Source organism: Abramis brama, assembly GCF_963993115.1.
Source record: "Abramis brama genome assembly, chromosome: 1".
Classification (NCBI taxonomy): Eukaryota; Metazoa; Chordata; class Actinopteri; order Cypriniformes; family Leuciscidae; genus Abramis; species Abramis brama.
Genome location: NC_139963.1, coordinates 28,891,892 through 28,950,914, shown reverse-complemented (window position 1 = coordinate 28,950,914; position 59,023 = coordinate 28,891,892). Strand labels below are relative to the sequence as shown.

General features: G+C 39.5%; 1 protein-coding gene across 2 annotated transcripts; it reads left to right on the top strand.

Moving 5' to 3' along the window:
- Positions 1–5,756: 5,756 nt before the first annotated feature.
- Positions 5,757–58,524, top strand: lrrc4ba (leucine rich repeat containing 4Ba). 2 transcript variants are annotated; one of them, XR_014603225.1, is made up of 5 exons: positions 5,769–5,876; positions 15,988–16,147; positions 30,036–30,540; positions 33,593–37,467; positions 57,632–58,524. XR_014603225.1 is itself a non-coding variant. In XM_084089348.1 (4 exons), the coding sequence occupies exons 3-4, from the start codon at positions 30,295–30,297 to the stop codon at positions 35,543–35,545; spliced, it is 2,199 nt and encodes a 732-aa protein (XP_083945474.1). In that variant the 5' UTR covers positions 5,757–5,876; positions 15,988–16,147; positions 30,036–30,294; the 3' UTR covers positions 35,546–37,758. The 2 variants fall into 2 exon arrangements, 1 of the variants encoding a protein (XP_083945474.1); XM_084089348.1 differs by lacking the exon at positions 57,632–58,524 and having other exon boundaries at positions 5,757–5,876; positions 33,593–37,758.
- Positions 58,525–59,023: the final 499 nt, after the last annotated feature.

Here is a 59,023-nt window from a genome sequence, read left to right as displayed (position 1 = left end):
CGACAAAATAAAAAAAAACAATAACTGATGTATGGCTTTATGGTTTGTGTTGATTTGTTAGTCCGTGACCAGGAAGTGTTTGTTGGGCAGTCCAGCTCTAGATTTAAAGCACTCCCGCTGTCACAGGGAATATATTCATCTGTAGGCCACATACAAACATCTAAGCAATCAGCACTGAACAAAGTGCTAACATTGTACAGTTAACAGTGCAAGTGTGCTTTGTGCTAATGCAGTAGTTAAACTTTAATGCAACTGTAGTAACAGCAAGATGGGCTGTGGAGTGTCGCACATGGTTAGCCTACATCACACATCATGTTGCATACAGTATATTGTTTTGTATTGCTACCTTTCAACGGCACCCAAAGAACAGGAGCCCCACCTTTCTGTCATCCGAAAAGGACAACACAGGGCTTGACACAAACATGGCATGAATTACTTACTGCATAGATGTATTCTGACATGTCCTTGAGAATAGCAAATTTTGATGTTGCTAAATCTGCTGACATGGTTTAATGCAGCGGAGAGGAAGCAACGTTTGCCACATGTCTGGTGGACCTGTGTACAAAAAAAAAAAGTGTTATGAAAACAGTAGACACACTCAAACATACCAGACCATAAGAATGGATTCTGGAGATGTAGTGGAGATCAGGGAAATTCTTAAAAGACGACAGCTCGTGATAAATAAAATGAAAAATCTTTTCAAAATCCATTTCCTAGAAATGTGCTCTTTATATTCTTATTGGTTGCGCATGGTTTTAAAAAAAACATTTATATTTTCTTTTAATTTATATTAAAATATAATTTCATATTCAATGAAAGGTCCAGTTTAATGTCTGAACTCAATGCCTTTCCTTACACCTTGAATTTTTATTTAAGTTAAATTTAAGCTAAAAAAAAAAAAAGAGAGAAAAAAAAAAAGTTTTTATTATTATAATTTTTTATGCCTTTTTTCTTCATTATCAGGATCAGTACCGCCGCTCCCTAAACGCAGAGTATGCACTAGTACTACGCAGTTTGCGTAGGGCACCAACTCGAACGGATAGTTCCGGTCCTTGATTCTGATTGGTTGAGCTGCATTCGAAGCTTCGTTGTAAACGAAGCCGTTGCTTGGCAACCTCTTTGGAACTACATTGCTTGGCGGAGGAATAAATGTGTCATAACGTTATTTTTTTTTTTTGTTGCTGGTGTTTATTTTATTAGTAAAATAAATATTAAAATGAATATGTTTATGGAGTAAGTTAACCGTTTTATAAAAGCAATAAGCCCCTTGAAGCCGTGTTTTACAGTGAATTTAGAACAGCTAAGGGGCGTTGTTAGGCACGACGCGGTGCGTACTCTTCGCAGGGCTTATTGCTTTATTCTATAATAATATAAACATGAAAAAAGAAAGAAGAAGTAAGCACACGCGATACGCCATTCCCGTATCTATCCACCCCGCCCCAACAGCATGCTTGTGGCGGACTGACAACTATGCCCGGGAAAAGACAGCAGCTGGGAAAAAAAGCCCAAGATGAATCCCGTGCATCACTTTCGGGTATGTTCAAAAACATGTGAAAGTTTTGGCTATTGAAGTTAATGGGTGAAATTAAGTGTTTAATGCCGCGTTAATAATTTGACCAGCTTCTGGTTTGATAATAAATGCAATTTATGTCAATACCGGAAGTGTAGCATTCCATGTACGAAAATACATAAACAAAGCATCAACCGCATTAAGTTAGACCGTTTTCTAATACAGCAGCGATTTATTAAAACCATTTAAAAATAATATAGCATAGTATAGTGCTATCATTTATAGACCTAAGCTTACACAGAAGAATACATCAATATGTTTCTAAATATGCAAATTGATGTTTACCGCGATTTCAAAATAAAACTTGCAATAATATTAATTGCAGTGGCTGTAGCATTTCTATCGCAAAGAAGTGCCCAAATATTAATGATTAAGTGGACTTTTTCATTAAGTGTTGTTTGGCCAATATTAAGCAAGGATGATCATGCTGTAAAGTGTAACAATAACAGTCACCAGGCCGCTGGCGTCATCTGCAGGCATTTGTTATAATATATAATGTACATTCCATAAGATGATTGTTTATTATATTGCATTATGTTTTTTTTTTTATCAGTGTTGTTCAATAAAACCATAAATAATACAATTCTGCTTAGGGCACCCATTTGGCCAACAGTGACCCTGATCAGGACAATTGTATCATCCTGACATTTTTAACTTTATTCCAACAAAAAAATTATTTAAATACAAAAATGAAAAACATGCTCATCACATATTTGTATTCAAATCACATTGCATATAGCATTTTGAATGTAAATTTGAACAAATGAACACAGCATCACGTCATTGACCCACATCACAAAAACATTTAGCAGGCACAGCAAACCTGAGCAGAAACTCATCCCGAGAGCACTGTCGTCCCACACTGTGGTTTGGGAGTATTTCACTCTGCAGGTGAGGACACGGCAGAGAGCATTAATTCCGACGCTTGCCGTGAAATGCGCCTTGTTCGCTAAAGGTAGTAAAGCATTGCAGCGCTCAAAGGGCCGCGCGCTTTCCCGCAGCTCCCCGTGAAGGGCGGTAATCACACTCACAGGGCCTTATAGTGTACAGTGCGTCTGATCTGTCTTCATCATTTGAACTGCATTTATCCTCCAGCCGGCCCGCATCACTGATTATGTGGACACCACAGGCCATTAAATGAACAGTCAAATCTCAGCTGCCCGCGAGGGAGACCGAAAGATGGAGAGTGACAAAGAAAAACACAGTCCACATGGTCAACCAACACACACACACACACACACACACACTGCGCAACGTATACAACTGCCATGCCGGATAGTGTGTGTCGGGGTGGGGGGAGCTCAAAGCTAGAGAAAGGTTTTAATTGGGGTGAAAGCGGAAGAGATGAGACGATTATAAATGAGGAGGGGGACAGCTTGCAGTCTTAATCAATGGAGATTGAGGGCTTTGACTCGGAGAGAGAGAGCAGTCAACAGGGAGACACACAGAGATCCAGGAAGATTTCAACATAGGAGGGTATCTGTGGGAGAGGGGAGGAGATTGGAAAGAGGAGAGAGAGTGAGAGGGAGGGAGAGAGAGAGAAACCGGAGGGAGGGAGGGATATCCACTGCACTGTTGTGTGACTGGAAATTTAATAGAGAGAGAGAGGGAGGGAGAGGAAGAAGGAGCAGGATGCTGAAGCTGGACGAGAGAAGGAGAGAGAGAAAGAGAGAGAACCCACTGGTGTAGAATTCCAGGGTTGAGCTGTGGGCTGTGAACAATGCCTCCTCTACTACTGCATAGAGCGCAGTTCGGGGGCAAAAGGCAGGAAGGGAAGGGGAGGGGGTATTCAAAGAGAGCTAAGGGTATAGATATGATGTCAGTGGAGCGAGTGCGCCGCAGAGAGCGACGGAGGAGGGAAGGACGAAGGGAGTTCGTTCGGGGGCATGCTGATTCGGAGGGTGCCGGGATTGGCCACTGAACTGTAGTACGAGCCCCTCTGAGGAAGCCCGAGTGTGAATATCATTTTAGGCTGAAAGACACAGCAGCTGTGTTCCATATCCATCCTGAGAAAGAAAAAAAGAAAGGTATAACTTAGGGAGGTAAAGTCAGCCGCAATCTCATCTCTCAGATGTTTATTGCGGGCAGAGAACCCTCAGTAGAGTCGGACGTGAAGAGTTAAAAGTGGAGAGGCAGTGACTGATTCCTTGTGTCTGAATTTAGAATGTTATCAATTCTGTGCTAATCAGCCATCTGATTTCCCCCCCCCCATCTCTCCTCCACTGACCTCTCCCTCCTCCTCTCACACCTCATTTACCCCCTATTCCTCCAGTCCAAGCACCAACTCATGTTGTCACGCCCCCGTGTATCGAGCGATATCCCTCACAATTGTTTATCGCGATGTTCTGCGCAACCTCGTACTAAATTGTTAAGAAAAGGTAAAGCGTTTAAAGCCAGATGCTGGGTGCTCATGAGCGCGAGCAGGGGGAGGATTTGGCTACTGTATGCGCCTCAGAGTTGCTATGCCAACGTAACATCTTAAGCGAGCGCGCACGTGTTGTGGTCGCGCATATGCGTTCTGTACCACACACACACACACACACATACATACGCACATATATATTATACCTACACAAACACACAAAGTGTGAAGCAGGAAATTATTATGCTTTACCAGGCCTGTCTCGTGTCAATAAAAGGACAGCTGTCTGTCACTACCATAGAGTGCATCGATTGATTGACATGTCCTGCGTGCTTTGATGTGACGCGCATGAAATACGGTCTAACTGACATTCACCTGCGCCATTGCTCATTAGATAAGAAATTGCTCCTGTGGATAAGACATTTACATAGGCTAACTTATGACAATAAGTTAAAACTAAGACAATATACGTTGTCAAAACCATCCCCTTTCACATGGATCTGTGAAAACAACTAAAAACACTGTATTATGCTGCCAAGCAGTAGTTGGCGATGTCACTAAGAAACACTGTCTATAGACTACCGGTAAACACGTAATACACATGCACAAGACATTACCGTTTACACTGAGGGTACGTTTACATGACAGCAATGTACTGAAAACGGTAAAGGTTTTCCTTGGCTTTTTTTCGTGTTCAGAGATGACAAGTTTATCAAAACAATCCCGTTCACACGGATCTGTGAAAACAACTAAAAATGCTGTATTATGCTGCCAGGCCTGTAGTTGGCAATGTCAAACACTAACGTTATGTGCCTAGATTGAACAGGTAGCCTAATACACATGCGCATGACATCACCGTTTTCACAAATTCACGTTTTTATTGTTTACACGGAAACAATGATGGGATTCTTTTAAAAAACTTGAACTTTGAAACCCATTTTCAAAAGTTTGCATTTTCAGGACCCCAAAAAAGTTGTAAACGGTGTTGTGTAAACAGCCCCTAAGTTCAAATCTCGGTGCAAGAATGATCGCGAGTGATCTCCATACGGCTTCACACACTTGAAATAGGCCTGGATCATTCTAAACCGTTAACAATTAATCCTGAGTATTCGTAAGCTAATATTTCACACTGTATATTCCTAAACCCTGGGTTAATTTTCTGATTTGCGGTGTCATTGTAATTGATTGGACAAACGCAGCACGCAACCTAAAGGTTCTAGCCATTGAGCCTCATATTAAACAATACGTAGGCCTACGTTTTTTTCTTCTTGAATGGACTTTGGACTATAATGGTAAAAATACAAATTCTTCTTAACTCCAATTGACGTGTTTTTGATGAGCTTTCTGCCTTTTTGCACGTTCACAGCGTGAAGTCCATATATGGGAACACAGCTAACTTGTTTTGCTTCTGATTGGTAAATTTTATAGCATCTTATTTGCAGTGTTTACGGTTCTGCATTCAGGTTTGATTGACACACTTAAACTTGACTGGTCGGTTCGACATCTCACCTTCACATGTCACTTTTGCGCTTTTTAATCGTTTATTTTAACAGGCTATCACTGTTGTGTCAGTTGGTCCAGGCCAATAATATTTAATTTACCTCATGGGTTTTTAAATACACTACATGTCCTCCAGGCTCATTGATATGTGAGGCTACATGCGAAATTTCATCATAAGACGTACTGTGGTAAAGTTGGCTGCTATCTCTTTCTGCGTGTATTTTTCCATCTGACCCGCCACTACTCACAGGCAGACAGTGCTCTGCTTCCAGCTCTGCGAAAGGGTGAATCAATTTGAGAGAGAGAGAGAGAGAGAGAGAGAGAGAGGGTTGAACAGCGAGAGAGCTAGAAAGACGGAGAAAGACAGGCGAGAGGAGACATCGACTCCGCACCAGAGCTTCTGACGGATATATTTAGATTAAAATCAAAGGAACAAGAGTCAAGGTAAGACTGTAAACATTTAGTAGTATTACTTGGAAAACAAACATTTTGTACGTATGTTGTTCGGTAGTCTAGGGCATTTGTGCATAAATTGCCTTTGCAAACAGCTGCGTTTAAGACTGTGATTTTGTATTTTCTATGATTTGTCAGCTGTATTAATGACTATAATAACGAAAACCGTGTTTTAATGTATATAAGTACAAAGGAATTAATGCGGCAGTGTGTGTCTGTGTCCAGTTGCGCGTGTGTCCGGGCGTCGATGTAAACTAATGAATTTGTGCTGTCGAGACACCTTTCACCAATATTTAGTAACCTGGAGTCATAAATTATGGATGGATTACTTTAGGATACAGGACTGGTTATTACAAGACGAGGAATGAGAGATGATTCGTTTTAAACACCTTGTCTAATAAAACTGGAAATACATCGTAACGCCCGTTATTTTAGTTAGTGCTGGGTATGTATGTAATAATTCTAGACTTTTCTGCATAACAACAAATATCGGCCTCTGAATGCGTATTTTTCAGAGTCTAAAGGATGCTCACAAATGCGCATTTTCTTTAGTTTACTTGTCACGCTGTTTCTTGGTTTACTATAGCCTAACCAATGTAGCAACCCCCTAAATCTGTTGCCTTCAAACTTTGGATTATTTTTGGAAAATGATTGAGTGTTTTCACTTTGAAAGACGCTTTGACCAAATGTATGGGTGTAAATACGAAGGCACTGTGTGGCCTGTGATAAATCTCTAAAGCGCGCGCGGCTTGTCTGCTCGAGCTCCACCGCTCGCGAACAAGAAACAAACAGATTAAGCGCAATGAATGAAGATCTACTGCTGTTATCTGTGACACATGAAACGAAGGGTTTAAATGCTGATGTGTTGGGCTGAGAGAGATTTAGCCCATAGGCATGTGCTGTGCTCCCTGAAAGTGTTGGTGTGTGTGTGTGAGAGAGAGAGTGACATGAGTGGTGCTGGTGATGACTTGGGCATCTGTTGCTAAAGGAACAGGGTGCAATTCCTCACACAGGTTTCTCATGCTGTATCCTATTTATGGATGGAATAAAGCTCTGCCTTATCACTCTGTGTATTGTTGGATAGTAATAGTAGATGCTGCTGATATGATATATTGCAATGCCATTTCAGAAGTAAAAAGGTGATTTAGATTTTAAGTTGAAAGTAGTCTATGAGGTGGAAATTGTGGGTGATCAGATGAATCCTGAGTTTGCTGTCATTTTGGAAGAGAATGATTAAGGCTTCTTACACAGACCCCAGGCTCAACTGGAGTACATAGAAGAGAGCAGAAATGTGTTTTCATTATCATATATGTTCCCTTGGTAACATAAGCCATGACACATCGCATAAATATATTTGAACACAAGCTTTGAGGGAGACATTTCACATTGCAAACCAGGTATAGCTGGGCCAAAATCAGATGACAAATGTTTGTTGGTAAACAGTTGTCTTTCACCTTGTTGAACTTCTAAATTTTTGCTCAGAGCTGGTTTGTGTTAGGCAGAAATTACAGCCTCAGTCACCATTTGCATGCATTGTATGGTATATATATTTTTTAAAAAAAGATGCTGTGAAAGTGATTAGTGACTGAACTGTTATCCTGACTAACATATTGTTTTGTGGGAATAAAAGTCATACAGGTTTGGAGTAACATGGTGCTGAGTAAATGTTAACAGCGTTTTCATTTTTGGATGAACTTTCTCTTTAAACTCTGGAGTCACCCAGAGCTGTATTCATAAAAACCATCCACCATGTTGGAATTAATGCTCGTTAATAACTCTCTAATGCCTCTTGAATGGTTTGAAGTAAGCCATTTACCTGATGTGGATTTTCCAATGGGTTCTTTTAACATGCAGGTGTTAAATTTAAAGGTGACATGAAGTTTTATGAATAATCATTTAAATGCCTTTGTTCACGCTCCATTCCTCTCTGTGACTCTGGCAGCCTGTGCAATATATTGCATGTGAAGTTCTAACTGATAAATGAAGTTCTGACTGATAAATGATATCTACTGTTTTATTTTTTACATTAGCTTCAAGCTTCTCTTGCTAAAAGGCCCTTTAAATTCATACCTTTTTATGTGTGCGCTCTAGTCGACCTTTGATGCCTCACCTTACTTTTGCGTTTCATGTGCCTTTTTTTAAATGCATGAAGGGGCTTTTAACTTCAGTAGGTCAAAAGGTGACAGACATCAGCCGTCAGAGAGGAAGGCTTCTGCAGACATGCTTTAGGGAGCAGTTCACCGAGAGCATTGCACCCTCAACCCTTCTGCTCCAATCAGACCCTTCAGGGCTGCAACTCAGCAAGTTGCTCCTCGGCGCCTGCGGCAAATCTAGATCTAAATAATTAGATAATGATTAAAAGGTGGTTTAGAGATGCACAGAAAACCAAGCAATGAAAGTCGTTTGACATCAAGGAAAAACAAGACACAGCTGCTGAACAGAACCAGACGCCTTAGTAGGATTAGATTATGAGCAAGTGGAGAGCGAGGTGCTGTTGCATGGAGTTGCATGATAACTTGCTCATGTTACGGCCTTGATCGTCGATTAGAAGGATCAACTGCCAACTTTTTTTGTATTTTTGGATATTAAACAGTTTATTTTTGTTGTTGTCGGTAAAAATCGTGAACATTGTTTGTTTAGAAAACAACATATTAATTTAGACGTTTAAATGAATATTTCAGGTTCAGTACAAGTTAAACTCAATCTACAGCATAATGTTGATTTTGCACTTCTGTTACAGTGAGATTTTTTACAGTGGAAGTTAATAGGAGTCAATCTGTAAACATTAAACGTTTCAGTAAAATAACCAGATGATGTAAAAAATATGAGTTAACATGATTTTAGTGTAATTTTTTTTAATTTAAATATGATTTACACTGTTTTACAGCTTAAATAATACACAAGTTTTAACATAAGAAATAATGTAAATGCTTTAATAGAATTATAAGCTTCACATTTCAGATTTTAAATCCCATTCACTTCCTTTGTAAGGAAGATTCTTTTTAAAGAAAACAAAGAATGAATCTAAATTATTTGAAGTAAGCAACATTAATCCACAAATGCTGTCGACTGAGCTTAACTTCTGTTGAACCTGGAATATTCCTTTTAATAAAGCAATCAGCCTCATTCTATAGGAACTGGATGTCCAGGGAGTAAACTTTGTGTTCAATTTGGAACTTTCATTTATTTATTTAACTTTGTCCTTGTTCACCTCTATTTCCATTAGGAAAAATCAATGATGGATGTGTACAGTAATGCATTAATTAAACCAGAACACTCTTTAATGATTAGAGTCATAAATCTGTCTTGTTTGCTCATAGACAATAAACAAAAAGACACGTTCGCACATGGGACATGGTTCAGCTCACCTGCACACCTGTCTCTTATTAAGAAATTTAGATGACTCACAGAAATGATCACACATGCATGCACACATGCTCACACACACTCCACTGGCCTAAACTGCCTCATAGGCTTCTTCTTTTACATGCACAGGTGACACATTACACCAAGTCATTTTTTTAAAAGTCATTTAACCATTGCACAACAATAAAAGGCTTTTACTAATTTAGAAGGGGCGTGGGAGGGTTTTGTAGCATGTTGGATGGTATTAGCCATCCGCTAGTCTTTGGTGCTCTTGTGCCATGGGATCCTGAGCTAAATCCTGGCTGATGACATGCAGAGAAATTTCGCAGTAGTTGATTATAAGACTGCATCTTAGTCCATATACAGTGGGTTTGTCTTCAGCTTGCATAGTTCAAGGGCTTCCACAGACCTACAAAATCAAGCCAAAAAATCAGAGCCTGTGTCGAATTTCAGTTTTATCTCCCATAATCTTCAAGCCATTACGTTGCAGGACGATTTCCCCTAGAGATAACGGCACAGACGGCGCTTTACGGTGCACTGACCGTGCTTGTAGTCTATATTCAAGGTGGTGTAACAGTATGCGAGAGCATGACTTTTCATGCATCTTACAACGTGTTACGTCTACTGGCTGGCTGAAATATGACATTGAGCAGAGTTATAAAAGTGTAATGAATAAGTCAGAAGTGATGTCTGGGGACAATAGTTACACCATCATGGCAAGTGCAAGACTCTTCTGTCTTATTTTAATGCACCACACATAAAATATAAATCCCCTTGTTTAAGCGAGGGAGAAGGATGACCCTTCTTGGCTTGAACTGCTTTCCAACGATCTGCCGACTAGAGGGCCAGAGTTTTCGCGCAAAGCATCTTAGTGGCATTCAAGACACGCCACTTTTGGCTGGATCGTGAGAAGGCCATCTTCAGGCTTTATTGAAGAGATGGCTGGACCGCTGAATTGACCACTGCCTAACTTAGCAATCCGAGCGTCCCCGTCGATATGGAGATGGCTTCGTATAAATCACTGCATGTCACCTTGCGTGCTCAGACGCAGGGATGGAGTGACGCGGTGAGCAGTCTGCATACTCTGGCCTGCTTTCAAAACCGATAAATGGGGTGGATTGAGCCGTGCGAGAGCTGACCCATCCATAGTGCTGATTCTGGCCTCCTTCGCTCTCCCTGCAGAGTGGGGGCGTGGAGGAAGAGGGACACGGCATAATTAGCCGTGATTGCTTTGATTGAGTTCCTCAGTCCAGTCCTGTGTGTTGGTCCTTCAGGGGAACAATGAAGACTGTCAGACCTTTAATTATTGAGTAATTGTCAGTAAGGAATGGCAGTGGTTAGTGATATAAAATTAATACCGGAATCCAGCCCTGAAGTGACATAATTGGAAATAGTGGAAACGTCTCCCCAGGCAGGGCGTCCGCGGCGTTCGAGTCTCCTGTGGCAAGATCTGGAAGCCCACTGGAGCGATGGAAGTGCGTTCATGTGGAGGTAAAAGGCTTTGGGGATGAAGGGACTCGGGCGAGAGGTCTGTCATGTGCGAGGGGAGGGGGGAACATCTTGATCGTGTGTTCGCGAAGACGGACAATAGGCATGGATGGCCAGTGCCGAGTTAAGTAAATTTCCCGTGAGGGATTATTAATGAGTCCGTGTGGATTTGAAGCGAAATAGCCAGCCGTGCGTTAATAAAGCAGTCTATCTCTGTTTAGATTATGTGTACATTAGCAGACTTTCGTGTCTTGGTTGTGTTCAGCTCTGGTGTTGTTGACGCGAGGCAGGTGAACAATAAGCATTTAGATTTGTTTTGGCCAGAGAGAGAATACATGGAGGGATTTTAAGGTCACACATGGTTTCATGGTGTATTTTGGGGTTTTCGCTTCATAAACTAAGTTGAGTCATGGCAGATGCTGACCTCTGTGCAGCTATTTGAAGAAAGCTCGCCAGCCAAGATGCTTTCAGAACATATTCTCTGCACAATGTGTTTGTAGTGACTGCAGCCATGCTGTGGTTTATCCATGCGTGACTAATGCTAACTGCAAGTGATGGCACTATGTTTAGCCCATCATGTTTGACTCAAAACATGAAGAACTGTACATCTGGAAGTGTTTTAGCCATGATCCTAATGCATATTGGCAAAAGCACCGTGTCAGCTTCAAGTCAACCTAAGATTCAGCCATGTGTTCATAAGTCATTGACATGAGGAGCTCGTAATATGATGTTATATAGATAATGGATTGTCACATTGATATTCCCTAACAGAGACTGTCAGGAACTGCCTATTTCATGGGTAAACAGCCAGAGCCTAACTTGTAAGGGTGGTCAGACAATGGCTCGATCATGTGTGAGTAAAGCTGACTTGGGGTAATGGAAGTGGTCAGGCTATGGTTAGCTCATGTGTTTGGAGAGGCAGTTTGGTAATGAGAGCATTCAGGCTTCAGTGACCTCACAATGCAAGCACTATGGCGGTGCCGCCGCATTGAGCCACACTATCTGGAAGGAGTTTGATTCGGGTCACCGAAGGAATAAGTGAGCCAGGGCAGGAGGAGAGCTCAGAGCAGAAATATAGACTCAAGCAAAGGGGCTTTTCCTGTTGTAAATCTGCATGCGAGAGTATGTGCTTTTCTGTGTAAGAATAAGCGTGTCAACTGTGTTTTACAAAGCAGGCCAGCCAGAATACAATGTATCACCATGATGATGATGATGTCTGATTAGAAGTCCCAGATTCAGAGCCTCATCTGTTTTGCTTTTCGTGGGGCTTTAAGCAGACACTGTCCCTGAGGGAGAGTTTATTTACTGTGAAGTGGCGGGCACCACGATGTGGGCTTGCGTGCATTTGGGGATCATCTTAATGCTGTCCTCTGGGGTGGGAGGAAGTAGTCACGAAGAAAGTGTCTAATGCGAAGGAAGTTTAAGGTTGGGAATCACAGTTAAGGTTGGGACTCATAAGGAAAATAATGAATCCGGTTCCTTAAAGATTCAATTTATGATTATCTTAGTATTTGTGGAAGAACACTCTTACTTATTCAGTCAAGTGTGTGAGTCGATAAACTAATTCAAACTAATAACTAATGAGTTTGAGACAGATAGCCTATTGTAGGCTGCGTCTGAAAAGTTATAGGCATGACTTGTTATGACTTAATATGACTTGTTGCCTCGCTGCCTTATCAGGCAATGACTCTGCAGGCAGCTCATCACAATAAAAGGCATATCTTTGTATTACTGTTTGTAATTCAGATACAAATTTAATTCAAAATCAGAACTTGTTGACTTTATTGCATGTTTGTTCAGGTTCATGTTATTAAAGAACTTTTTTTTTTTGAAATGATTCATCAAAATGTAGTAAAAAGTTCCTCTGACATAGTATTTATTCTGACATTATAGTATTTATTAAAATGCCTAATATGCTTTTGTCATATTTTATTTTTATTACAGTATTATTTCAGTTTTATTTTGAATAATTTTAGTGCTTCAAATTTATTTTATTTCAGTTAGTTGCCAAGGCAACATTTCTCATTTTCATTTTTTAAGTTTAAATTCATCTAGGCTAATATTTATATTTTATTTCAGCTTTATTTCAATTAACGGAAACTTTTTTTAATAGTTGATGCAATATCCACTTTTCACAATCCAGTCAATTCCCAATGGATAAAATCCCATCTCATCCTTAATTTCTGCTAGTTTAGTAACTTGTTTCACTCTGAATTATCCACATTGTGTAAGTACAGTGGGTTGCAAAAGGCAATTCGCATTGACTTTCAGGAGGAAACTTTTCTGTCTGCATCGATCGGCAGAACAATTTGGATTTTGAAGAACTGTTAACAGAATAAAAACTGGTTCTGCATTTCCAACGATATTCACGATGCCATGGAAATATGTGCTATGTATAGGTCCATTAGAGAAAGAGGCAAATGAGAAAATGTACACCTTTGCTCATTTACATTTATTGTGATTTAAGAGTGAGCAAGGTGTTTATGAAAGTGATGAAAAACTGTAAGTTACCCTGTCTTCAGGTGAGAGTGCTATCATAAGAAAAGGAGAGAGTGAAGGGCAAAGGAAGAAAGATGGAGAAGGGTAGAGCAAGGTAGCGCAAGACAGAAGTGTCCGAGGTGTGACGTCAACCCTGTTACTGTGATAAATCAGAGCCTTGGCTCCATGTTTAGAGTGATTATGCAGAGTGCCATCATGCGAATGTGCTGGCCTTTATTCTTTCACCCACACATATACTTCTCTTTCTCGCTCTCTTGGTTTTCTCAGTGATCCAGTGCAGGGCTATACAAGTAAGGATGGCCCAATGGCCCCGGGGCCCGTGTGAGAGAGTTTTGAGCCAGTTGACGGAACTGTCAGTTTCCCTATCAGGCCAGTGCCTCACTTGTCACTGCACATTGTGTTTGTTGAGTATGTACATGTGTTTTTATGCCTTGTAAACTTAAACATTTGGACTTCTGGGATGTTTTACACATTATTGGTGTGAATTCTGCTGATTTAAATGTTATTTAGCAAGTGAGGGTCTTGGAAACATCATTTGAAATGAGTAGAAATGTTTATGTGATTATTTTTATTTATATTTAACTTATATTTATTAGGGATGCACGATATATCAGCCGCCTTATTGGCATCAGCCGATATATCATCATCATCTTCTTCCACTTATCCGGGGCCGGGTCGCGGGGGCAGCAGTCTAAGCAGAGACGCCCAGACTTCCCTCTCCCTAGGCACTTCTTCCAGCTCTTCCAGGGGAATACTGAGGCGTTCCCTGGCCAGCCGGTTCCCCAGGGTCTCCTCCCGGTGGGGCACTCCCGGAACACCTCCCCGGGAAGGCGTCCATGAGGCATCCGGAACAGATGCCCGAGCCACCTCAGCTGGCTCCTCTCGATGTGGAGGAGCAGCGGCTCTACTCTGAGCTCCTCCCGAGTGACCAAGCTCCTCACCCTATCTCTAAGGGATCGCCCAGCCGGCCCACCCTATCTCTAAGGGAAAGCTCATTTCGACCGCCTGTATCCGGGATCTTGTCCTTTCGGTCATGACCCACAGCTCATGACCATAGGTGAGAGTATCGACCGGTAAATCTCAGCTCCTTCTTCACCACGACAGACCGGTACATCGACCGCATTACTGCAGAAGCTGCACCGATCCGTCTGTCGATCTCCCGTTCCATCCTTCCCTCAATCGTGAACTCCTCCACTTGAGGCAGGAGCTCTCCACCAACCTGAAGCGAGCAAGCCACCCTTGCACCCTAAGTGCAACATGTGGCAGCACAAGTCTGTCATATAGGCTACATAAAATTATAATGAGAACATTATATTTGTGTGCTTGGGACGTGGCTTTTAATGGTGAGACTTTTGTTTTTGTAATCAGGCTCTCAAAAATTATATAAAAATTTGGATTTAGTTTTATCGGCTAATATACCGGTAATCAGCTTTCAAATAATAAAGAATTAACGGTTATCAGTATCGGCCAAAACGTTCATATCGGTGCATCCCAATTAAAGGTCCCGTATTATGCCCCTTTTCACAAGATGTAAAATAAGTCTCTGATGTCCCCAGAGTGTGTATGTGAAGTTTCAGCTCAAAATACCCAACAGATCATTTTTTACAGCATGTTTAAATTGTCATTTTTTGGGGCTCAGAAAAACGCGCTGTTTTAGTGTGTGCCCTTTAAATGCAAATAAGCTGCTGCTGCACGGCACAGGGGGCGGAGCTTCATGAGCTCGCGCTCAGTCAGTCTCAGGACAATTTCATCTCACGGAATGATGATAATATCAGAAACTCTCAGTAACGGTGTTCATTTTGAGTCAGACAATAATGCCTACAGAGTCAGAGTGCTGTATAGAGATGAAACAGGTATAGTTTAGTAGTTTAATTACGGTTATTATAACGTATTTGTCATCTGCTTGTATGTATCCATTATTTATTAATAACCTACAAGTCTGCTGTTTCTGACCAGGTCCGAATGATGATCAAACATATACTGATGAGTTTAATAAAGTTTATTGTACATCACACAAAAGATGAAGCGTCAGTTTTACTTCAGAAAATCACCATAAGAGCTGAGTAAACACAGTAAGTTATAAGAAGTGCGCAAGTACATAAACGAAATTCGGTAGAGTTGAGGGAGCATTCCTGTGGGCGGAGGTTAGTCAAAAAACGGTTCTAGTGACGTCATTAAAGAAGGAAATAGAGGGATGTAGTCCAAACGGGCCGTTCGATGTAGGCGACTTCTGTTAAATAAAATATCTCGCTTGGCATTGAACTTTGAGCTTTATAATTTTACAGATATTATTTATACTCTAACAACAACATTACACACTAACTAAAGTTTGAAACATGGGATCACGAAGAACGGGACCTTTAATACATCTTGGAATAATAAACAAATATATATTTTTTATATATTTATTTATTTAAAAATGTATTCAGCTTTTTTACAAAAAAGCTCAAAAAATGTTTAATGAAAAACATAAATATATTCTGTTGCATAATAAAATATGTGGCTAAAAATAGCTAATTATTTATTTGTGGTGGTGCCAGTATAACTGATGGCAGGGCAAGTAAAAATCTGAACCGTTCGTGCTCGACCAACCCGGGCCAGCACCAAAAAAAAGGCTTATTATTGAGCCCTGCTGTGGGTGTTGAAAGTCTACATATAGTTGACTCAGGCATGTGGATTTATTTATTTATTTCATTTAGTTGCCCGCTCGTTAATTATTTGGTCGACCTTGTCATCTCTCCCTGTGTAGATACAGCCCTATGTAGCAGCAGTGGCAGCACGGAGAGAGACAGGGAGTCCCAGGTGGGGTTGTGAATCCCCAGAGCAGAGTGATGGAGCCGTCCCAGCCACATAGCCTCGGAGTTGGGCTATGGTCGTCAGGAGCTCATGTGATGGTGACACGCAAGATGGTGAGTGAGCCTGTTACTATAGCAACCCCAGGCTCTCAGAGCGTGCTTCCATTTCACCCAGTGTGGGAGAGAATGATGGAGGGAGGACATTGAAGAGTAGGCTGCCAGGAGCTTTAGGGAGTTTCAGGAGGGTCTGGAGAGCAGACAAGGAGAGAGCAATGCAATGATGTTACTAGGATGACATCCTGGGGTGTGCATTTGGAGGTGTGGTGTGGGCAGCTGAAGTTAATATGAGAGGAAATACAATTCGATTGAAGAAAGTTTCAAATTTTGTCAGGAATAATGATTTTACCATTTCCAAATCTGTGAAACACTACTGTTACAATCCAAATGATTAACTCAAATACACAGCAGACACTTTGTTTTTAAAAAGTGGGCTGGATTTGTTGGTCTAAAGGTAACTGGGCTCAACAATAAGGAGGTCCTGATGACCCAGTACCAGTGTGAGAGAGTTTTAGACCTTTCGGGTCAGTGCCGCTTTGCCACTAAAAATGAATTCTTACATTCATTGTTGTTGTAGTACATTGACTTTTTACACCTTGCAAGCTTAAACATGTGGTCTCCTACAATATTGTTGCAAATTGTGCTGATTTGTCACCCAGATAATGTCATCTAACTGGCTAACATATGCTAGTTTGAAAGCTTCAGTATGAATTGCAAATTATATTGTTTTTTAATGATATTGCAAATTATATTGTTTTCTAGCAAAAGTTTATTAATTTACAGATTTATTTTAATAATTTGAATCATTTTAATGTTAACTAAAAATTATTTGTACTTAACATTTAATGAAAAACAGACATTTTTCTAGCAAATGCAAATGCAAAAAAAGAAATGCATTACTAAAATGAGTAATTAATGATTCTTTATTTGAGGGGCGGTGAAAAGGTTGTCAATGCAAGTGAAAATCGAATAACTGCTGCCCGACTGGACAAGCTGAAAAAAAATCCTTATGGCTGAGCCCTGGTTAAGGTTTTTACTTTGAATATGTGGAGTTTTAGGTTTAAATTCAGTTTTTTTTCTGTAATAATTTGCCTACATATCTTTGTTAACTGAAAACTTAATACTTGTTAATTATGTTTAGTAGGTTTAATCTAAAGGCTCTTTCTGAGCTGATTATGCAAGCGCTGACTGTCGACACTTGAATGGCCAATAATCAATTGGGAAAAATGTACAAGCTCAAGCTAAAACTATAATTTAATTGATTTTCTATCGAGTGGTAAATCAGCCCGTCATAGCCACGCCCCTGAAGTGATGGCCGAGCAGGGATGGAGAGAGAGAGAGTTGAATGAGAAAGGAGCTGGAAAGAAAAGAAAAGGGGCAGAGATGAATATGTCCTCCTACAGAACGGTGCAACAAGCCGACAGGTTCGCATGAGGGAGGAGACCTCCAAAGAAACACTGCAGCATTGGCTGTCAGATAAACGCAGCATTTCTTCTGCTCTCCTCTGTTCATGTCCATCTCTCCACACCTCCCTCCCCGCTGCTTTACTCGCTCGCTTTGATTCTGATGGCACTGCACTGAGAGAGACATGGTGTCTGTCTCCACGGTGACAGGTATCCATGGAGACATCCATCAGTCAGTATGTGTCAGCATTTCCATAGGGATGCGGATCTGGGGGTGTTTGTCAGCGAGTTTTGCACCGCACTCTTATCATGTTTGTCATAGATGGTGTTTATCTGTGTATGTATTAGTCATGGTGTCACTCAGGGTGTGGGATGCAGCCTTTAGACCAGGACCAAAGTGTGTGTGTTTGTGTGTGTGTGTGTGTGTGTTTGAAACAAACTTTAAAACACTTTCTATCCCAGTTTAATCTGCAGAGGAAACTATACACCTGTGGTTGGAAAACCTGTTTGGAAATAATCATTATTTTTGTTATATTATATTATTTGTTATTTCCTGTTTGCTAGGGGGGTATTATACTTATATACTCCACTCTCAATATCCTTTTGGTATCCCTAATATCCCTTCACCCTAAAATTCTGACATAATTTATTCACCCTGAGTAAAGAACAATGTTTCAAAAAAAATTTTTTAGATAAAATGAAAGTCAGTTGGGTCCAAGACAACATTGGGTAAAAAAAAAAAAAAAAAAAAAAAAATGCTGAGACATTCTTCAAAATATCATCTTTTGTGTTCCACAGAAGTAAAAAAGTCACAGGTTTGGACTGACATGATGGTGAGTAAATAAATGATCACCGAATTATAATTTTTGGGTGAACTATCCCTTTAAATCCCAATGACTGCTCATGTAAATACACTCACCAAAATGTTTATACAGAAAAAAAATTGCGCACACACACAAGTGCGAACAGAAGCATTGATTTCATAAGAGGACACATCCACACCCCACTGACTGAGACATACAGAGTCTGCATGGTTCTAGCCTGCAGAGCCACATGAAATCACAGGAGCGAGAGGAATAAGAAAGAGAGAGAGGTGGTCAAAATTGCTGAAGTAAGATTTCACAGAAGGCCCTGGAAACACACATCGCTGAGATGAGCTGGCATGGCTGCGGCTGCACTGCCACTGCAACAGTGTGATAGTTTACATGCTTCTGTAAATGGCTGAGAGACACTCTGATTAATGGCTGCTGCTCTGCTCCCCTCCCAGCCAAACAGGAATCAAGCGTATCAACACTTTTAGCACTGCAAAGTGCCAATTAATTGTTTGCCAGAAGCACGTGTATATATGTCTCACAACCTAGGGGTGTTTCGCTTCACAAAAGCTCTTTTATTACAAAGATAGTCAAGCGGGGAAAAAACTTTGGCTGCATTGCCCCAGCAACAGCGTAGAGTAAACTAGAAATGGAAAGTTCGGCAAGACAAGTTTTACCTGCAAGTTTAAAAAGCCTTGAAGGTTGTTTAGTCCTTAAGTTCTTGGAACTTCAGCACTATTTCCAGATCACTCAAGTGCATTAAGTACAAAACTAGTTGTTCCAATTTAGCAGACTTTCTAAGTATAACAATTTAGTATACCAACAATACAATTGTAGGGTATTTATATTAAGTACATAAATATGTAAATGTATTTGTAGTATACTTAGCATAAAATAAATGTATTTCAAATACATTTTGGTGTATTTATTTTTCACTAGGGATGTTTTTGCTAACACTTTTATTTATTTTAAAAAGTGTCAGGACCCCAGCCCTCCAGTTGCATCCTAAATGCAGACAGACAGGAAGTATCAGTAGTCTCCGAGAGGAATTGTTAGTGCGAGTAAATCAAGGAGTGTTTGTATGTATATGTGTGAGAGAGTGCTGTGTACATGCATGCATCTTATGATCTTATAGTGTCTGTGTGTACTTAACATCTGATTGGATGAGGATCACAGAATACTTATGACTTGTTTTCTCATGCACACTCGAGGTTTCAAAGTGCCCCGCAAGTGTGAGTTGTTTACACGTCTGCATATGTGCGTACTGTCGCGCGGTCCCGCACGTCATCTTTCATCCCGATCCGTAACATCACTGTGGAAAAGCCCCGCCGAGGCTGAGCGTAAAAACTTTATGACACATGCGAGAAGAGGATCTCTCCTCTACCATCAGCAGCCCCATCATTCCCCAATCACATCCCATCAGATCTCATCCAGCCCTGCAGTCTTTCACAGACCACTCGAATACGGCCACGCACAGATCATGTCATTGGCAGACGGCAGCGTAACTCGAGTGTGTAAAAATAAAGTGTGAAAGTAAAATGGAGGTCGGGATTAATTTGCTGCGATGCGTGATGTGACCTGTATGGAGAAGGGCAGGAGTCGCGCCGGCTTCTGTGAGGCCCTGCTCGCCCCTCTCGGCTCGCTTAGCCATGGGTAGAGTATCGACTGCAACCATCGATTTACCTGTACAAACATTCAGCCTCAAACCCCACATAGAATATTTCAATAACCTGGGGGCCTTCTCTCCCCCGAGCCTACACATAAATCAGCCACTACACAGCCAACACAAAGCAGGAGCGTTAGCATACTATTAGTCATGTCTCTGACATCGCGCGAGCTTTGTGCAAACGTGGACGAGTGCTCGTGTGGAGGAGTGTGTGTGTGGGATGTGGGCACGTGACGTCAACACCTCATTCATTGGCTTAAACGGCTGCACTGTTTGCAGATGGCTAAACATCTTCCTAAATGTTGAGATTAAATCAATTGTTTATGTTTGGAGTCACAGAGCCTGCAAGTTTCTTGAATCGTGGCAATGGATAATTTATTGCATTTATGTATGTTTTATACATTTTTATTAAATTTATATGGAAGCGTGTTGTCAAGTTAAAATAGTTTGTAATCGTATCTCATAAGATTAGGTAAAGTTGTGATAGTGTTAGATATACTGTAGTGTTAAATATATGTTGGTAGTGGACTTTTTAAGTGGGTGAGTGTTGTAACGTTGCACAGCGAGCACATTTATTTATGTAAAAGTCTTGGCTCAGTGCATCTCTGAGGCTGTTTTACTTGGATTCAGCATGGCAGTTTGAAACCCCAGGACCAGAGCAATAATGTGAGACAAGGTGGGGATGAAAATGAAGCTGAGCACACAATCCTTACACCAAAGATCAGACGAATAAAGCATGCTGAAAGTCTGAAGATCCTCTTTGAGGTTACCGAATCGATAAATAATGGAAAGAAAAGTTAAAACGAGTTGTAACACAGACCTTATTGCGGTGAGTACCGACAGATGCATTTTTGCTGCCCATAGTGAAGCAACAGAATAAAAAAAACATGTCAGCCTCACTCCCATGTGACTGCCTAAAAATAAAATATTGCTACGCGTCACATTACATTAGCACAACAGAGCTTAATTCTTCCTAGAAAAAGATACACTATAAACATTGAGTAAAATATTTATTTAGTAACACTGTGCTTGATGTAAACTTGTAAAAATGTTGCCTGTTTATTTATTTATTTATTTATTTATATTTTTAGACAGAACCCCCCAAAAAATAATCACCTGAATGTTTTGATGCATGGATTGAAACATTTGTTGCCTGGAAAAACAGCCACGCAATGCATCATGGATTCAGGGGACATTTTAGATACACAAACATGCTGATAGTGTAAAACATGGTATAAAAACAAAATAAAAACTTAAAAAGCATCAGATTAACAAACATACACACCTGCTACAATTTACAATGCAAGTTCCTTGCAGTCATCTTGAGTGACAAGCAGTGTGAACTTTCTGTCTCTCAGTGAAGGACATCTGGCACATTTACTCCAAGAGCAGATCTGAAAAAAAAGGTCCTGCGGGTGTTTTGTGCTCTGTAATTTTTGGTCAGAAAATTGACCTGTAGATTAGTATCGAGGATGTGCAAGTGCCACTAGAAACTCCACTCGCACCAAAGAGTCCATCTTCTCAAATCCATGCTTTTTTCATTTCTATATTATTAGACATTCTTGCAGACCTAGTATACATATCTCAATTTGATAATTAAAGATTTATGTGCATGCTTCACCATTAATATAATCAGTGTTATTATTATTATTATTATTATTTAAGATGTTAATTCTAATTTTGTACGCTCCGAGATCCCTATTCAGTGTCTTTATTAATAAAGCGTTAAATTAGTTTTATAAGTCACGTCAGGGTCATCTTGTCTTCATAATTACAATTACATACTTAAACCATCTGATAGCCTTTAACTAACTTCTATTTTGGAATTAACGCTCCAGCTTAGCCTGCGAAGACATAGAAAGTGCCTGCTGTTCATAATAAATTCATCCTTATGCTGAGCAGAGATTTAAGTATGTATGGTTTTTCTTTTTTCCCATAATGTTTGCATAATCAGAGTCTTTCCCCAATGGTGACGACTGCTGTAGAGTCTGTGTGGAGTTTATGTTAGCTCGCTCACTGTCTGTGCTGATGATAAGGTACTTAGCCGACTGCTGAGCCTAGTTAACGCACTGTACGGCTCTGTGTGAGGAACGTATGGCCCAGTTATTGGATTTAGTTACATTTCATTAACATCATCTCAACGCTGAGGATCAGGAGCGTTATGTGTAACTTGCACCATTGATCTCGCCGTTTCACACCAAGATAACTTGATCGTCAAATATTTTTAGATATATTGCTCACTGAATGCCAGAGGCTATTTTATATAGTTTCCTGTTTTCAGTGATACACAAACATTTTATTGATGTCTTGTTTTGGAAAAACTCCGCTTTCCTTAACTGCAGTACTCTTGTCTCAGCTGAAATAGTGCAGCCACCCAGTGTGGTAGCCAGTAACCGCCACTAAAATTAATTGTCACAATTTTATTATAGGGGAAACAATAACAGCTCAACATACACACTGTTGTAGTGCCAGTGCATCTGTCAATGGCAATCTGCCCGACCAATAATTACCATTTTTCATCATAGGTCCACATGTTTTGTTGTATAACAGCAGATGAATGGGTTATCTCTGGGGTTTTGCTTACACGGCAGAATCCTTTATTTGAGCGGCCCCCCTTGTCTGCGGCGTGCCACCTCAAACATCTCCCTCTAAAAGGAATAAACACAGTTGCTGGACTGAACTCTGAAGTAAAAATAGAATGGGCTTTTTTTTCTTTCTCCGCATCAGCTGGCAGACATGTGGGGGTAGAGTATGTTCACGTTTCCACTGCTTTCCTTCAAATCTCTCGCCGCAGTATGTGTATTGTTCGTGATGGGATCTTAAATGTAATGCTGAGGCATCACCTTTCTATTCCAGTTGATATCATAGAAGGTTTTGTAGCTGAAACAAGGAGGCCATGTCGCTGGCTCCAGAATCCATACTAGTGTCTAATCCTAAAATTGGACTTTCCCTCAGGAGGAAGCAGTGCACTGCAACTGCTCTATGTGGCTGTGTACAGTATATGTGCCAAGCGTAAGATATGTGCGTGGTTGAGTATTATCATTAAGAGGTTAAAGGTGATGTGTCTTTTTTATTTTTATTTCACACCTTAAGGCAGTGGTTCTCAACCGAAAGCCCCTTATATAACGGAACTTTATACTGTAGCTCAAACAGTAGAGCGTTGGCGCTTGCAACGCCAAGGTCATGAGTTTGATTCCCAGGGAAAGCAAGAACTGATAAGAATGTAAATGTGTACCTTGAAATGCAATGTAAGTCGCTTTGGATAAAAGCGTCTGCCAAATGTATAAATGTAAATGAACTTGAAACTTCTGGTAATTTCCTACCGTAAATATATAAAACATTTATTTTTGTGAGTGGATGCAGCACAATCACGAACATAAATGGACAATTTTAAAGGCGATTTTCTCAATGTTTCGATTTTTTTGCACCCTCAGATTCCAGATTTCCAAATTGTTGTATCTCGATCAAATATTGTCCTATCCTAACAAACAATACATCGATGACAAGCTTATTTATCCAGCTTTCATATGATGTATAAATCTCAATTTCATAAAAATGACCCATGTGACTGGTTTTGTGGTCACATATATTATAGCACAATATCTTCTTTACACTCAGTTTGCAATTGTAAAACAATGTCAAACCACACACACGGTTGTGAAAAATTTAAAACACTACTAGGCTATGTCTTTTGCTTGTTCAGTGTGCTGTGGAGTTTGTCATAGCACTCACACGTACATGTATATGTGCACAAATACACTGTATATACAGTATGTATGCACAATTGATAAAACTTTACAGTTTTTGAACTGAACTGAATCAACACCGAACTGACTTGAGCTGAATAATGTCACTATTGGCTTGTTAGAGCTGCTTTACTGCAGAATTTGAATTTTGTTACTATTGTGAAGCTGCTTTGAAACGATCTGTATTGTGTAAAGGGCTATAGAAATAAAGGTGACTTGACTTGCACATTCAGTGTATTTACAAAATAAACAGAAAATTGTTGTTTTGTTTGACGTGGAGCTTTTAGGCCCATTCACTGCAAGGACGCTAAATATAACTATAAGCATTGTAACTCTGTGAGAATAGTCTGTACCACAGCTCTACTACACATAGCGATAGCGACGCAGAGCAACGATATCATTGGAGTCACTTTCAGGATGATTTTCCCCTGCTGATGAATGATTAAAAACATTGACAGCCAATCAGAATCCACCAGCATTTAATGAGCTAGTGCATTTAAAGTGGAAGATGACATTATCCAAGGCATTATTCATTGGTGTGGTGTGCCAATATACTTATCGTTATAGTTATCTTTTTTGGTGTGAGCATGCCTTAGCGGATTAACCATTATTGGGAAAAAAAAAGTGACCACCAACATCAGCCATTTCGCTGTTCTCCACCATTGAGAGCTCCCCTCCCATTATCTCACCGGATAATAAAACCGTCGTCGTAGTAGTTGTAGGACATCCAGGTATTTTCTGTATACCTGTACCTATAATCTGTAGTGTTTAATGTGTGTGTGTGTGTGTGTGTGTGTGTGTGTGTGTGTGTGTGTGTGTGTGTGTGTGTGTGTGTGTGAGAGAGAGAGCGCGTGTGTGTGTGTGTGTGTGTCTGTCTGTCTGTGTCTGTGTATAAAAAGCACTATGTGATGGTGTGATATCCATCCATGAGAGTGATATCACTGTAGAAGACAATTTGGTGTTTAGTGTTTTGGTGTTTGGTGTTTAAATCTGTGCTAAGATTTGAAACAGAGAATGAGGCTGAGACCCTCCTGGATGCTGATGCAGAACGTAGGCTAAAGGGTTAATATGTTTTAGTGCAGCAGGTTAACCTTTCTTCAGGCTTAGAGGCCAGCGGCGTATTTACACACCTACTGGACACAGACAGAGACAGACTGAGCACAGAGACAGGAGTGTGTGTGTGTGAGAGAGAGAGTGTTCATAGAACGGAAGAGAGGATAAAGGCAATCAGTGGGGTTTAACATGTTAATGGACAGACACAAATCATTTGATAAAGGGCTCAAGGTGGGTTGAGAATTCGAGTGTGTGTGAGGCAGTGACCACCACAACAGGATCAAAGTGACTTGCGTGCACACTGCAAACACATTTCATGTGCCAACCATTCAAGTCACATTTCCCAACAGGCTCACAGCTGACTCAATTTCCTGTCATCACTGTCATTTTGGACTCCATTTCCCATCAACATCACAGCAGATGCTATCTCCTATTACAGCCATTTAATTGGCAGTTGGCACTTTGAGCTAATTGTAGGTCTTGTCAATCATGCATGAAGATGACACAACACAGATAGATAAAATAAGGTGACCGTAATTTCAAGGATGATGTTTTAATAATTACTTCTTGGTGAGCGCTCTTGCCCTTTTCTTTTGTCTCACAAAATGCAACGTTACGAACGAGTGTGATGAGATTCTGCAAACATCAGGGACTGAGCCCATGATCCATTTTAAACATCAGATGTAACCTGGTTAAGTCATGCTGTTAAATGCATAACTTCTTTGCAAATGAATGCAGGTACAGTATGTTTCCCCTTTGCCCACATTGAACTGTTTTCTAAAAGTGTATATAACACCAAAACATTAGTATTATGAAATCATTATTATGCAAACAACAGTATAATGTTTGTAATATTATACATATTTATGAATCTCTAAATGTCCATAAAATAAATAAAATGTTTAATTGGGTATATTTGCAGCAGGATTCTTGCTCCACACATTTAGAAAGACAGCTCCATTAATGAATCTGACATCGTTTTTATTTTTTTATTTGTTAACATGCTTAAGAAATGCCAATGTAATATTTCAAATATTCCAAGTCATTGAGAAGAAGACCTGAATTTAAATCACTATATACGGAATCTTCTCCTCTAGTGAGCAGTTAACCTGAGAACCGCTGCGACTGGATCAGTCGTTGAGCTGAGAAGAATCAGAACCAGAACCAGATCAGTCTTGTAAGTGAACAAATCATTTAGACCGGTTTTGTGAAATGAATCAACAGATTCAAAATAAAAGGTTTTTTTTGTTGTTTTTTTACACTTTCTCACATAAAACTATCATATTCAGAATACTTGGAATGTAATGTAGAGTTGAATGGACAACTTTTATACATCCAAAAATTGTTGACCAAAAGCAGTTTGCTTTGTGGTACTAGAACATCTAAGTTAATTGAGTTTATTCAATTCAAAAATATTTTTAACATCAATGAATCAACCTACATTTATTAGGTTACATCAGCAAAATTGAATGAAGGGTTAAATCTGGTAGAAATAGATTCTTAAGGCAATGGTTCTCAACCTTTTTGGCTTGAAGGTCCCACATTTTCCAAGATATTTCTGCTGTAATTATGACAAAGCTGCTTGTTTTCAAACTTTCTTTTTTCCATTAACAGGGCTTATTAATTTGATGTATTTAATTAAACACCATTCATTTTGTGATTCCAGAAGTTATGTTCTGTATTCCAGAACTATTTGCAATAGAACAAAGAACAAACGTTTACATCTTGCTTTTTTAGCATTTGATTTAGATTCTTATTAACATATTAAACTAACATAACTCTAATTTATTAATTTAAATACTTCTAAGTCATCTTGAGTCCCTCTTGGAAGTTTGCTGAGGGCCCGTAGTTGAGAACCACTGCTGAAAGGAAACAACTACAGGTCAACTTCACAGCTTCAGTTTCATTTGTAAGTATTCATTTTCATTTAATCATTAATATTTTCCACATTTATGTAAAATTCTACTAAAACAACATAAGATCCGGGGCTACTGAAAACAAATTTGGGGCTAGTGGGGACTGGTTACCCACCTGGTTACCAGCAGGTGCAGTAGGGAACAACTGATGCAGGTATTGCTGCAGGTAGCTGTGACGGTATTAGTGATGCTTCAGTTGCAGTGTTTATAGAAGAGGGCCTGGGGCATGGCTCCCTGTTACATGACAGCCCTACAAATGGCTTTTGCCCATAACGGCATGCTAATGCTTAGAGTAAAACACTGGTTATGGTCACTGACGCAGCAGCAGCAGGGGACGTCACATTTGTTCTCCTGACTGGAGAGTGTGTGTGTGTGTGTGTGTGTGTTTGAGCTTGGGTTCATCACCTTGTATTTGTGCTTATTAAAGAGAGTCTGCAAATATTCTCATGCAGAAATCATAATTCATTAATTCAGTTTGCACTAAATCTAAATTTAGGATAAGTTAGGAAAGATCCTGCATCTTTAGAGCATGTGAGAATTCATTTGCAAAGAGAAAAGATTGTCTAAACAGATAAGGACAGGTGCAGACTTTCACTTCCATCCATATGCAGGCAAATCAATCTTTGCACATGTAAAGAAATTTTAGAATTAGAAAGTTTAACTTTGGTGAACTCTTGACTAAACTGCATAATCATATAGGGGACAGATATTTTACCATTAGACTCTTGACTCAGTACAAATAATGCAACAAAGTAGAGTAGATTTTAACGATTTTAATTATTGTATGGTGTTCATAAGTATTATTATTGTTGACAAGAAAATGCATAGAGTGTGGCATCATATCCAGTGGCAGATATTCGTTGCAGGGTCTGAAGGCATTTCTTGTTTTCAAAGTTTCATGTGACCTTTAAAAATGTACAAAAAATAACATAACACAAATGTATGTGCATACACACTTGTCTGGTGGAAATTTTGTCTGTGTGTTTGTATTATCAATGTACTACTGTATTGTGTATTTCATTGAGTGTTCAAACTAATTTTATCGACTCCCAATCTCACACACCCCCACACACACACACACACACACACAGGAGTAGTTATTTCTCTCTCTACCTGTTTTATATTCATTCCTTTGTGTAGTCTTCCCTGCATCTCTCCCATCTTCCGTGTGCTCTTGTTGTTTTTGATGCACCTATGTTGTCGTTCTCCTCTTTCTATCTCTCTCTCTGTTTCATATTCATCCCTTTCTATTAAGCCTTCCTCATGCTGCTCTCTCTGGGAGAAATTATTAATATTAATGTTTCTCCCTCTCCTCTCTTTCCTCACCCTCTATCTCATCCTCTTAACATTTCCTTCTCTCTATATCTGTTCCTTACTGTCTGTCTCTCGTTCACATTTCACTTGGATCTCTCTCTCTCCCTCTCTGTCTCAGTATTCATCTATTAGTGTTGATGATTCTCTTCTATCCCTGCAGCTGTACAGTCATCTATCAGTTTAATAATCTCTCCATCCTTCTGCCTTCTGCCCTGCTCTCTCTCGCTCCATATCCTGTCTCTCTTCCTCTCTTATTTTTCACTGCGCCGAGTGTAAAATCCTGTGTTAAATGAACATGCATGTCAGAGTACGATAATTAGGGCCATCATCATTAGTAATGGCCTGTGTCTCATTGGATACCCTTATATAAGGTTACTAGAGTCTAAATAACCTGCAGTGAGAGAGCTGAGCTCCCTTGCATGGGGTTCGTGTTGAATTAGCAATCCATCAGCTGTAGCACATTGCACCAGTTAATGCTGCTCTAAGACCCCATGAGCCTCAAGTCTATGGGCGAGCATGGACATAAAGATTAGTACCATAGTTCACACGTGCAGTATTATTGCAGAAAAGCACAAGGGATCTAAGCACATACATCTGGTAAAGGTGAGTAAGTGTAGCCAGATATGTTCTGTCAGACTGTGTATTGCACACAGCCAGGGTCCAGAATTAACACTCGCCAAATACAAGTAAAATTGTGGTTTCAGTGATTATATACAGTATATTTTTTGTTAATCACTAGCAACATAATACACGGTTTAAATTAAAAGGACGGTACTCTGACCAACACTAATGTAAGTGATGAAGACGATTCAAAAGTAATCATTTAGACGCGACGGTTAAAAAAAAGAAAGAAAAGAAACGTACACATATTTTAATCATTCCCAATAAGATCAATAGGATGCATTTAGAAAATAGCTGAGGTGAATTTCCATTTAATGTCGACTTTAGACTTTTAACTAACCCTAATGCTGTGTTGAAAACAAAAATAACCGGCCTTTTAAAAATTGCATGTAAGTCTCTCATTATGCTCTATTATCACCAAATATTGGATTACATTTTTTTTGTCAACTTTTTTTCTTTCAATTAGGGCAGGTTTTGTATTTCTTTTTGGAACTGATTGATCATAGGCCTCATTTATCTGAGCTTTTTCCCCCCTCAAAATCCACGGTGCATAAGCTCAGATCAATGAGACCTATGATCAATGAGTTCCTAAATGAAATACAAAACCTGTCCTAATTGAAAGAAAACAAATTGACAAAAAGATTGAATCCAATATTTGGTGATAATAGAGCATAACAAGAGATTTATAAGCTATTTTTCTATAGGCTGGTCATTTTGGACCGGGAACACCACAAGTTTAACAAGGTGGGAAAAAATCCCCGAAAAGTATAATTGAGATTTTTTCTATTTTTTGAGAAGTAGTCATACCCTGTGTGAGCAAAGTCAGTAAGTTTTAATTCAATGTGATAACATTATCTAACATTTTTGGGGAAAAGAATATCCTCTCCGGGTCAAAATGACTTACACAACATAAGGGCTAAAGCGTTTATATATATATATATATATATATATATATATATATACACACACACACTGCCAAACTCCAGGTGGCAATACATTTGTGAAATATCCTTTATATTATGCTTCCCAGATGTAAACATGAGAAACAAAATTTCAATGGGTCTCAGTGTTTTTATGATAGATGTCATAAATTTGAATTCTAGGGTGTTTTAGGTTGGTTACAGTATACATAACATGAATACCTATCAAGAGGATCATTAATATGCACAGAGAGACAAGAATCCATTACAAATATACAGTAGTTGAGTTTTCCAGATGAGAGAAGGAAACACCTTTAGTCCTTGCATCCCTAAAAACTATTTTTGTCCCTGTCAACTTGATGCATTCATTTTCTTCAACATTCATTTGATTGCAAGTAATTATTATGTGGCATTTTAGCTATTATGCAAACCTTAAATATTTGACTCTGTAAGAGTAACAAAACATGGCTTTTTTCTTTTTCTCTCTTTTGCAGTAAAACATGTATTCATCACAAAGCGGCCTGTCACATTAGAGGCAAATATGACACAACTTATGTAATTGTATCTGGATGAAAAAAAAACAAGGACAAAACACTCCACCAACCAAGGAGACCGAACATTTCGACTGAAAAATGCAGAAGTGACATCCGTTGCGGGAGGAAGCTGCAACATTTAAAGAGACAGCATTCAAGAGCCATTGGAATCAGCCTATCATCCTCTTTGGAATACAGGAAGGGTCATGACCCAGTTGCCATGCGCATCACCACGGTGACCAGCCTTCCTAGTCCCTCCCCCCTCCTCCTCTTATTGGTTCATCTGCTGTTGCGGCTCATCCTCCCAGGCCAAGACGCAGTCGGAGCCGCCTCCACCTGTCCCACGCCGTGCAGTTGTTCTAATCAAGCCAGTCGAGTGATCTGTACAAGACGAAACTTAGAAGAGGTGCCAGACAGTATATCCAACAACACACGATACCTCAACTTACAGGAGAACTCGATACAGGTAAATTCTGACCACAGCATTCTTTTCCCATTAGGCTTTGGGAAAGGATGTTTATGTGTTTGTTTGTTTCTTAGCTTTATTGAGTATCAGTTTCACTAATGTTGCTTGAACACTGAGTTGTGTTTACACTAATGGCTCAGCCTTGCTCAAATATTGAGGTTTCAGTGTGAAGTCAGGCGTTAAGATGACCTACTTTGAGTGTGAAGGTTTAGATTTATTCTCAAGATAACCGCAAATTTACGGCTAACCCTGGCACTGAAAGAGTTAACCAAAAACAAGCCTATTAAAAAAATGAGGAACAATAATGCTTTTCATCAAGCCTCCATTTAAGCATAAAAATTCTGATTTGGTTTGTTGTGTCCTCGAGCCCCACTTGAAATGATTAAAAATCTAAAAATGTTTTAATACCTGAAGGCATCCTAGATTCTTTGGCTTCTTTTTCTTCCATAGCATTTTACCACAAGAGTGCAGCTCTGACAGTTTCCACCCTCCTCTTCAACACCCCCAACCCAGTGTGTTTAACACCCTCCTCCCCTCCCCTGCTCTATATACAGAGGGGATTGTGGCAGTAGGCCAGGAGGAAGCTTCTCGCTGCCCAAGAAAAGCAGTTCTGGCTACATCAGATGCACAGAGACAAATGGTGTCAGAACCCATAGTGTTTATGATGTGTAAATATTCTCTAGTCTTTTCATTACGTTTTAGCAAATGCTAATAAGACTGTTGATATTCTGTTATGACTGTTGTTTACTCTTTAATTTAGTAATTCTTTCTTCACCATTACTAAGATTTACAGTTGCAAGCCATTCTGTTGGGTTTTGAAGGGATAGTTCACCCTTCTGTCATTGTCACTCTCATGTCACTTATAAACTGTATGCTTTTTTTCTGTGGAAAAGGGGAGTTGTTGTTTTTTAGGAATCCTCATGCAGTGATTTGTCTTACAGTTCATAATTACCATTTCTGTTAGGCCGTATGTCCACAAAAGCATTTTTTTTCCCCATGGCTAGCGCATTTTTCCAGTTGTTTTCAATGGGAGCGCCACTTTTTTAAAACGGCAGCAGTGTGAAAAGGCGCTGAGTGTCTATTTCATGCTAAGTGCTAAGCGCTCTGCGATTTTTACCGGTCGCCAAGAGTTGAAGAATCTTCAACTTTGGGTAAAACGCAGTGCTCATCTCTGTCACTTTTTACCCAGCCGTCCAGTTACTGTGGAAGGGGTGTAGGGGACAGATTTCACACTGACCAGCCACCACATCCTGCTTGTACAACTATGACAAACAACAACAACAAGCACATCTCTTCATCCAAAACTAGTGCCAGAGCAAGAACGTTACATTGTGTTGACATCTTTATATTCAGAAACAAACTATCTGTGAAACCAGATACTAGTAACTGTTCCGCGGATAATCCACATATAGCATCTCAAACTGAAAAAAAATGCTTTGCCACCAAAGCGTTCTAACTGTGCGTTCAACGGCGAGCTCCGGCGAGGGTGGCGTGGCGCGTCTTGGACGGTGAGAGCGGCGAGGAGAGTTGAAGTCAGGTCAACTTTATGGTAATAAGCTATGACACGGTTCGGCGGCAACCAATCAGAATGTAGAAGTCTGAGAGGATTCCAGAGAACGCAATCCTGTAAACATTGGTTCCGACCATATTAGTTCCCAAGCAAAATGGAGGAGAAGTTAATTATTTCTGTTGCGGGTTTCCCATTGTTGTATGACTTGTAAGCCGCGCAACACTATTTATAGGCAACATTTTCGCGCTAGAATGCTTGTTTTTCAGCGGGAATGCAATTCATTTGCTCAAAACAACACCGATTTTGACCAATTGCATTAAGGCTACAACCAGGAAAGTTATTGTAATGTAAACTGCACACAAATCAATGTTAATGTTAATTAAAGACCAAGTCTAGTAAACGTCCTATGCATGTTGAAATTAGACTCGCAGTTGACCATGAACACAAAAGCCACACCACACAAATGGAATTTGTTTATTTCGTTAGCAAAGTAACTATAATTAAGTTCTTTCCATAGGTCATTTTCTTATGTTAACATTTAAAAGATTTCATGAGGTTAACTTATACCCTACGTGTGGCCAGTCTGCACAAATACTGATCAACATGCTTATTTTCTTTGCGGCCCCTTTAAATAAAGTTTAAAAAAAGATCACGCCTTCGATCTACATCAAAGCATCCCCGAATGCTACAAAGCATCAGAGCGTCCCCGAATCTTTCTCCGGCGTCATTGGCAGATTCGCTCTCGCCGGCGGCGGTGTGAACGTACAGTTAAGCACACACAGCAAGCATTTTCAGAAGAGTGCTGGCGTTTTCAGTTGGCCAAAAAACTCTTTGGTGGACACTCGGGCTTAGGATCCAGAACAACCTATTATAAGCATATTCCATGCAACTCATGTGCTGTTTTCCAAGTCTCCTAAAGCCATATGATAACTGTGCGTGAGAAGAAAAGACTAAAAGTTTTCACAAATTATTCATAATCTTCGTCTCTGAAATGGTGCAAACAACATGTCAGAACTGAACAAGTTTCAAATGCCAGTTCAAATGTGTCAAATTACATTTGAGTGCTGCAGCAAAGGAAGATAAATTGTATTCTGTTCCTTGCACATAGCTGTCATATGGCTTAATTTTAAAGATTAATTTATGTTGTTGTTTTTTTTGTCCTTTCTAGAGATGGAAAAAGTGGCCACTATGAACTGAAAAAAAAAAAAAAAACAGCTTGAAGATTTTTCAAAAATTACCTTTTGTTTTTCATGGATTAAAAATAACAGCATACGGTTTTGGAACAACATGAGGTTGAATAAACAATGACAATTTTTATTTTTGGGTGAACTATCCCTTTAATCTGTTTTTCTTCAAACATTAAGAGTGAATGATAACAACATGCAAAACATTTTATCTTTAAAGCACAACAGTCAGTAATGAATGTACTTTTTTAAACTTTGTCTATGACTTTGTATTTTCTAAAATGTTCATCCTTCACAGGAACAAATTGATCACACATAACTCTAATCCTAAACTTGTACCTGTAATTTTCTCACTTAGGTGATAAAATCAGACACATTCAAACATTTGCGGCACCTGGAGATCCTCCAGCTCTCCAAGAACCAGATTCGTCAAATAGAGGTGGGTGCTTTCAATGGCCTCCCAAACCTCAACACTCTGGAACTGTTCGACAACCGCCTCACACTGGTGCCATCGCAAGCCTTTGAGTACCTCAGCAAGCTGCGAGAACTGTGGTTACGAAACAATCCAATCGAGACCTTACCGGGCTATGCCTTTCATCGCGTCCCCTCGCTGCGACGTCTTGACCTAGGCGAACTCAAAAAGCTGGATTATATATCTGACGCAGCCTTTGTTGGACTCATCAACCTGCGATACCTGAACTTGGGTATGTGTGGCCTGAAGGACATCCCTAACTTAACTCCCCTGGTGCGACTGGAGGAGCTAGAGTTGTCTGGGAACCGTCTGGAAATCATCAGACCTGGATCCTTCCAAGGCCTGGAATCTTTACGCAAACTATGGCTCATGCATTCTCAGATGTCGGTCATCGAGCGCAATGCTTTCGATGATCTCAAGAACCTAGAGGAGCTCAACCTATCCCACAATTCCCTACACTCTTTGCCCCATGACCTTTTCACACCCTTGCAGAAGCTTGAGCGAGTTCATCTCAATCACAACCCTTGGGTTTGCAACTGTGACGTGCTGTGGCTAAGCTGGTGGCTGAAAGAAACCGTGCCGAGCAACACAACCTGCTGTGCACGGTGCCATGCACCACCCTACCTAAAGGGAAAGTACATTGGAGAGCTGGACCAGAGCCATTTCACCTGCTATGCCCCCGTCATAGTGGAGCCGCCCACTGACCTCAATGTGACAGAGGGCATGGCTGCTGAGCTCAAGTGTCGCACTGGTACTTCCATGACTTCTGTGAACTGGATCACACCGAATGGCACCCTAATGACCCATGGCTCCTATCGGGTCAGGATTTCCGTGCTGCATGATGGCACACTGAATTTCACCAATGTAACTCTGCGCGACACTGGCCAATACACCTGCATGGTGACCAACTCAGCTGGGAACACTACGGCAACTGCTGTCCTGAATGTGACCGCAGCAGACGTTAGCGTCAACTACACCTACTTCACCACGGTCACTGTAGAAACTGTGGAGAGTACGGGGGATGAAGAATCTGCATTGCGTGCCATCAACGAGACCATTATCCACATTCCTGGGACGACACCTTCTGGGCACCTCTGGGATAAAGTTGTCCCCACTACTGCCTCTTCTCTCTCAATCCTTGGCTCATCGTCTTCTCCCCGATCAACCAAACCCACTTTCACAGTCCCCATTTCTGAGCCCAACTACCCCTCTGGACTAGACGATGTCATGAAGACTACCAAAATCATCATTGGTTGCTTTGTGGCCATTACCTTCATGGCCGCTGTCATGCTGGTGGTGTTCTACAAGCTGCGGAAGCAGCACCAGTTGCACAAACACCACGGGCCGGCACGAGCCATCGAGATCATTAACGTCGAAGATGAGATCGGAGCGGGAGCGGGCATCCGTGGCAGCGGCATCTCAGGAGGATCCACAGTACCGCAAGGAGGGTCCGGCGGACAGAGCTTGCGACTGCACCACCCTGAAATCGTCAACCTCCCAAACCTTGCACGAGCAGAGCATCTCAACCATTACTACAAGGCCCATCACTTCAACAATAACATGATGGGTCTGGGCCTTGGTGGAGGCTCGGGCGGAGGCCTAAACAATAACAACAACCCTTCGCCCTGCTCCCAGGCCCAGAATATCCCCATCTCTTGCACGCAGGTGCCAGTCTCTGCAGGTAGTACATCATGCTCCATGCCTTCTTCAATGCCTCTGCCGACCCTTGGCATCCACGGGTCACTGAAAGGCCTGATGAGTAAAGGGCAGAACCCACAGATCGAGCCGTTACTATTCAAGAGCGGCTCCAAGGAGAATGTCCAAGAAACCCAGATCTGAAGTTGAGAAAGAGAGGAAGGGAGAAAGGGAGAAAGGTAAATGTACAGATAAGAAATGGAGAAAGAGTATCAGGGAGACAGAAACAGATGAAAGGTATTGGCTGTTCAACCCCTATGGGTATGTTCTCAGGAGTAATGAGAAAGGCAGTCCCAGCATTGTATGAAATATAGCCTACACAAGAATATAAGATACAGCTGTGAAATCACTACAAAGTAAATACGCTGGCAAAGAGTGGGGGAATTTCTAGAAGGAAGAAGGCAACCACACCGCAGTTTAAAATCACAGTCTTTGCCATACTATGATCTGCACGTATCAAGGGGATCATCAGACATCAGCAAACAAAACCACACTTGCCAATACAATATAAATCCATACGTTTTTGTATAATGCAAGATTGATAATTATGTGCCAAACTTGCACCAATCTGTGCCAAAGCAAAATCTTTGCACATCAGCATGTGTACAGACACATTTCAGAAGATGAAAAGATCTGTGCGTATACTTTACACCATCATATACAGATCTCCATCAATAAAGCAGGATGCTACAAAAATCAAAACCATACGCACCATTAGGTAGGAAATGTATATAGAAATACATGAACAACCTTAAGTATTTATGGACACTGACTGAGAACGAAAGATCATGTGTGTAAATGGTTTAGAGAACCGTAAAGCTCAGATGACAAAAATGGATCATTAAAATTTTGTTGAGGTTCGTGGTCCTATGAAGGAAAGATGGATTAGTAGACCAGCACTGTGTTGAGGGCCTGTTTCTTGATGATGATGGACTCAGTTTCTCCCCTTTCTCAAAGGCTGTCACAGTTAAGGGGAAGAGATGAAAAACAAACAAGAACCTAAAGCGCAAAAAGACAATGAAAGATATACAAATTTTAAGAGAATATATAAACTATGAAAGTATACATGATATATAAATATATTTTCATTCAGAGAAATAAATTATGAAGAATCTTTACATTTTTCTGACTGAAGCCACGGCTTTTGAAGAATTAGCAGCTGCTGTTGTAGCGCTTTGTCACTGATAATTCCTTTCTCTGCATAAAAACAAAAATGCGTCTTAAACTGGTATACCCTCGTGGGACTTAAGGGCATCGTGAGGAGACAGAGGGACAGGGATGGATATTCTGGAAATTGTGTTTGATTTCAGATACTTTGGCTTTGTTTTAAGTCTTAAAAGGTTTCTCTTTCCTGTTCTATCAGGGTTATTGAGAAGAGGTCATTTTAATTCACATTATAACTACTGTTTGATTCCGCAGGCCTTTGAGATCTAAATTGGGTCGATATCAGTTATCAAGACAATAATGATGATACTATGTAATGCAATGAAACAAAATACTGTAAAAGTTTATCTACATGCTGCTATAATGAGAAAAGGCGTTTTTTTGTGGGACATTTTAGCGAACTCCGATTTGAAAACTGAATAAAAAGAGGCTCCTGTTGACATTACATTACTACTACTATCATCATTATTGAGAAACATCAAGTGTCAAAAGCATAGCAGATTTGTTTAGTTTCATTGTTTTTACCTAGAGGTGATGTTTGTGTAAAAAGTGGTTGTCGCCACAGCTGATAATCCCCTCAGTTAAGCTGGAATAGCAGTGGACCTACTGACAATGACAACGATTTGCTTGAAGCACCACAAAGCCACAACAACAAATCCAAACAAGGAAATGGATGGGCCTTAAAATGGCCCCCTCAATGGCCTGTCCCCTTTGTTTTGTACAAGACAAAAACTTTACCAGGACCCTGCTTTTTTGCCAATGTGATTTGAAGGAGATTCAGAACAGAACACAAACTCTGGTGAATACTGCAGGGGTAAATGGATTATTTCAAACACTGTGTCCAGACATGTGGACGGCACTACTGTTTGAGCAGAAAGCCAACGGAGGATAGCTTTTGAAAGGTAAGCGAAAACCCACTCAGTGAACGAGATTGGAGTTTGGAAAGCTTTTTTTTAATGAAAAAGGACAAATAAATGACAACTATAGAAACTTATAGAGCTCTTTTAAAACAAAACTACTATGATAATAAGTGTCTTTCATTATTTGTTTTTATCTAGTTTCATTTCATTTTGTTTTTTTCTTTTTCAAAATCAAGTGTTATCTTAATTGTAATATTGTTATTGTTATTATAATTAGCTAATATTACATTTGTTATAATTATGAAAAATGTTCTGTTAGCAAAAGTCACTACGAAATTTAAAAAAAATTATATATATATATACACACATATATATATATATATATATATATATATATGGCACACAAAATGGCAACTGAAATCGTGAAACTTGGTGGCATTGATTTGTTCTATGTTTGTGTCTTTTCTTTTTCTCATGTATTTGAGGTACCACTGTATGTAACCCTTGGAGCTTATATACAGTTTGGAGAAAGTTCTCCCGAGATGCAGACAGAATGTGATTTGGCTGGTGGTAGCGTTCTTCTCTGCAGAGAAAGAAATGAGAGAGAGAGAGAGAGAGAGGAAAGAGAGACTGAGTTTCTAATACACGCTTGTTCTCAGAATGTCACCCATTATCAGTGCCGAGAAGTGCGACTGTGCCATGTCAACACCCTGTTGCCACGGCAACACGCCTTCGCACTAATGTGCCAAACACTGTCAGAGCCAGGGTGCCATCTTTGTGGGTCCCTGTGCCTGTGTTTGTCAAACCTTGTTAGCCTACAACACGTACAAACATCCACACGTGACACAATTGTCATCCGACATATTGGCGCACCCATACTCTGGCACAGTGTCCCAACTGGTTCCTATGGTGAGGTTTCCCTGGCAACTGTTGCTGCTGCGACGGTCCCCATCACCGCGTTCAGGTCTCAGATGCAAATGCGAGGACAGAGGCAGTATAGGACGCCATTTACGAGGACATAACAGTGTTCTTAAATTGGAAATTAGCATATTTGCAGCACACTGCATATCAATAAACCTCCTTACCATTGACATTCATGAACCTTGAGTAGCAGTCATCAAGATGCCCATATCTAACACGCCATTGATCTTCCATAGGCACATCATCCCCTACTCTTGAAATTATCATATTCTCCCTCTCATGACGACAATATGCATATGTTCATTTGCTTCTTGGGTGAATTACGTACACATCTGTTTGCGTGTGTGTGTGTGTGCATGTGAATGTACCAGACACAGTAATCGTATTACATTTGTGCTTAAGGCATATGCTTTCTTTCCAAAGCAACTTACAAGAAAGTATTGCCAAGCAGATTGGTAGTGGGACAGGGCAGAGACTGTTATAACATATCACATATCTCATGATCTCCACCTAGCCTGCAACCTCAGATATCTCTCGCTTCCTGAAGTCTTTATGAAGCATGCGAATGCTGTGACAAAGGTAGGAAGACAGGAGCCCTCTCTCTCCCTCGTAGCACTGCGGTATCTGAGTCACAGGGCCCAAAACACACACACTCGTACACATGAAGCCGACGAATCTCAGCTCTCTCATAAACACGCTTGGCAGAGAAATACCCTGCTCACCAGCTGGTTTAGGACTTATGCAAAGTGCACCAGAGAATGTGGTGTTGCGGGTTTTGGCTTAACCATGTGTCTGTGTGAGTGTATGTATGACAACTTTGGAAATGGCCCTTTCAGCTTTTGTAAGCTTATTTGACGACATCCAAGTATTTCGATCATTGTTTTTCATTGATTTAATTTTCTTTGCCCTCTGTGTGTGTGTGAGAGAGAGCGAGTTTGCGATGTGTGTTTTACAGTAAGAGACTCTGTTCTCGTTGTCATTGCAGTGTGTTTGAGCGCGCACGTGGTGAGCTTGTGTATGCATGTTTGTGACATCTGTGTTTTTTTTGCATTAAGAGACGGCGAGAGTCAGACATCCATTTTCAAATCCCCGCTTTAAATCACTTTAGCATATTTTCCAATGCTTCAGGCTTGTGTATGATCTTCTGAATGATGCTCTTAGCCAGAATGGAGAAAAACATCAGTTGTGGATTTTCTTTCTTTTTCCCCCTCCTAAATACCCCAATCGAGAAGTCAGGGGCCAGTCGTGCCAATTTCCTACCGGGTGAAACGGTGGGAGGTACTTCCCTAGTAGTGGTCGTGATACATAATTCAGAAATTCAGACGTGTGGCGATGGTCCCCGTTTTTTTGTGTTAAATCTGCAGTCACGCTCAGGCTTTGACAGACAAATCTAGGACAACTTTTGCTTTTGGGTGTGGGGGGTAAATATCTTATTCCAGCTTTAACTAAAAAGTTTGTATTTGGTAATTTGCACTTTGGTCCTGGATTCATCAGCAGAAGATCTATAGCCTTCTGAGATTGGTCTCTGAGATGTGACAGTCTGAGCCAAAAAACCAAGTAGAACACACAAACAACTAGCTTCTACTCACTTGAGAGTGCATCGCTAGAATATCAATTACATCTAAGTTAAAAATCATACTTCAGCCCTACTGCTGGTGGAAGCTGTAGTGACGGTCCGTTTCTAAAGCAGCTGCGAGGGATGCAGTCATTCTTCACGTATTGCACTGCTTCATTGTAATTGTCAGGGCTAGACAGAACAGACAAATCTTTCATGGCAGGGTGTGGATGTAACTTGTGTTCCTAACAAATACAATTTTTACCACAGTTCCACAGCCCGTCACGGCGCACTGACACGATGCTCCCAATTGTGAGGCTGGCTTAAAAAAAAAAAAAAGAAAAATGTGCAATGAAAAAACTCATTCACACTTTTTTGCTTGTCAGGAAAATGGAATATTTAGAATTTTTTTATAGTTCAAGACTTTTTAGAAAATATATCAGTATGTGGTAAAATGTCTAAAGTTTATTTTTCTTACCCAACTAGCAAGTTTATATATATATATATATATATATATATATATATATATATATATATATAGTACCGTATATAATCATATCTGTAATGCAGAGCTGAATTTTCATCATGAAAATAATTTTTATATTATTTTTAATTATTAATAAATAATTGTATTATTTATAAAATAATAATTTTAATATTTTAAAGTAAAAAAAAAAAACACATTATTTTAAATTTTAATAATATTTCACAATATTACTGTTTTTTTCTGTATTTTTGATCAAGTACAGGCTTGATGAGCATAAGAGACTTCTTTCAAAAACATTAAAAATAGTAACGAAGAAGACCTTAGATGCAAAAAGTCTGTCTGACATTTATCTTATAAATGAGCATTTTTTTCAGGCTCATATGTTTAGGTTTTGTAATTTCACTGAAAATGTTATTAGTCAGTTATTGAGATGCCATATTTAAAAATAAATTCACTGATAAGAGTAAAATTAAAAACATAAACATGCTCATTTAAAATAAAATGATCAGACGGACTTAGAGGTTTTTTTGTCTAGTCTTAATACACAATACTGTTCAAAAGTTTGGGGTCAATATTATTTAAAAGCAAAATAAGAAAGTAATACTTTGAATTAGCAAGGATGCATCGAATTGACAGTAAATACATTTATATTGTAACAATATATTTCAAATAAATGAACTTTCTATTCATAAACGAATCCTGAAAAAAGCATCATGGTTTCGACAAAAAAATTCAGCAGCACAACATAAGAAATGTTTCTTGAGCACCAAATCAGCATGTTAGATTGATTTCTGAAGGATCAAGTGACTGAAGACTGGAGTAATGATGCTGAAAATTCAGTTTTGTCATCGCAGGAATAATATATTCTCTAAAAACTAAATCTTGAAAATAAACATGCATTTTTAACTTGATCGTCTTTTTATGGCCTACACTGACAGACTTCATATTGAATTCTGTGTTATTATTGTGATTACTATTATTTGCTGGTCAGTGCACACAAAACTATAGTCTGCTTTAATGTCGAGGGTGAAAGAGAGAGAGAGAGAGAACCAGTGTTGTTCAACCCTGAAAACTTATTTAGCCCCTGAGATTGAGTGTGCGTGACAGATTTGGAATTGAGCATTATAGCTGCTCGAGTGTGTGTGTGTGTGGCAAAAATCACACATGATTTATCGTGTTAGGGAGCGTGTGTATGGTTTGTTTGAGCGTGCCTCGTTTGCCATTGTAGATGTTGTGTGGGTTCCTTGATACCCATCAGGACATTTATGTGCGCTTGTGTGTGTTTGAGGGGTTTTATGAAGAGAATGAGATCAGTTGTTCACGGCGTCTCTTTGCGTCATCACACTGGTCTGTACAAGAGCCCGCAGCAGCTTGTCAAACACTGATTGCCGCTGAGCACACACAAAACACCAATGCAAGACTGTATCCTAGACCCTCACCTTAGTCAATAAAGAGTGCTTTTACCCGCCTCCTCCCTCGAACGCACACATGCACCTACAGACAGAGATAATCAGCCTACATGTGACACCTCACACTCGGAAACCGCATCATGTCTTCTGTGGGATTTCACACAGTTTGTGCCTTAATGTAATCCTCCATGGTACAAGCTTCTCAAATGTCACTGTCATTTTTGATTGGATGCCACTTGACTGGCTGGTAAATGCACATGGGCCAGACATGTTGTGTGTATACTGTGCTTCTACATGTCTGCAGTAATATCCGTCCTAGGTCTGGTTTAAGAGACTGCGGGTTGTAGCTTGACTTTGCCTGCTTTGAACTGATGGTGGTCGTGTGGCTGATTATCATCCTGTTTTGTGTGTATGTGTTTCCTGGAAACATCAGAAAGACAAGTTTTGAGATATTGACTCCTTTAAAGCAATAGGTTTCGCAAAGGCTATGAAGATAAAGTTAAAGTTGAGTGTGTTTGCTAATGGGAATGACTTACATTGCTAAATTCAGTTCACATAGATTATTTCATAGGACAAATCCCTTACAATATTGCTTTTTCAATCCTGTGTTTACTCCCACAATGCTCTGTGGTTTAGAGACACTGTGATGTGTTCTGCTCCTCTGGTTTAGAAAGTCTTGCAACTTTTGACTGCAAAATATCACTTTCTTTACCAGTATTTTTTGTTGTTTTCACTTTAGATGCTTAAAACATGGGGTTTTGATGGCAAGGATCATCAAATACGACCGCTTTCCTAAAAGAAAAAATAAATAAAGGCATTTTCATGTATTTACTGTCTGAGAAAAATATTAAGTGTGATATTATAAAGACATCAAAATAATAAGTTAAATAATTAGCTTTTATATTCTCATTTTACTAAAGTAAATTGTTAAAAAGTATTATCTGGAAAACTGCTGTCAATGAATGAAATAAAAAATCTGAATAAAATAATCTGTAATCTTAATTATTTCATTATTTCTGACTAGTCTTTAAAAAAACAGAATCAAACAGTGTTACGATCGTGAATGTAAAAATAATAACATTGATGGTTATGTTAAACATATTTCATTGGATTTCATATATTCAGTGCATGGACCCCAGTTTAAACCCCCTTGCATAAAATATTAAGATTTGTGTTCAAAGAATACACATGAATAAAGGTTTTTTCTGTTTTTAGGCATAAATATAACAAATGAGGTTTAGGTTTAAACAAACAAAAAATGCCAACAGGGTAAGAAAAATAAACTTTAATTAATTCAAGGTATATTCTCTTAAAGATCTTGATACCTTAAGCAATTTTGCTGCTGAAGTAGCAAAATCCTCTTGTTTTTCATTATAAATATCTAAACACCCTTACAACAAGACAAAAATACTAGATTATTTTGCAGCGTAGGGTTGTGTAAATGTGTGACGGTGTCGTGAACGAGTCGGCCCTGTTAAAACCGCTGAAGCAGCATCTTGGTTCCTCTCTGAGGATAAACTCTCAGTTGAGTTTCAGACCGTGCCTTTTGCCGCTCTTCAACCTCCAACACAGTTACTGTTTATGGTTTTTGGGCATCGTAATGGCTGTGTGATGTTTGTTTGAATTAAGTTGAATATTAGAGAAGCAGTCCACTGGAAAAACGTTGAAGTGGACAGTGTCCAGCCAGCCTGTGAAGGAGCAATGAGCTGTGACCCCATCACCTTATGATGAACCCGCTCATGCTGTGATGCCATGAAGCTAAAGCTGCAAGAGAACCTGGTCTGGGTTCTCGGGGTCAGAGCGCTCGTGCTTTCTGAGACTTGAGTGAACTGAAGGATCTGAATGTGACCCAGTTACGGAACGCAGAACAAGATTTGCAGAAGAGGCGAAACAAAAGTGTCCCATTATCTCAGCACAATAAAACTCACACACACTGATTTTGGTGCAATAACTTTAAAAGGCACAGAGCGGCATAACAGTAAACATTTATCAATATGAAATAAAGCGTAACTAGAATTATTGATTTCACTTTAAACTTCTCCCCCCTTTTGTCAGCTTTCAAGCTTTTGATTTATGTTCACGGAGCAGTCATTTTTGTTAAACAATTTCCTTTCTATCCTTCCCCAGTGGGGTTTTCCCAAAACCCAGAACACTGAAGATGATTAGACAACATTTCGTGTTCTAGCCCAGAGATTTCAGGAACCCTCAAATATGAAGATCACTTTAATACAATATAAAGGCAGCTATTCATTTTAACCCATTTTTATTGTGTGTTTCCAAAAATAAATAATTGCTATTTTATTATTCAGCACAAAAGCGAGCCATTTCCCGAGATTGCACGAGACTTCATTATACGCTATAGAAGTATTTGGGCTACAAACTAGTGTATTTATGATTACGATAAATTAAAATAACATGTTAACAAATACCACTTTGCAATATCGAGCTGCGTAACGGATTGTTTTTGTACAGATAAAAATTACACCCAATGCTAATGGACTTTTTAAAGGTTTTGAACTTGTGAGCTCTTTCACCGAGGTCAAAAATCATCCACTGGAACTAGGGCTAAAATCAAGGTTGAAGTTATAAACTCACACTTATTTGCTAATTCTGCTGATAAATCTATGACAAAGAACAAGATCAGGAGAGAAAATAGAGGGAGCGATGAGATGAGATGAGGCTGGCTGTCATAGGACGTTCTGACATGTCTTGTCACTAGTCATCATGTCTTATTTGAGCGTTTGTGCGTGTAGGCATGTCTGCGCCAATGACTTTGTGAACTAAGTAAGAAAGGTGTTCGTACATCTACCAAACAATGAGCGTGTGGGCATATAGGAGTCTGCGTTTGTATGACGTGTGTGAATGTGTGTATACTCATACTGTATGTTGTAGGTGTCTGCGTGAACATTCTGGGTGTTTGCTCAATGACAGCCAGCATGTGGACGTCCGTCCGTCTGCCAGATTGAGTCATGTGTGTCTCGGTGCAAGCGTTTGTCTATGGGACATCGCTATCCTTGTATGTCAAGCGTTGCTGTGGGCTGTGATGACCTCACTGTTATAACCTGCAGGAATGAGAGGCGCACTGCTGACATCACTACGCTCTCTCCTTTTCTCACCCTCTTCCTCCTTCCCTACATCTATATCTCCTGACATGCGGAGAACACATCAGACCTTTTTGTTCTGAGTCACTGACTTACAGAGAAAGAAAATAAGAGTAAGAGGAGATGTTCATTCAGCCCTTTAAAGGGATAATTTACCCAGAAATGTAAGTTATGTCATCAGTTATTTAACCTCAGGTTGTTCCAAACCTGTATGACTTTCTTTCTTCTGCTGAACACAAAAGGTGAATTTTCGAGACATTCTTTTGAATTGAATGAAACTGAGGCTGTAAAGGGGGCTGTAAAGCTTCCAAAAATATGCAAAAGCACCATAAAAGTGGTCCATTTGACTCATGCGCTGCAATCCAAGTCTTCTGAAACCATATGATACAGTAGTTGTGTGTGACGAGCAGTTTGAAATTTAAGTTGCTATTCACTGATAATGTTCCTCCAGTGAGCCGTTAACCGTTACGACCGGGTCATCAAGTCAGTGAGCTGAACTAAAGCACTGAAACAGGCTGAACCATTGAGAAAGAAAAGAACTGAATCAGTCTGAATCATTCCGAGTGGTTTTGTGAACTGGAGCAAATAATTCAGTGAAGAGATCTTGCACATGAATGATTCAAATTGAATAATGTTTTAAATTTCAGCCAATTTCTAACACAAAGCTTCAGAAGATGAAATATACCACGAGAGTCATAAGGACCACTGTGCTTTTTCACATTTTGGAGCTCGAATCCTGATTCACTTGTGAAAATATGGCCAGAAAATTCTTCAAAAATCCCCCTTTTGGGAATCAATTCATATTGGTTTGGGACGTCAGTGTGAGTAATTTATAACATTATTTAACGATCGCTTAATTCCTTTGCCGTTTTACCTTAGTTTCCCAGATTCATCTCGTTTCTTTCTCTCTCTCTCTCTCACTCTTTCTCCCATCAGCCTCTCATTTATCCTTTCTTCCTGTAGGACCAGAAATTCACGACTGTCTGGTGTCTAACACACAAACACGCGCGCTGCAACCACAATCCTCTCTTGAGAGATTGGGGAGAAAAAAAACAGAAACACAGATATTTCCTTCCCTCTGTTCAATTAAACATTCCCCCCATCTGCCACCTTGGGTTGTTTGAGTCCCTCTGAAATATTGAAGGTAGCTGTTAATGTGATTGTTTCTCCTGACTCTGTTTGAACCTGTTAGATAAATCGCTCTGGAATGTGTATTATTAACATCTGAAATGTGTCATGTGTGCGTGCTCGTGCGTGTGCGTGTGTGTGTGCATGTGCGTGTGCGTGTGTGCGTGTGTGTGTGTGTGTGTGTGTGTGTGGAGGAGGGCAGATTCGTTCTGCTGTAATGGTTCTGTGCCAAATCTTTTTCAGACCATTCAATCTCTGTTCATGTGCCATACTGATAAATTTATGGAATAAAAGATGTTCTTTTTGCACAAAATGAGTATTGAACTGTGGGTGGTTATTTTGGATGTTTTTCGTGTCAAAAACAGGATCAAACAACCAACGGATGCAAAATGGGAGATGTGAGAACATCGGTGTGTGTTTTCTATGTCTACTTGTATGAATTTAGACAAACGGTTTCAAGTCGACATGAAACGACATTCGCAGCCAATTTTAATTTTGCAAATGTACATATTTTTCTCAGTGAAATATGATATACAGTGAGAAAAGATAAGGGAGTATTTGATTTTATCCATTGGGATTTGACTGGATTGTGAAAAGGGGAGGGGCTTAGAAATAAGTCAAGTCATTAGCCAAAGTCATCAGCCAAAAAAAAAGTTATATAAGTGCTGGAGCAAGTCATTTCATTTTTATAAAAGAATATACATACTTTTTTCCCGCAAATGTAACAACATGCACTGATGTAACACACACAATAAGACCATTAAGACATGCAGTTAATAGTTCATTTTGATGTCATGTTGACATTTAACATCTGACTCAGTGATTTGTGTGAGTTTATGGGTGTGTTTTAAAATGGATTCGGTGTATTTGCGTTTTGCAGCCATTATGTCAATGTGTTACTGCTGCTTTGACACTAGAGCTGTGACTTGCTAGCTGCAGGGTGTTTAGGTTGACCCCAATGGCTGACCTCCGCCTGCGCTGTGCGGGTGAGCGTGTGTGTGTGTGTGTCTCTGGGCTGATGTTTAGCCTGCAGTCTACACGCCTCCTGTGCTGGCTGAGGGTTAGCTATGGGGTCAGCATCTGAATACAACTGACTCAGGGTTACAATTATTGGCTAACCTAAGGGTGTGCATGCTAGTCTGTATATGAGGGTGACATTGTGATTGTGTTCCTTCATGTCCATTTGCGTTTTGCAAATTAGATACAAAAACAGGAGACAGGCAGAACGTTCAAGAGAAGCTCTGTGCTCTGCATGCTTCTGCGTAAAAGGTTTCGGCTGACGTTTTATTCCACCCCAGTGAAGGAGTGTTCTCAATGCATGAATAAAAGTATGCATATGTTTATGAGTATCTGTGTCTTTATGAAGGGATAGCGTCACACAGATGAATAAGGTCAACTCAAACTTAATTAAAAATATATATATATTAATCAGTATTTTTGTCTTATTTTCCAGAAAAAATGTAAAAAATTTGCCTTAAAATTTATATTTGAAACCACCTATGCAAAAATTATTTTGGGAGTACTATTTTGGAATTATGAATGTTTTTTCATTCTTAAGCATATATATATATATATATATATATATATATAATGCTTAAGAATGAAAAAACAATAACCTAATTATATATAATTATACACAATTTATTTAATGCATTTTTTTCATTTATAAATATATTTATAAATATATGTAATTTTACTTTATTAAATGTATCTTGTTGTAAGCAATTAAATATATATTTTACTGCTAAAATTTAAGAAATAAATACTCGTTTATTGCATTTTTTCACCCCATATATAGTATTATGGTAATTTCACACATTTTTGGACAGGGTTTCTTTAAAGTATCTTGAATCATGATTTTCCATGAAAATTACACTTGAATATGCTAATAGTATCATGGTACAATGTATTTTTGTACTCCCAAAATAATTTTTGTATAGGTGGTTTCAAATATAAATTTTAATTCGACCATACAAGCTGCAATTTGATCCAAAACAGATGTACAGATCTTAAAATCACAAAGCTCTGACATCCATCCTAAGTTATGGAGTTCGTCGTCGGAGATCAGCTGAAGGCAGCCTATAGTGCGTGAGCGTGCCCTTCACAATGCTGATGTGACACACCTCAACCAGGGTGCCCGATCCACACTTCGCACTGAATAAATTATGTAAGCAGCTTAACAATCCTCATTCTCACCTCATGGCACACATACATACGTGCGCTAGTGTTAACACAGCCTCGGCTGGGCTCCATCTTCACACCTCATCTGAACATGCAGAATGCTTCTAATGCGCGCAGATGACACAGCACTGCATCCCTGAACCCTGGATCATTGCTAATATCCCACCGAACTCTGTTTGAAACGGTCAAGGTCTGGTCATATCAACAAAATTCCAGTCAAAACCAAAACATTTCAACAGTCATGGAGTATCAGTTCAGAGATGCTTTCGTTTTTTATTCACTAAATGTTCGTTCCATCTTTGGTGTTGTGAAATTATGTCTCTCTTTGCCAGTCTTTAATTTTCCTTTTGAATTCAATCACAATGTGCTTTTTGAAGGGTTTGTGTTTTGTATTGACCCTGTTTCCACCCTTGAACTACATGCTACATCTGTTGAGCTCTATTATTAATAGATGTTCCAGATGTTCTCTGTAGTGTTGAGGTTAAAGGAAGAGTTCAAACAAGAAAAAGTTTTTTTTTTCACCCTGAGATCGTTCAAAAATCCCTTTCTTTCAACCTCTCAGACCATAAAAGATATCAGGCAACATGTTTGCCCTGCTCTTATACTGTAATGAAATGATTCATGTGCTATATTTCAAATCTTTTGAAGTCATACAATATATCTTATGCATGATTAAGCAACTTCATTTGTGCAAATTTGGTCACAATCCATTATGCGACACAAAAAATAATGACTTTTAACATTCGCATTTAAAAAATATACACTGCTGTTCAAAAGTTTGGGATCAGTACGATTTTTTTTTTAACAAGTCTCTTCTGCTCACCCAGGCTGCATTTATTTTGTCCAAAATAAAAATGGTGAAATATTACAATTTTAGACAACTTTTATATTTGCATATATTTTAAAGTGTAAGTCATTCAGTGATGGTAAAGCTGAATTTTCAGCATCATTACTCCAGTCTTCAGTGTCACATGATCCTTCAGAAAGCATTCTAATATGATGATTTGCTGCTCAAGTAACATTATTGATTATCAGTGTTGAAAACAATCGTGTAAAAAATTTTTTCAGGATTCTAAGATGAATAGAATGTTCAAAAGAACAGCATTGATCTGAAATATTTTGCAGCATTTTAAATGTCTTTACTGTAACTTTTGATCACTTTAATGCATCCTTGTTGAATAAAAGTATTGACTTCTTTCAAAGAAAAAAATATATATTACTGACCCCAAACTTTTGAACGGTATGTATAATGTTACAAAATGTTTCTTTTTCAGATAAATGCTGTTTGTTTGAACTTTCTATTCATCAAATAATCCAAATATTTAATTTCTATTCATTAAATACACAACTGTTTTTAACATTGATAATAATCATAAATGTTTCTTGAGCAGCAAATCATCATATTAGAATGCTTTCTGAAGGATCATGTGACACTGAAGACTGGAGTAATGATGCTGAAAATTCAGCTTTGCATCACAGGAATCAATTACATTTTAAAATATATTCAAACAGAAAACAATTATCTTAAATTGTAATAATATTTCACAATATTACTGTTTTTTGTTTTGTTTTTTTTATTAAATAAATGCAGCCTTGGTGAGAAAAAGAGACTTCTTTCAAAAACATTAAAACAAACCTTACCAATCCCAAACTTTTGAACAGCGGTGTTTATATTCTGTACCTTTTCAAAGTCTTATGAACCACCGTTATGGTACTTTCATGTTGCCTTTTTTTTTGGTCATTTTTGGAGCTTGACAACCCCTGGTTCACTTTTAGTATGGAAAAGAATAGACTAAAACTCTCCTTTTTTATTCCATGGAAGAAAAAAAGTCATACATTCTTGGAACTAGATACGTTTTTGGGTGAACTATCCCTTTAAGAAGACTCCTAGTCATAAACTCAGTACTACAGTCTTAAGCCGAGTATAATTTTCACTCTGTGAGCCTTAAAACCTGTCTATCTTTTACAGCCCAAGTTATAAGAAATGAATGCAGCTGTACCGTAGGTCAATACGGGTCTTTGATCTCTGTGCTGACTTAAGCTCCATCCCTTCCATATGCCGTCCCCCCAAACAACCCCTCGTCTCTCCCAATCCGCTCTGCGCTAATACAGTTGTAAAGGGTAACCTTGGAGACGAGGGCTAATCATCCATCCCATAACTACCCTTTCAATCTCCCCCCAGCACCCCCTGGCCCACATTTCCCTTCCTCTTAAATGACAGTACAGTATGTGTGTCTTTCAGTATATTCTGTAATTTTCCAATGATCCTGTCCTCTCTTTCTGGTGTGTCATCATCTCTTTCCCCCTCTCTCCTCTTTGTTTGTCCTGTAGAAGGACGTTTGTTTTCCTGTGGGGAAGAGGAAAATCGACGCTGAAAGATGAGTTATTGATTGCAAAGCAGGGGTGCATGAGTGAGTGAGTGAAGGAAAGAAAGACAGGATGAGTGAGTACAATGACACATCAACAACATAACAACAATCTAACTTCAGATGCACCATAATCCATGCTTATACTCTAATGAACTATTATTAATAGTGCCTTTCAGCACTAATGTTAACATAAAAAGCATCCTGTGACTATGTTGCCAACGGCTTGACTAAAAATACTAGCAGAATATGTGTGAGACAGCTGAATTTACAGGTCTTTTGGTTCACACCTCTGTCAGATAAAAGTTCATTTGAGGCGATGAGAAGATACAGCTGATCCTGCTTCAATATTTGATTTGAATATGTATCTTTTTTTGAAAAACAATAACAACCCTTTCTTTCTTCCAAATGATCTGGAATTAGGGGCGTCGAGAAACATGGCGAAAAAAGAATTAAAAACACTCCACTGCAGAAAAGACAGAACATCAGGTTACATCACAAATGTCACCACGGTCACTGTTGCTATCGGAGATATGCTGTTTCCATGGCACTGAGGGGCTTGAGGATCTGTGTGCTCAGAGTTCAAAATCATTTTTCCGGGTATAGGCGTACAGAAATGCAGGGCGCGCATCAAAAACATTCTGTTCTTACCAACTCCATATACAGTACATGTGTTAAACCATCACAGATTGTCGAAGGCGGCGTTATGTCGTAATCATGTGCGCGTTTACACATGTTCTCACGTACGAGATCAGTTCTGTTCACGTTTAAGATAGCGGCGCGTTGTGGACATAGCCGACTTCTGTACAGATTGGCTGGGAATTAATTCAAGAAACATGAGAAATAAATGCACCTACAAATGGAGCCTTCATGCTCTGCTTTAATGGACTGCAGTCTTTAAAGCAACACTAAGGAACATTTTTTACCTTAAAATAATGTTTCCAAAATCGTTTCAGTGGTTCATCAAGTCGTAACAGGCACTTCTGGATTCGCGTTGCAGCCCTATATCTGATATAACCACACTATGCAAGTTTGCCAGATCGGGACGCGTTTCTGTAGTTCGAATGAGACATAAAAAAACTACAAATTTGACTAGCTTTACGGCAAGCGTTACAATAGTCATTATTTAGTTTTTCTTCGTTTCTGATGTCGCAATACATCATACTTTCATAAAATCATGCAACATACTCTACCTTGTCTGTGGACATCGTTCATTCCAGTGCCGGTGCTGAATAAACAGCGAGTGTGCGTGCGACAGTAGGCTTCGGGCGGCAAAATTATTTACGACAGCGGTAATGGACAATTCCGCTTCCAACCTGTAGGGGGACCAAAGAGGAAAAGTTCCTTAGTGTTGCTTTAAAGAATAATTCAGACAAAAATTACAATTCTGGCATTACTTACTCACCCTTATGTCGTTCTAATACACAATACAAGAAAAATAAAGGTTCCCTTTTGGTGAAAAGTTTTTAACCATTTTTTAATAGTGCAATTTTTTTTAAAAATATATTCTGTAATATATTTTCTCTCCATGTTTCTTGACATCCCTAATCTTAATAATTATTGTTCTTATTATTAACAAGCTAAATTGCTAACGACTCCATTTGTGTTCCACGGGAAAAAAAGGATTCCAAAAATCGATGAATACTTATTTATAGTAGTAATAACAACATATTTTATATTAACTATCACAATATTAATACTCATTTATTATTATTATTATTAATATTATACATAGGGTTTGATAGGTAATATTCTTTTTAACATGGGACACATTATCAGTTTTAATTATTTTATTACAAAAATACATGAAATCAGGGTTTAGCCTAACCTTGGTACTTTTTCATAAACAAAAACGATACCAGACTAAAAAAACTTGAATAAAATTAGGTGCACGGATAGTGTCCTTGTGTGCGACACAAAAAGAGGTTTTTGAAGAATCTAGTCTCTATTTCAGTGCAGTTCTGATGAATAGAGACTGAAGCTTTAAAAATATCCCATGTACTCAATGTGATAGTTTTGATTGATAAAAGAACTGAAATTCCCCACTCCCATTCACTGCATGCAAAAGCGTTACCAAACATTCATCAACATATCAGTAAACCATGACCATTTTAATTTCTGGGTAAACTTATCCATTTCAACAGGCCATTTCAACAGGCTTCAGGAGATAAGTTGTGTTCAATTAAATTAGTGATATCAAAGCATATCTATTTATGGATTAAACCAAGAAAAGCCTTTAGGATGAGAGACACGCTGTGGAGCGGAAGACGACGAATTCTGCATGTAAAAATACAGGTGATACCAGCAGCAGACACTAACACACACACACACACACACACACACACACACCAGGACCTAAAATGAACAGTCGCCAAGTGCCAAATGCGGCCAGTGCTGCATCGTCACGAAAGCTTGCCAATTTAAATATTCAAGAAGACGTGAACTCAATTCGTTACTCATGTGCTGTGTGGGACGTTTTGTGTAGACACACATCCAAAGCACGCGCCCAGTATTCCACTTCTCAGATAGCGCGAGAATACTGAATTGAGTCCTCTTCCACGTCCTCTTACGCTTGAACAGACATATTCAAACAAAATCACGTCAAAATCCCCATCTTGGCAAGTGTCCTTGTCTTAACTGAACGTAAACAATTGAGAAATAAAACGCATGTAGGCAGTTCTGGATCAAGCCCAATCTCCTGGTCCTGCGAATCTCTAGCACGAGTTCACGCTTTCATTTTGCGTGCTCTTTATACGCAGAAATGACCTTTTACATGCATCCTATACGCACTTTTTGCGTGCATATGATACAAAATACACTAACCAATTCTAAATTCTGCGTACCAGATGCACATAAAAGATTACTTTTGCGTATAAAGAGCATGCCAAATTAAATAAATATATAGACCCTTTTACTGTTTGTACACAATGATGACATATGCGCGCGCATATTGGCAACGGAAGTATGGCGAGAATCAGCAGCGTGTCAAGCTACGCGAGCGGATTAAACAACAGACGCGAGCATTTTTTTATCATGTCCTCGCTCCAATCAACACGTTTAATCGCCTGCAGCCACTATTCTGAAACGTACGGAGCCCCTAAAGGGACGTGGTGGTGGAAAAAATGTTAGGTTGGGAGATTTTTTTTTTTTTTAAATCTTTTGCGTTCCCTCGCAAAACTTTTGCGTTCCCCCGAGAAACTTTGCGTTCCCACGCAAAACTTTTGCGTTCCCTCGCAAAGATATTTGCGTTCCCACGCAAAACTTTTGCGTTCCCTCGCAAAGATATTTGCGTTCCCACGCAAAACTTTTGCGTTCCCTCGCAAAGTTATTTGCGTTCCCACGCAAAACCTGTTTTGAGCTCGGACAGACACTTCCTGTTTAATGTCCCGCTGGCAGTGTTTCAGAGCTCCGTACGTTAATGGAGCGTTTCATAGTGTTTGAACTTGGACTCAAATATAAAGAAATGCGGTCAGTGCTTAACTCAAGGAGTTCAGTGAAGCGGGCAATATTCACATAGGCTATTCGAACTTCCCTATTCTTGAGCTAAACGTTGTTAAAACACAAACGACAACTATTTACAATCACAGTAACCTAGACAACGAGCTACAAACCAATTCTCATCAAGACGAGCTTTATAATATTAATTTGTCTCTAACCAGACGAATGAGAGACAAGTCCAAATAAGGGGCCGTCTGTAAAGTGCAAATCCCAAAACCCGTCTGCACATTTTATATTATTAAACATATTCAATAGCTTCACTGTGACACACTGTACTGTCAGTATAGTGTGTCACAGTGAAGCTATTGAATATGTTTAATAATATAAAATGTGCAGAATTGTCACCAAATTCAGTTCACACATCACTGCTCTCCTGCTGGTTATACTACATTACTTAGTTTGATAAAAAATGCTGAATTTTTATGATTATTTATTATGAAATAAAAGCAATAACTTCACCCTTTTTAGAAAAAAATATTAAATAACTTCACACTGTGTGAAGTGTAGGCTTACATACAGTGTACAGTGTAATGCCATCAAATTCAGTAAGCAAATATAATGCAAAAGCTGCGTAGCCTACAGTACCAATATCATTTGTGTAAAGAATAGGCCTACTTATTTTTTACTTCCCAAACTAATTGTTGTAGGCCTATAACCAACATTAGAGCAGTGATGTGTCATGTGTGAACTAAATTTGGTGTGTTACAGTGAAGTTATTGAATATTTTTCATAATATAAAATGTGCAAAAGCAGTGTAGTATGACCAGTGGGTCACCATTGATGTGTAAACTGAATTGGGTGGCACTACAGTTTGTAACATTGAAGTTAATGACTATTTTTGTATTTTTGACTATGAGCTGATGCTGTAGTCGTTTTTTGGGTTATATTGCACTTTGCAGACGGTCCCTTTGAACTAGTCTCTCAGCCGCCTGCTCATAGAGATCCATTTAGCCTATATTATAAAGCTTGTTTTGATGAGAATCGGGTTGTAGCTCGTTGTCTAGGTTACTGTGATTGTAAATAGGTGTCGTTTGTGTTTTAACAACGTTTAGCTCAAGAATAGGGAAGTTCGAATAGCCTATGTGAATATTGCCAACTTCACTGAACTCCTTTAGTTAAGCACTGACCGCATTTCTTTATATTTGAGTCCAAGTTCAAACACTATGAAACGCTCCTATATATGTTTGTATAACACTGTTTGTATATGTAATATATATATATATATATATATATATATATATATATATATATATATATATATATATATATATATATATTAGGCCCTGTACACACCTGTTGATGCCAGATCCAGTACCTGAGTTGATTTACTGACATGGTTTTATTTACTGAGTGTTACACATATCAGTCTCTCTCTCTCTCTCTCTCTCTCTTTCACACACACACACACATACAGAGAGAGAGAGAGAGAGAGAGAGAGAGGTTAACTCAATCAGGTTCAAATGAAGTCTGGTGGACTTGCGGCGGGATTCTAATGAAACTGCATTATTTATAGAGCGATCTGACAGGGATGCCTCGGCCATTACACCCATAATGGCTCTTTTAGATATTGATGAATACTTGTCTATATTTGTATTCACGTGGGGAACCAATGTCACATTTCCCCGGTTACCCTGGATACCGGCGTCTCTAAATGGCCCAACAATAACACAGATAACAATGGCAGCACTGTTTAAAGGAAAGCAGACAGGAGGAGGAGGAGGACTGAGGAGAGGAAGATCAACAGCGAGAGAAGAGAGCGGAGGAGGAGGTGGAGGAGGAGGAGTAAATACACAATTGGTGATCAGTGAAGTAGCATTAGCATTGTTCACACATCCCCAGCCAGCCTCATCTCTCCTTCTCCCCTCCTCCTCCCTCTCGCGGCCTCTCTTCCTTTCTTGCTGCAGCGTTACCATGGCGACCGAGAAATGTGGGAATACCTCTGTCCTTCAGAGAGAGGGAGCAAGAGGGAACGCGAGGCTCGGGAGAAAAGCGCGTGGGGGGTGAGAAACGGTTGAGGGGACCGTGAGCGAGAGAGATGCAAATAGACGCGGTCAGAGAAACGAGACCTGCCAACAGGCCGAAGAAGAACAGACGAAGTTGCGGGTCTCATCGCTCGCGCGCACGCAGAAAGAGAGTTGGAAGCGATGACATTTTGAGGAGAGTCATCGGCGTGACTCACGTAGGACACATTTTCTGAGCCCCAAAGCGCTGCTGCTATTTGTTTATCTCCCGTCACATTTCTCACACTACCTCCTCATGCTATGGCGAGGCTGTCGTTACTATGACGACTGGCGGCCTAAAATAGTTAGCGCTCTCACCCCCTGCTTTCTCTGTGGCGCTGTTTTCTTCTCACACATCCCCACCCCTCCAAACCTCCGCCGTACTGCTCACTTTACTGTGGGACGCAATTCCGGAGGGGCGCGCGCTTTCTCTCCCGTTCAGCCTCACTTTACCTTTCTCCTCCCTTCATCCCGTCTCTCCCTGCAAATATTGCGTTCAGATTCATTTTATTGGCAGCTTGAGTTTCCATGGCAACATCTTGAAACCATGGAAACTATTTGAACCGAGCCAAACGCTCTTTCAAAACTGCTGCATTCCCCCCCATCCCTCTCTCCCTCTCTTCCTGCACGTCTAGTCAGCCAGTGAATGTGTATGCATGATGCGACTGTGGGTATAAATGAGCATGCGACTTGCATGTGAACGCTTGCTTCATCTACCTTGTACGTGCAAACACGTGCATGCAGAATCCACAGGTGCCACAATCGCGTCCCATGTGAACATACGCATGATAGGCTACAAGTGGAATTAGATTTAATATCATCAGGTGGGAAATGTGAAGTCATCCTTCTCTGAATGTGAACATTATCATCTAACAACATATGGCAGACATCGCACAGGTCAGAGTGGAAATTCAGTAGCTTCCTGCTTAAAAAAAAAAAAAAAAAGACATTTCTAGGCTGGTTTATGCTGGTAGAACAAGTTTCCGCTCTGCGTTTGGGTGGACATTTATTCCAGGTTTAAATAGTTTCCAGGTTAAAGGCATGTGCTATTTATCAGAACGATTAGGACGGTGATTAGCCTAAGCAATCAATTATTATTATTTTTATTTTAATATACTTTTTATTAAATCCACATCATATTTCCCCCAAAAAATAGTAGGCTACCTACAATAATACAGTAACAAAAGCATTACTGTATTTATAATGATATTAATATTTTTTATTTTTACTACTCTAACACTTTTCTAAAGCCAACAGATGTTCAGTAAACAACACAGATGTAATTAGGTTCTCAGGCACTTTCCACCATTTTGAGCATCATTGTTATATTTTGTATTTTTTCCCCTGTTTTGTACTATTAAATAGTTTATATTGTTGTTTAAAACAAATATTTTCTTCATTTTTGAAGCCAATGTCCCAAAAGCCTGTAGTATGCATGAATGCATCCCTGTGTTTTTTTTTTTTGTGTGTGTGTGTGTGTGTGTGTGTGTGTGTGTGTGGACATCTCTGCTCACTCCTGTTGTTAATTACCAATAAGTTCTGCTTGTGTTTCTGTTTCAGCTCAGTCTGGATGTCTAGCGTTCATACATTGTACAGTCTCTGGAAAGATGAGAGGACCAGTAATGACCTTTCCACCTCTCTGCTAATTAACATGTATGAACTCTTGCTCTTCAGCATTAATGATTAAGCATGAATGTGTACTTGCTCACACTGTCCCAGAGCAGCAGGATAATGGATGGGGAACAAGAATGTCCCAAGAGCAATGTGTTTTGTTCTAGGACGATTACACAACCGTGTCTGAACTAACTAAATTTGGATTTTATAACTTCAAATATGTTAGAATGAAATGCACAGTTTGGTAAAGATCTCAGTTTCAGATTAATTTCAGGAATACATGGCTCTCGGCCCATAGTTCCACAGAATCACAATAGCATGGCAGATGCTCTTTTCTTCATTCCATGGTATATATACAGTGCCAATCTCCATGTATACTCTAAATCACAAACATGTGACACATCAATAGAAACATCACCAACAAGAGCGAGATCACCCAAATATTTCTTACGCAGATCCACATACAAAGAACAATCATACAAGAAATGCTTCTCGTCTTCAATCACAGAGGTATTCAAAGTTAACTTACAAGTTACAGATTCTCTCTGCCACTTGTATATTACTCCATCTGCCTGTTTCTAGCTAAATGATGACCTGAGCATCTGAACAGGAACAACGATCATACCAGCTGTATGTTATACACAGACGCAATGTAGCTCTCTTGTACCATCAAGGACTTGCATTGTGAATATATATTCAAGTTATTGTTTTCTAGAACTGATGTGTACCATGCATTATGTGCTTTTTCTCTAAATCACTGATTCAGAATAGATGTGAACGTTCTTAAATCACCGACACTTTGAGCCTCCTAGACACTTAAATACACAACAGAACTGTAATGCAGGAAACTGAACATTTTCAATACACTTCACTAGCTGGTAAAGATCTCATTGAGTAATGAAGTGAAAAGTTGATTTGTGAATCTTGTCTTTTGTTAATAGGCACACACCACTAATGGACTGCGCGCAGAGAAGATTCAGTGCAGATAAGCAGCTATATTTATTACTTCTTTTAAGAGAGAAATTGCAAATATAGATTTCTTTTTAACATCCCCACATAGTATTAATTTGGTGGGATAGTGTTGAATGTTAAATAAATTTGTTTTGCTGTGAAAGACTGCCCAGTCATTCCAGATTAGCTTCAAGAGAGCATTAATAAATATGAAATTATTTCCAAATAAGAAATAATCCAATTGCAGTAACTGATTAAAGGGTCGAGCAAAACCATGGCTGCATCCGAAATCTTAAAGGAAGGCATCGAGGCTCGTCCGAATCCAATGTTAGCTTCACTTCCTGTCTCCTGGTGAGATTTCATCTGATCGATTTTTGAAGGCAGCAT

What these genes read in the sequence shown, in the direction of transcription:
- lrrc4ba (XM_084089348.1), top strand. Translation starts at nt 30,295, where the DNA reads ATGCGCATCACCACGGTGACCAGCCTTCCTAGTCCCTCCCCCCTCCTC. An exon ending in TACAGGAGAACTCGATACAG is followed by an intron (nt 30,541 to 33,592) that starts GTAAATTCTGAC and finishes TTTCTCACTTAG; the next exon opens with GTGATAAAATCAGACACATT.